At 49.3% G+C, this 71,310-nt stretch overlaps 1 protein-coding gene across 2 annotated transcripts; it reads left to right on the top strand.

Annotated features, from left to right (window-relative positions):
• The first annotated feature begins 17,476 nt into the window (after positions 1 to 17,476).
• Positions 17,477 to 51,204, top strand: LRRC75B (leucine rich repeat containing 75B). 2 transcript variants are annotated; one of them, XM_074972370.1, is made up of 4 exons: positions 17,478 to 17,978; positions 24,906 to 25,034; positions 32,671 to 32,783; positions 50,004 to 51,204. In XM_074972370.1, exons 1-4 carry the CDS (start codon positions 17,691 to 17,693, stop codon positions 50,533 to 50,535), a joined length of 1,062 nt encoding a protein of 353 aa, XP_074828471.1. In that variant the 5' UTR covers positions 17,478 to 17,690; the 3' UTR covers positions 50,536 to 51,204. The 2 variants fall into 2 exon arrangements, with proteins under 2 accessions (XP_074828472.1, XP_074828471.1); XM_074972371.1 differs by lacking the exon at positions 24,906 to 25,034 and having other exon boundaries at positions 17,477 to 17,978.
• The last annotated feature ends 20,106 nt before the right edge of the window (positions 51,205 to 71,310 follow it).

The raw sequence follows: 71,310 nt of genomic DNA, 5'->3' as shown, positions 1-71,310 counted from the left end.
TCCTTGTGCTCCAAGGCCTGCCTCTGGTCTTATACTGCAATTGCAAGCTCCTTGGGGCAGGGACGGTCCTTTCGTTCTGGGTTTGTACAGTCCCAGCACAAAGGGGGCTCCTGGGCTCTACCAACAACCGTGGTTCTGCAGAGGCAGTCACGCTGGGCTGGGGAGGAGCCGCACGTGCCCAGGGTGCTGTCTTTGAAAGGCAGAACGCCTCCGGAGGCGCGAGGGGCAGCAGGCACCTGTCCAGCAGGTGTGATCAACACTGCCCCAGCACAGCTCTGCCAAGGAGTGGGGTGGGCCATGACTCTGGCATCTCCTACCCAAAGATGCCCTGCTGGCAGAACTAACCAAGCTCCCCTTAGATTCCCCAGTGCCTGCAGACCAGCGATGGCTGTCTGCTGCATGGGATCCCTGCGCATTCTCCCCATGCACTGTACCCACGCTGGAGCAGCCATAATATGGTTATATATGTGCTGAAAGGTGGGTCTGTGTGTGTGTGTGTGTTAGCTTGTCACAGTTCAGGGAAACTGCACCTGCATTCCTCTCTAAGGTCCACCAAGGGCACTCAGTCTTGGGCTTCCGGCTCCTGAGCCATCAGCTGTCTTGGGTGGAGACACATGTCTCCCTTTCTGACGAGGGGGCATATTTCCAGGCTGCAGAGCCCCTGCCTACAGTGTGAATGCCCCAGCAAGGCAGACTGCCTACATGGCCAGCATCTGCTCTTTGCTTTCTCGCCAGACACTAAAACAGTGTAATTGGCCAACAGTTCAGTTACCACCCACCTCGTCCTAAGGCAACACATTTATTCTTCAAGTAAAAGCATCACAGAGAAAACAGATCACAACAATAGAAGAGCCTATGTGCATGCTAATTAGATTGCCAGCGATCACCCCAGCTCCACCAAGGGCGTTGGCAGGGGAAGAGTTCTTCAAACCCAAGAAGGAGTTTTTCCTTGGTTAGAAATTGATAACTGTCATGGCTCACAACAAGTACCCTCGGGAATCGAGGAGTCACTCTTTTGTCCAGTGTGAGCCTTTTGATCTGTCCTCACTTAACGGGTGATCAGCAGACAAAGGTCCCCGCCTCAGGGTGACACTGCAATAGACTGAGGTCTTGCATAACCAGAGTGGGTCCGTTTGCATACCTCTCCCCCTAGCGATTTCCTGGGAAAGCTACTTAACTTTAAAAGTTCATACTTGTCTTGGCCCATTGTCCTTTGAGGCCCATACCACTTCCCATGGTTCACATTAGTCAGGTCCCCCCCCCCCCCCCGAGAGACATTCCATACAATCCCACAGGAATACACAAACATTTGCATTTTTAATAAACAAAGCCTTACAATACTTAAACTGAATTCAGTTAGGTTTGTCCAGGATAGCAGGACATTGCCACATATGTCTCAGCCCCTCAGGTGTCTGAGCTCTGCAAAGGAGTCAATCCATTTCTCTCTCTCCTTTATTGTTCTCTGTCAGGCCCCACTTGTTCCAAACCAGAAACAACCACCCCACTGCTTCCTCCCTCTGCCTAATGGGAACTAGGAACCATCATAAAATTGCCTTCCAGGGGAACTCTTTACTGTTCCTTTCCGGTGGCTAAATAAGACACATGAAGTATCTTTTGTCCTGCTTATTTTTTCCCTTGGCAATATGAATCAGGAGGGGAGGGATAGCTCAGTGGTTTGAGCGTTGGCCTGCTAAACCCAGGGTTGTGAGTTCAATCCTTGAGGGGGCCATTTAGGGATCTGGGGCAAAAATTGGGGAATTGGTCCTGCTTTGAGCAGGGGGTTGGACTAGATGACCTCCTGAGGTCCCTTCCAACCCTGATATTCTATGATTCTTAGCTCTTCTGTGGCATGGCTGGAGGACCTACTGCACTTCTCTGAGGACGTGTATTGTGAATGCTCACAGCTTAACAGAAGGGTTGGCGAAGACCACCCTTGCTCAAAATGTTAACTTGTCATTGAAGTTAACAGGTGTTACCAGAAGACAGAGGGTATTAAACAATCCTGATTCAGAAATCCCTTTCCTACTTAATTCTCTCTCTCGGTTCTGGTGTTGTCCCCATTCCACTAATATTGGATCATTTTAAAGAAGTTTTGTATTAAAATCATAAATGAGTTTGATTCCCCATAGTTTAAATTCCAGGGTATTACTAATTAAGAGGTCTCTTGGGTTTTGGTACTGTTTCTCTCCCTCTATGTGTGAAACTTGCAAGCTGCTAATTGTGTTAGTACATTCTAAGACAGAGTCTGTTCTCAAAGCAATTCTTTGTAACAACAACTACTCACACAGAGAGAGACTCAAAGCAACACTCTGTAACAACAGAAACAGCACCCAGAGACTCCCCGCCCTTTTGTTGTATTCATCTCGCTTTGTTAATAACTGTGATTAAAATAGAGATAGAGGATGTATGTGAATGGATGCTTGGTGTGGATAATAACTGAATGATCAGGGAGGTGCCAGCCTAAGAATCCAGTGTCCATCGGCTGAAGAAGGTGTCAAGTGGAAATAACCAGAGGGCCCCCGGAGGGCAGACTGCAACCCACCCAACAGCCTCAAGAATGGGAGAACCAAAGAACAAGATAACATCTGGAAGCACGGAGCCATCAGGAATGTGCCATCTGCTGATTGATTCAGCAACAGCATGATGAAGCAATTCCCATAGACTGACATAGGAAGAAATTCCTATAAAAATGGACTCTGGAAAGTGAGAACTTTGGGGTCTGATTCTGCAAACCAACTTCCAGAAGCATCAGATGAGCATCTGACAAGGCCCTGCTCCCTCCTCATGTCCAGGCCACCTGGCCAGTGGCTTGGCATGAGCAACTCTAAGGCTGGTAACTATGATAACAACCTTGCAGAACCTGTGTGTGTGTGTGTGTATGAATGAATGTGTGAATAAATATGAGATTGAATGGAATGTTATAGCTACAACTAACTGCTTACTGTGATTCTTTCTGTATTCACAATAAATGTGGCATTTTGCTTTTTCCCCTTTAATAAGATCCTGCTGGTTTTTATTTTATTGGTATAACACTGACATCCTAGAGCCTCGGCACAACTTAGCTTTCTAATGTGAAAAACAAGCAGGACAAGAAAAGTTGAGGCCACTTTTATGCACCTTAAAGATGCAACAAAAGGGCTCACACCCGCCCACCCCACTTTTTTCACTACTTAGCAGATCACCTTTAATAGCTGCAGTTCCAGGAGTTTCATCGAAACCCGGGGCGGCCTGGGCCGACGAAACTGCCTGCTGTGACTCCAAAGGCACCTGCCGCATAAAGGTCGGCATCGATGTTCCAGTCTGCAAAGCTGAGCCTCACGCCTGGTAGCGCTTTGCTGTTTTTTTGTAACGGACAGAAGTTTCTTCAAAGCGAGAGTCTCTTGAGATGGAGAGAAAAGCAGATTGATTTGGAAAGGAACCGAGCCAGTTGGGCGTGTTCCCAAGCCTGCAGTGAACTGCAAGCAGGTTGATATGGCAACGAAAGGGCCCACACAACACAGAAACGTTACTGATCCTTCTCTGAAGGTCCCTCCTTGGATTGCAGACTTTTAGAGGTGTATGTGGTGAATGGATGGCACTGGGAATCTCTCTCTATCTGGGGTTGCCAACCCTCCAGGATTGTCCTGGAGTCTCCAAGAATTAAAGATTAATCTTCAATTAAAGATTATGTCAGGTGTGAAACCTCCAGGAATACGTCCAACCAAAATTGGCAACCCTATCCTCGCCTGCATTTTTGAAGCACCAAATAGCAGGCTATTTTGGTGCTGCATATAACAATTCACACTCAGCTTCTGTCCTGTGGGGACAGTCATCTCCTGCCCTGCCCTTGCTGCAGAGGGCCCTAGGTCCATGGCTTAGTAGTACATGGGCCTTGTGCTGGTAATCTACCCAGAGTGAACTTCACCCTGGAGTCCTGCGCCAGCTCCCAGTGGCATTAGCAGGAGTTTTGCCCAGTGGGAAGCACAATCAGGCCTTAGAAGTTTTCTAGTCCTCTGGTCAGTGGGTTAAGGAGCTAAAGCTACTTGGAATGGTGGAGGAGCTCTGATTTGCCCTGAGTGAACGACTTACAAAGCCAGCTCAGCCCTTCAGACAGCCTCTAGCACTGAGCCAACTCAAACCCTTAAGGGGTGTGTGTGCTCAGCACCGGCCTAGCTTTGTTCCCATTGGAGTTAATGCTCAGATCAGGTCTCCACAACATAGTCAAAATGCTGGTGGCAGTGCCCTGTCTAGACTAGCCCTTAGTGACCAATTGCTTAAGGTGGCTCAGTGGTGCTACTAAGCTGCTTTAGGGGTTTAATGCATCTTAAGCACTGGAGCAGCTTTCAACTCTAAAAGCAGCTTAATGGCAGCATGAGCCCCCTTAACCCTCCGAGTTAAGTCAACTTATGTGCGGCTTGATTCTCTTACGGCACCGTAACTTCTCCATCAAACTGCTGAAACACTGCAGAAATCCTAAGTCAGGGTAGGGTTGTTTTTTAAAATTCTTTTAAAATATTTTTAAAGACAATTTTTAAAGTGCCCAGGGAAATCTAACACAAAGTCAAAGGTTCCTGCACAGTAGGGGTTGAGGAATTGAGTGCACAACAGCCAGGAAATGTGAAACCGAGGGTCCCTCCAAGCAACACGAGCTGGGCCACAATGCACACACCTCAGGTTTTCATTTCCTGTTCCCCCTGGAGGACGCAAACTTCCAGGCTGCTCCAACCTGCACTGGGGGCTGGGCCAGGCCAGGGTAGCAGCAGGTCCAGAGTCGGAGAGTGTAAAGTGCACCTTCTCGCCCATGCTCACCAGCTCTGCCAAGATCTGGCCCAGGCTGCCTGAAAGATGCACAGCTAAATCCTGGGGTTCAGAGCAAGTCAGCAAGATGCAAGTGACCTCAAACTGACCCCCGAGCGCTGGGAGGGGGAGAATCTCTTCCTCCTCCACTCACATTTCCTGGCATTTGTTTCACTATCTGTTTGAATTGCATTTTATTGCCTTGCTGGTCTCCTCCCATCTGACCAAACACACAAAGAGGAATTAGGGAGTGGGTCACATACTGTCCTGTCCTGTGGAGGGCTGCAGGGGCGGCTGGGAGCTAGCGAGGGGGTAGGCAGCAGAGGAGGGATGCAGGCAGGGTACCAGCAGAGTGGGGGGAGCAGCGCAGGAGGGTGGAGGCTGGAGTTGAGGAGGGGTGGGGACAGGGGAGCATAGCAGAGCAGTGGGGCAGAGGTGCACTGAGGGGGTGCAATGGGAAGCGTTCCACCTCTCCTCCCAACCAGAGAGCGTGTCCGGCCTCACGTGAGGAGCCTGTGTGGGGTCATCAGGGCTGCCAGTGCTGGTTAGGCTGGGTGGGCAGCTGGCAATTCAGCTACTGCTGATTGGGGACTAACATGCTTCTTAAGGCTTGTTGTGGGGGCAGAGGGGGCAGACACTGGTTGGCCTCTGAGGCTATGTCTAAACTGCAATTATAAACCTGCAGGGGCCAGCCGACTTGGGCTCGGGCTGGTGCCCAGGATGTAGGTCCCTGCAACGTGGGAGGGTCCCCAATCGCCTACACCACAATTAAACAGCCCTATAGCCCCAGTCCAAGTCAGCTGCCATGGGCCAGCCATGGGTGTCTAACTACAGTGTAGACCTACCCTGAAAGGCATCCTAAGGCACCAGGCGGGTAGTCCCTCAAGGCTCACTGCAGGCCCTGCAAACTGCTTGTCCCCTGTAGGAGAGTGGCAAGGAGAGGGTAAGGATCCCTCCCAACAGTATCCTAAGGGTTAGGATGATGGAGGCTGAGCGGGCCCGGATAAGCCCCCTCTGCCTGTGAAGGGACCAGCTCGTGAACCTCCAAACACTTGCCAGGAGCTGATGCATTTAGCAAGGGAAGGCCTGCTCCTCGGGAATGGGTCTTCTCTCAGGGGCACCTTGGGAGACAGGTAATGCCCTCCTGATGTGCGGCCCACACAACTGCCTTGCTCTCTCTGTTCCCACTACACCCAGAGACCTTGTGACCCTCCCCTGCTCACTTCCTCTGGCCCACATAAGAGGGACTCACGGGCTGCAGGGCTTGGGAGTGGCACAAGAACAGGGCTCTGCTTCTGCAGCCTTCAGGCAGTCCGCAGTGAGGGGAGAACGTGCTCCATCCTCTCTTGCTTCTCAGCTCAGTCCCATCTTCGGATGATTTATACATGAACTAAGGAATTCCCTGACAAAAAGCTTCGTTAAAGCACAGCAGAGGATGCAGGCACACTGCTAAGGTTTCAGAGTAGCAGTCGTGTTAGTCTGTATTCGCAAAAAGAAAAGGAGTACTTGTGGCACCTTAGAGACTTATTTAAATTGGTTAGTCTCTAAGGTGCCACAAGTACTCCTTTTCTCTTCACACTACTAAGGGCAGCCCTACACAAGAATGAACGTAGATTCAGAGAGTTCAGGTCCAGAAGATCTTTTAGTCCAGTGGCTCTCAACCTTTCCAGACTACTGGACCCCTTTCAGGAGTCTGATTTGTCTTGCGTGCCCCCAAGTTTCACCTCACTTAAAAACTACTTGCTTACAAAATCAGACATAAAAATACAAAAGTGTCAAAGCATTTACCAAAAAATTGTTTACTTTCTCATTTTTAGCATATAATTGTAAAATTAATCAATTTGAATATAAATATGGTACTTACATTTCAGTGTATAGCATAGAATCATAGGACTGGAAGGGACCTCGAGAGGTCATCTAGTCCAGTCCCCTGCACTCAAGGCAGGACTAAGTATTATCTAGATCATCCCTGACAGGTGTTTGTCCATCCTGCTCTTAAAAATCCCCAATGATGGAGATTCCACAACCTCACTAGGCAATTTATTTCAGTGCTTAACTACCCCGACAGTTAGGAAGTTTTTCCTAATGTCCAACCTAAACTGCCCTTGCTGCAATATAAGCCCATTGCTTCTTGTCCTATCCTCAGATGTTAAGAAGAACAATTTTTCTCCCTCTTCCTTATAACAACCTTTTATGTACTTAAAAACTGTTATCATGTCCCCCCTCAGTCTTCTCTTCTCCAGACTAAACAAACCCAGTTTTTTCTCTTCTCTCATAGGTAGTGTTTTCTAGACCTTTAATCATTTTTGTTGCTCTTCTCTGGACTTTCTCCAATTTGTCCACATCTTTCCTGAAATGTGGCACCCAGAGCTGGACACAATACTCCAGTTGAGGCCTAATCAGTGTAGAGTAGAGCGGAAGAATTACTTCTCGTGTCTTGCTTACAATACTCCTGCTAATACATCCCAGAATGATGTTTTATTGTAACAGTGTTGACTCATATTTAGCTTGTGATCCACTATGACCCCCAGATCCCTTTCCGCAGTACTCCTTCCTAGGCAGTCATTTCCCATTTTGTATATGTGTAAAGTATGTATGTGTATAGTATATAGAGCAGTATAAACAAGTCACTGTATGAAATTTTAGGTTGTACTGACTTTGCTAGTGCTTTTTATGTAGCTTTTTGTGAAACTAGGCAAATATCTAGCTGAGTTGACATACCCCCGGAAGACGTCCGCGTACCCCCAGGAGTACATGTACCTCTGGTTGAGAACCACTGATTTAATCTGATCCCAGGTTTAATCATAGGTCATTGAATTTTACCCTGTTATCCCTGTATTGAGTCCAGTAACTTCTTTGTGCCTAAATTTAGGGTGTGAATTGAAACCGATTCAGCTAAACCAGGGCACACCCCTTTGTGTAGGCTCTATGGTTTGGTTTAAGAGCAACGTACATTGGTTTAGTTTAACTCGACTGAGAACAAGTCCAATTTACCAAGGGTCGTGCTGGAATCTGCATCATTGGCCATATTTAATAAAGACTGGAGGTTTCTCTAAAAGTTCTGCTTGAGGAATGATTTTGGGGAAACTCTCTGGCCTGTGCTACACAGGAGGTTAGCGTAGATGATCACAACTACCCCTGCTGGCCTTAGAATCTATGAAAGGCTATGAAACCAAAACCAGCTGCTCTTAAACTAAAATAAGAACATTTACACAGTGGTTTGCACCACTTTAACTAAATTGGTTTAGAAACTGATTTACATCAAACCAGTGCTGCTTTCTCATGGAGACAAGGCCCTTGCCAGTTAAGGATATATTACCTGTCAGGAACATTTGAGTCAAAACCATACAAATGCTAGAAAGCCAGGAAGTGAAGGGTTAAGGCCGGGCTTTCAAACAAGGCATTGGTCTGGGAATAGGACCTGTGCTGGGGCAGGGTGCGGTAGTTTAAGCTACAAATAAGGAACAACAATTGTGACAAAGCTCTGTCCTTGCCTCCATGGGTCCTGCGTTTCCTGGCGGATTTTGCTAGCCTCAGAGGTTCACTGTGACCCTCCATGTAACCCTTCTCTCTCTAGAGACAAGGGTCAGTCTTCTGAACCATTTTCATCATAAGCCAGCGAGGGAGGTGAGGAGAAGTTATCCTTCCTTGCACAGTCTCTGTTGTCTCCCAGTCTCAGTGATTAATCAGGGGGCAAAGGTGGGGGGGGAGCCCAGGCGCACCCTCTACTCCAGCCCAGAGACCCTAATAGTATCAGCTATGGTAGCTGACCTTTTAGAAACATGACATGTACAATTCTCTGGGCTACTTCCCCCACAGCAGCCCTCACTTCCTCAAGCTCCACTTCACCCTTACCTCAGGGCCGCCTTCCTTGTGCCTGATATGGTGTGTACTACACAGTCTCTCCAACAGCACAACTTCCTCCCACAGCTCCTGACATGCACACTCACCTGACTAACTGGGAGGCTTTTAACTAGTTTCAGCCAGCCCCGATTGGCTTCAGATGTCCCAATCAACCTAGCATTCTCCCTGCCTTCTGGAAAGTTCTTAATTGGCCCCAGGTGTCTTAATTGATCTGGAGCAGCTGCCATTTCACTTATCCTGGTACCAGGGATTTGTTTAGCCTGGAGCTAATATATCTATCTCCCACTACTTTTCTATAGCCATCTGGCCTTGCCCCGTCACACAATGCTAAGCATAAAGAGAGTGACTGACCGGGTAGTCAGACAGCCATGGTGGGTGTCTGCGTGTGGGTCTGTGTGATGTAGTCTCCACCTTCTTCTTAGCTGATCAAATCAGTGAAGAGAGCGATTCAGGTAGCGGGAGGTGACACCACGGCAACGGGCTTGACTGTAATCATAGAAATGTAGGGCTGGAAGGGACCTTGAAAGGTTATTAGTTCAAGTGGTTCTCAACCAGGGGTCCGGGGCTCCCTAGGGGGCCTTGAGCAGGTTTCAGGGGGGGCCTCCAAGCAGGGCCAGCATTAGACTCGCTGGGGCCTAGGGCAGAAAGCCAAAGCTCCACCGCATGGAGCTGAAGCCCGGGTCTCTGAGCCCTGCCACCTGGGGCTGAAGCCAAAGCCTGAACAATGTAGCTTTGCAGGGGCCCCCTGTGGGGTAGGGCCCCGGGCAATTGCTCTGCTTGCTACCCTCTAACGCCAGGCCAGGCTTTTCTATGCAGAAAACCAGTTACTGTGGCACAGGTGGGCCGTGGAGTTTTTATAGCATGTTGGGGGGGGGGGAGCTCAGAAAGAAAAAGGTTGAGAACCCCTGATCTGGTTCATGCCCCCGACCCCCACCCTGTGCAGAGGCAGGACCCCGTATACTTAGCCCATCCCCGCCAGGTGTTTGTCTAACCTCTTCTTAAAAACCTCCAGTGACGGGAATTCCACAGCCTCCTTTGGACGCCTGCTCCAGTTCCTAATTCTCCTGAGAGTTACACAGTTTTTACCAATATCTAACGAAATCTCCCTTGCTGCAGATTAAGCCCATTATGCCTTATCCTTGCTTCAGTGGAGAACAATTGATCACCGTCCTCTTTATAACAGCCCTTCGCATATTTACCAGGTCCCCCCCTCAGTCTGTTTTTCTCAAGATTAACGACCCCAGTTGTTGTTTTTAATGTTTCCTCAGAGGGGAGGTTTTCCAATGCTTGTATCGTTTGTGTTGCTCTCCTCTGGACTCTCTCCAATTTGTCCGCCTCTTTCCAGACATGTGGCGCCCAGAACTGGTCATGTCGCTCCTTTTGAGGCCTCCCTAGTGCAAGCAGAGCAGTGCTATTACCTCCCATGTCTTGTCCAGGCCCGTGCACAATGGGGTCCCAATGCTGATGGCCCCTGTGGTTACCCTGATACAAATAGTTCCTGCCATCACTGTTCTGCTTGATATTGCTGCCAATGGGGTAGCTGAAAGGCTGTTTTGGGAATTCTCTTTTCTCTAGCATGGCGTAAATGCTCTCCATGAAGCTGTGTTCAGAGTTAGCTGTCCAAGCAACAGGAGAGCGGACAGTGTCCTTCCAGGCAGGCGGTTAGGGTTGGGGGGATCATTGCTGGATCAATGTTACTCCAGGGGATGGATTGCAGAGACTCACCATTCACTGCTGGTTAAAAACCAGCATCTCTATAATTAGGTCATTCTGAATACAGGAAGGGGAAGGCGAGGTCATGCCATGCGGCACTGGCCACGGTCTGTCATTTCCCCTGAGCTCGCAGTAATGTCTCACCCTTTATCTGTGACCTGGAGATCACAAATGGCCAAGACTCTCCATCTAGGGAATGCACAGGCCAGCCAGTCTGTCTTCTGGAGAGCTTGGCTAGACTTGGCTTCATTTGCATGAATTTCATTCGTGATTGGTCTGCAGAGCGCTGTCCTTTCTGCACTCTCACTACAGGGCACTGAACAGATGCGGGCCTCAGCCCAGGAGCTCCCCGATATTTAAGGGACATTGTGGGCTGACAAGGGAGCCTCAGCTGTGAGGGAAGGAAGAAATCTTAAGAGCGAATGAATATTGCACGGGGTGTTGCTACAAACACTCCACCAAGTGAAAGCCACAGCTGACAGCAGAGACCTTGCTTTCAAGCCAGGAGTTCCCCAGGATGGTTGCCCAGCTAGGCCTGCATGTTACCCCCACCTCAAGAGGTACCCCCGCCAGTCTGTGCTGTTATAGGGGATGCCCCAATTCTACCCCCCCCCCAAACTGCACAGGGGGGATCCTCCCCTCCAAACTTGTGAGCTGCCACGAGAGGCAGGAAGATTCTTTCCACACCTCTGAACCAGCAGCTCCCCCAAATGCTGTGCTGCCATGGGGAGAATCCCCCCCATGCTGCCCCCAAACTCTGTGGGGCTTTGCAGTGTCAGGGGAGGTGAGGCAGGAAATTCCACTTCCTTTCCCCCCAAACTGGTCCCTCCCTGCAATTCTGTGGCCAGGCAGCAATCACCCCCACCGCCAACTTTAGCAGACTTTGAATCTGCAGTGCCCCCATCTAAACTAGCACTGGGTAGGCTTCTCCCCTGCTTCCCAATATACCCCGCGGCAGAGGGCACGGAGACAAGGACATTAAATGGGAGGGGGGACAGGCCTGCTAGCGATGTGGAGTTCCATGCAAGCAGCAGAGAGCTGCAAGCACTGATCTACTGGGATTATAGTTATGTTCAGACAAGGAAGGACCCGTGAGCTCAGGGTAGGCTTGGGGAAGCCTGCCAAAGAGCATTTCAGTCCCCAGGAGTGCCCCCAGGGAAGCTGGCCACACCCAAGGCCTTGAAAGCCAGTTTATCAGCAAACAAAAGATGATGCTCTGAAAGCACCAGGCAGTCTGTCATAGCAGCCTCTCCAGATCCCGTAATCCCCTTTCCCTTCTTAAACAGGGAATTGATCAATTATGTTTCCAGCCCAGCAACAACAGTCAAAACTGTAACCTTCATCATATAAGAGCATTGTCATCCAAGTCTGGCTTGCCCAGCATACAAATCAGGACGCCCACAATGTGCGTGAGAGACTGATTTACACAAGCAAGGGGCAATTGGAATTGCAGTCACACTATGAACCATTGAGGGTCTCTCCAGGGAAAGGGCAGTGAATTTCTGTTTGCAATAAGATAGCACTGTAGTCTCTGCAGGGAGTGCTAAGGCTCACAGCATCAGCTGAACAGGGGAGGGAGGGGAAGACAGATAATGCAACACATACTTTATGCAACCATCCAGCAGAAGGAGGAAAGCCCCCTAGCCACAGTGCCTGGGCTCATATTCATCCTGGAACTGGGGTATCACAGGACATATTGGGATAAAATGGTATAAAAATTCCAGCATTTGGCATTTTCAAAGCACCCTGCAGACATTAATAACCCTAAGGGGTAAGCAAGTATTATTAGCCACATTTTATTCATGGGGAAACCAAGGCCCAGAGTCGGTAAGTGGTATGTCCCGGGCCGCAGACTACACAGTGACAAAGCATGCCTGGAACGCCAGAGTCCTGGGTCCTAGCCCTGAACCCTATGTACTTGACCACACTGCCAGCCGGAGTGAGGCTGGCACTAGGAGCCGGGAATGGCTGAGCTGGAATCATAACCCTTCCCCTGGCCGGGAATAAGGAGATGTGTTTGCACTGGTGAAGTTTGGTCTTTTACCAGTAGCATTTCTTATGTGTATCTATAGCGCCTAGGAGCCTCTGTCATGGCCCAGGACTCTGTGTGGAGGCGCTGTGCAAACAGAACAGAACAACGGCCCCTAACAACAGCATTCCTCTTTGTTCTCGAGCCGCTTTCTCACCTTAAGGGGGACTTTTAGGGGCAAATTTTAATTCCACTCAGCTGCCCCAAAGTGGCCACAGTGCTGCAAAAGCACTGCTAATATGTACTCATATCCAAGTTCCTGCATCATTCTTGCCTCATCCCACACAGGTCATCCCTGCTAGAAGCACGAATAATCCGTATGGGGATATGTGCCTAGGGGCCATTGCAAGATCAGGGGAGAAGTGCAGGGATGACAGCCTCAGATCCTTCACTCCCACCCTGGAATGTCCGTCGACATCTCCTGGTTAGAGAGAGCCAAGACAGAGAGTGACACCTACCGCCCTGCTTGAGATGCTTGTGTATAGCACCTCCCACAATACCGTGCAGATTGTTGGTTTCTGGGGTCTCAGGCGTTCATGCCTATTGACCCATGCTAGCACATGCAGGACATACAGGCTGGTTTTCCAGTATTGCCAACCCCAAGGGTTCAAAAAATCACGTGGCGGGCACTGAACTTAATGAAATTGGCCTAAAAACAAGGGTTGTTTTCCTAAATAATAAATGTTGGGTTCTCTTTTTTTGCCTTCCAGTTTCTAAGCCTGTAGGCTTCATGGAGGGGTGGCATTTACAAGCTTTTCTCTGAAAGCCTGAGGGCTAGAAACATACCTTCCTTAAAAAGGGGGGAGGGGGCGGAGGGGGGAGAAACCTGAGAGTCTCCCCTAATCAGTTAGCTCCAGGATCAAGGACTTTAAGATAAACACCAAATGTTGCGAGACTCACAATCAATTCCTGAGAGTTGCCCACTTTTCCATCCACGCTAGCACATAAGCCAGCACGATCCCTTGACCAAGTCAGTCATATTCATAACAATAAGGGCCAAACTCCTCTCCCCAGCACAGCACAAAGCTTAGGGAACCGTCTTCCCTGCATTGGTTTGAGATTCCCTCCCATCTATCCCTGGAAACCCCCTGGATCTGGTCATGACGCCCCTGGGGATTGGAACGATGAAGTTGAGAACCCATGTCCTAGACTCATTACAACAATAGCCTGCTCAGCCTCTGGGACAAGAAGGATCCATTTAATCCTTGCCCTTGTCTGCTCCTGTCAGCCTCCCTCTCCTCCCAGTACAGCAGTGTGCAGGGAACCCTAATGGGGCTCTGCTCCTTGTTGTCCGCTGTGGGTGTGGAAATACACCCACTCCACTGCCAGCAGGCCTTTTGCACACGCACAAAGAGAAGGAGCAGGGTTTGCCCTTCCTAGTCCAAAATGAGCCAACAGTCACCCATACTCCCGCTCTCAAATGTGGTCCAGAATTGCTGTGTACTTCTAATTAGTACCTATTGTTTCTACTATTATGTTTCCTATTTTAAAGCACACAGACAATACATTCTGCAGACAGCGCCCCTGTTTGTTAAGAGGATTTGCTCACTGGTGGGATATTTTCAAGTTGAATACACAGATGTATCCTGGTAATGGCACTGTATTTTTATTAACTAATTCTCTTCAGTTCTCCCACCCCCCTGGAACAATGCACACTGATTGCATCCTGGAGCATGTGTAAACTGGAGACTATGTCCCTATTCCCTGGGTCCCTGAGAGAAGGCATGAAAGAAGGCAGTCACAAAAAACACTCATTTATTCAATGGATCCCTCAGTTACAAATGCTGCCATTGTGGTGCCTTTTAATGAAGCACAGTGGACAGGGCATGGAACAGAAATGCCCCATCCAGCCTCTGAGAGGCAGGAAGAGGCTGACCTGCTGGTCTTGGATAGTTTAGGACCTTTCCTCACTTACTATCAGTATTTTCTGCTCTCCCCACTGATTGCTGGTGATGAGTACACCTTGGATACACAACCAGAGCCCAGGGGACCCACCATCGATTTTGTTTTGGACCCAGTGTTTTTTCAAAGTCATCAGACTAAACCCTGAAATCCTTACTCAGACTTTACACGCTCCAAATGGAGGGTGCCTGAGTTAGGACTCACTGAGCAGCACCTTGGGACTTCATTGATTTCAGATATTGCTGCGGCAGGAGCTCAGTCGGGCAAAAGTCCTAGTGGGTTAAGGGTTGAGTAGAAGCTGAGGAAGGGCCTTCAGATTTGGTCCATCATAACCAGAGCCTTAGATATATTGTGACAGAGTGGATCTATTTCCCGGTGCACATTTCAGCTCTGACTCGCTTTTGCCTCCAGACCCCAGGCTGGCCGAGGTCTCTGGTGACGAAAAGTGAACCTGGAAGGGGTCACAGTGATGCAAGATACCAGCAGCCCCCTCATGCAGGGGCCTGGAGCTGGCCAGAACAGCCCAGGAAGTAGATGGGCTGGAAAGTATGGGAGGAAAGGGCAGCTGAGTGATGTGCTGGTTAGCGCCTCTGAGGCAGTCTGTATCAGGAGTTCTATGGAGCCCAAGGTGGAGTTGCAGCTTGCCTGTACTGATGTGTGGTGAGACTGCCCTCTCTCCCTGGGGTGATCGTTCTTGTGTGTGGCTGCTCCAATACACATTGCCCCTTCTGTTCCCCCAGGGATGAACCTACCCTACAAATGCCATGGTTTGTTGCAGACTAACAATTACATTCTAAGACAGCTGGTTGGTGTCTCAGCAGAGAAGCCAAGGACTGACTGGGCCTGGATACTGAACTCCCCTCTTGCCCATAGAGGTGGGTATGCTGGCCAGGATGGGGAAGCTGGTGCTACTGTCATTGCTCTGTGGATAGGCCTTCAGCTTCCAGTTCTGCCAGTCTGTCACTTCCCCCAGGGAGACTCTCTTAGCAGTAGGGAAGGAGGTGTCTAAGGCCAGGGTTATCTAAGCTTTCCATTCTGGAGGCCCCTTTGTAAGAATCATAGAATCGTAGGCCTGGAAGGGACCACGAGAGGGCATCTAGTCCAGTCCCCTGCACTCATGGCAGGACTAAGTATTAGCTAGACCATCCCTGTTCTTAAAAATCCTCAGTGATGGAGATTCCACACCTCCCCAGACAATTGATTTCAGTGCTTACCCACCCCGACAGTTAAGCCCATTGCGTCTTGTCCTATCCTCAGAGGTTAAGGAGACCAATTTTTCTCCCTTCTCTGTGTAACAACTTTTTATGTACTTGAATGGGAGCAAGAAGATGATGAGACTAGCCTCACACAACGCGTGCACACACGTCTAAGGCAATAAGTGAATCCCCAGCCTTGTATAAATATATTTATGCACATTCATTGCATCAGTGCAGCGAGTCCAGATACAGCAGATCCGAGCCCATCTTATTCACTCTCATGTACTCCATGCTGAAGTCATGCTACGGAGACGACGGCTCACGGAGAAATTCCAATAGCTCTTACGCCGGAAGGTCAGAGGGAGGCGCTCTCAACGTTGGGAGCAGAATTTTGCTAGCCACACAGCTATTGCTAGGGGGGTTCTAGCATCCTTTCCTCACCCGCTATGGATAAAGAGGATTTTGTCTGAGAGGAAACTTAGTACACTTGATGTACAGTGCCTGGGACGAGGGGTGAACATGCATGACAGTACGTCTACGGCATGATATGGCTAAGGAAGAAAAAAAAATCTATGCCCACACCAGTCAAGGAAACATGGCAGAATCCAAGCATCCATTACAAACCACTGGTTACTAGGACAATTCTCACCCCTAGTCTGGATTTATAAAAATCCTCTCACTGGTTGTAACAGCTGAACTGACGGAAAATACTGCCCACAGCTGTAGGGACTGGCATACCTGATCTCACTCATGACACGTATTTTACAACGTTCCCACTTGTGACAGATATTGGTACTCTTAGGCAGGTTCAGACAGATAGCTAACAGAACCAGAAAAGGGCTATGTAACTGGGATCAGCTCCTGTGTTTGCTTTTAACCGAGAGGTGGGGTTCATCGTTTTTGTAAGGGGCAAAGGCATTCCTCTCCGAGTTGCAGAGAACGATCCAACAAGAAAACAAACACCCGGTGATCCAAACGCTGCGAAGGAGCGGCCCCCTCCCCGGGCTGACAGACAGGCATAAGGGCTGGGCTCGAGTTTCAGGGGGGCGCCTTACGCTGCGGCTTAAGAAAGGGGAAAATGATCGTCGAGAGTGAAAGGCAGCCGGGACGCATCAGCCATTCGCGGGGTGTCCCTTCCGGGCGAGCAGGCTTGGGAGGGCCGAGCATCGCCGGGCTGGCGGGACCACGCTCGACTGCATCACAAGCCAGACCAAATGGCTGCCGCTGCACCCTGGACCCCGGCAGCCGGTCTGTGCGGGCGCTACCCACCCGCAGGGCTTGCACACGGCCACGGACACACACCCACACACCCATGCAAGAGGCGCGGGCTCAATGTCTCCCCGCGGGGCTTCAAAATGGCAGCGGGGCGCAGGGTCGGGGCGCGGGGCGGAGAGAAAGGGGGGGCGCAGGGTCGGGGCGCGGGGCGGAGAGAAAGGGGGGGCCCGGGGCAGAGAGAAAGGGGGGGCGCAGGGTCGGGGCGCAGGGCGGAGAGAAAGTGGGGGCGCGGGGCGGAGAGAAAGGGGGGGCGGGGCGCAGGGTCGGGGCGCGGGGCGGAGAGAAAGGGGGGCGGGGCGCAGGGGCGGGGCGGAGAGAAAGTGGGGGCGCAGGGCGGAGAGAGAGGGGGGCCGCGGGGCCCCGCAGGGGGCATTCGCACGCGCCTTGCAGAAATCTAACGAGACCCAGCGACGCTTGGCAAGGGAAGGGGGCGGCGGGGTGGGGGGGGGCACCCGCTTTTCCAAAGGGATCTCGGGCACGTACCCAAACGCTCACGCCCAGCCTCTATTGGCTGCAGACAGCCGGAGACCCGCAAACCACAAGCCGAGGGCTAAGCGCCTCCTTCGACAGCCAGCAGCACCGGCCCCCTCGCCCCACCCCGCCCCACCCCTTTCGGAGGGAGAGCCCCATTACTCGGGGACCATTTATTTATTTATTTCGGGGGGATTGGGGGGGGGGGCGGAATCATGTGCCTGCTCTCCCCTTCCCCCCCCTCCGCCCCCAACCCTTTTTTTGCAAGCCGGGATGAATGCACTTCAGAGGTTGTTTCTGCGGCTATGATTTGGGCGGCTTGAGATCCCCCCTGGTTCAAAGGAGACTGACAAGCTGGTCAGTTTCACGCGCTTAGTGCCCCAAGCGTTTGGTTCCCCTTGGTATAAACCCCGCGCAGAGCCATCTCCTCTCCGCTGCAAGTGGTACAAGCAAGGGGATCCATCATGGGGTCCAGGCTGAGCAGACAAAGCAGCCTGGAGGAGGAGAGCGCCTCTGGAGAAGACTCGTGCCCCAGGTTAGCTAGGAAGGAGCCGCACAGGAGGGCGGAGACTAACCGCGGGGACTTTCAATTCGCTTCCCTGATCCTGAACTCCGAGAAGCTGTCCGGGGTGCTGAGGAAAAACAACCCGGCGCCCTACGTGAGGAGGGTGGGATGGATCCGAGAGATCCAGGCGACCATCCGGGAGCACAAGAGAGAACACGCGGTCCACATTCTCAGATTGCTCAGAAAGGTAAATGACTTAATAGTGCAATGAAAAAAAAAAGTGCATGGAAAATAAATAGAAACAGTTATTTAAAAAGATCAGCAAGCAATGCCAAGAGAAGTGCACGCAAAGACTAAAGTGTAAAAAAGTGCATGCAAAATGCTGAACAAAGCAGTGCAGACAAGGTGTGCAGAAATAAAACAACGCAAACTAGCAAGAAAGCAATGCGAAAAAAAATGCTGAAAAGCTATACACCAGTGCAAAAAAAGCACACAAAAATAAAGCAGTGCAAACTAGCAAGGAAGTCATGCGGGAAGTGCAAGCAAAATTAAGCAGTAAGAAAGAAAAAAAAGCAGTGGAAAATGCATGCAAGTGCTAGACCAAATTTGGAAAGTAAGCAAGGCCCTTTAAGAAGTGCTTGGAGGAAAAAACATTGTGCTAAAAAAAGGAATGTGTCAATGCAAGCAGGTGCATGCAAAACCACCGAGAGAGGGATGCTAAAAAACAACAAAGCCGTTCCACCCCAACATGACAGAGCAGGGAAGGGGTTAATCGTGGGAAGGGCTGGTAGGAGCTGGGCGTACAGAGTCTATGGCAAGACGGGAACCGCTGGTCCTGTTAGTGGGAGGGCAATCTGGGATGAGCAGGGGAGAGGGATTCTGATTTTCCCTCATTTTGAAATGAATTTTCACATGGTACCTTTTGCAACGGGTTCAAGGGCTGCCTCCGGGAATGGAGCCCGACGCGGCCCTTATTCACGGAGCGAAGCTCCTGATTTGGAGCAGAATCATTTCCGCTTTCCCCTTTGCGGTGTTCGACCCCAAACACTCTCTCCACGGAGCTACAAGGCGGGGTTGGATTTGCCCCTTTCTGGGGTGTTGGTGGGGTGATTTGTGCACAGTCCTCCAGCGATTGCTCCATGGAAGGAAGAGGGTGGGGTGTGTGTGTGTCTAGGCTCTTTTGTGCTGCTTTACCAGTCATGCAGATGCTGGGTCAGCAATCCCACTTTGGGTGTGGACGTGGGGAGAGGGAGGCAGCCTCTTTGTTCCACACACCACCAGTGGCACGAAGGATGGCTAGAGGCACGGGAGCCCTGAAAGCTAGACATCAGGACACGCATCTTTGTCACTAGCATCTTACTAAGTCTCATTGTGCGAGAGGAGGTGAGTTTAACCAGATCCCTCAGAAAGAGGGGGTAAGTGGGAGTTGTCTGACCATAACCACTAGGGACACAACTGAATCTATGCAATTAAGGATTTTAGAGCCAAAAACCCATGACCAAAACTCCTTCAGGCAAGGACCTTGGAAAGCTACCTATTAATCAAGGCCATTTTATGCCAGAGACTAACAAGAGGTAGCCCCTTTCCATAAGTTAATCCTGCCTGTTGATTCAATCAGAATGGGCTACCGAGGAGTCTGGGTACAGGCCCTGGATGAGGGGTAGTCTATTCTTTTGTCAAGGTCCAAATGTCTAGATCAAGGTATAGTCAAGTTCCAGACTTCAGAGAAAATTAAAACACAAAAATAATGATAATAGTAAGTAAATAAAGATTTTGGGATCCATTCAAAAACATCTGGTGGTCTAGATTTGGCCCGTGGTCCGCCTATTGACTGCCCCTGCCCTGGATACTGAATGTCTGTTTGAGGATAACTTAGTCAGGGAAGGAGAGGTAAGCAGGTCAGTGGATCACGGCAAACTTGTTCTTGTCTGTCTCCATTCAGGAGAAAAAAGGGAATATACAGACATCCTGTGCCAAATTGATCATAAGGACACAACTATTACTGTCCTGGAACAGGTTCATCCATTCTGGTGTCCTGTCACAGACAGACAGGATCAATGCAGGCACAAGCCCCGCTCCGCGCTTAAGTTTGTATTCTGTATCATAGAGGGACACTTTTTCCTGACCCAAATGGGTCAGCTTCTGAGGACTGAAAGCCCTTACAATTTCTTATCCTAGCAGATGTCATCCTTGTTTAGATAATTGTCTAATCCTCGTTTGAAATGTGCAACATAAGACTGATTAGTAAACTTACTTAAAGTGTAAGCTCTTAGGGCGGGGGCCACCTGTCATGTTTATGCAGCCCCTAGACTAATGCGTCTAGGGCCTCTCTGCACTACAATATAATCATAATTCTCCTGCAGCAGTGAGTTCCACAGAGTCATTGTGTAAAGAGTATTTTGTTTAATTAGTGCAAGGTCCTGATTCTACAAAATTTGCTCACATGAGTAACCTTACTCGAGGGATTACTCATATGAGTAAACAGCACTTTCATGAGCAAGAATTTGCAGAATTGGGACCTAACATTGTAGCTTCTTAATTTCAGTGTGTCCCCTTGCAGTAGAATTTACACTACCTCCTACCCCGTTAACATACAGACTCAATACATTAGTCTTTGTGTTGGCATAAATACAATATTTCCATTCCTTTACTTTAAATCATTTTGAGTACATGTTCTCCGGAAAGCCGGTGTGGGGGAGGGGGCGGTTCACGCAGACAGAGGACAGGAGAGACATGATTACAAGAGGCTTGCGGGGGGGGGGGAGGGGAGGAAATAAACAAGTTGCAGCCTCTAAAATGCATGATGTGACAAGAAGGGACTTTTGTAGGTTTTGCCAGAGGCTGGAATTACAGTGTGTCATTTCCTGTTGTGCTCAGAATCTTTTACCTCTAGACAAACACTTAAACCCCTCTCCGATCTTGAAGTCTCCAGAAGGGTCATTAGCTGGCAGCTGGGATTTTAATGTTGAGTCATTGGGCCATCTGGAGTGGAAGGTCATTTTGAAACCTTCCTTTGCACATGGCCTGACAATTTCTTTCGGGTCCAGCTCTAGGGCAGCCAACAGTCCCTTATTAGAAGGGACATCCCTGATGTCTTCATCTCTATACAACAAGATCAGGAATTGCTGAGGGCTGCAAGCAGCAGCAGGAAATACCCCGGCAAACGTAGGTGAGCACTGCTTAGTATTAATAAATAAATAAATAAATAATATTGGGAGGAGGGGTGGGGTGGGAGCGCTAAGAATACAGTCCCTTAGTTTTGAAATACAGTGTTGGCAACCCTAGGCTAAGCCATGTGCCCCCATCCTTCCCACTTCATCTGAGAAGAGCCGGGTACTAACTAACATTTCCCTTTAACTCACTTTTTCCCCCCCTTGTCCCCGGCTCAGGATTCCCAGTTGTTTGTGTGTTAGGGCAATAACCTACCGTGAAGGATATAGGGTCATTCACATGCACCCGTGCTGTGCGGACACATAGAAATTGGACACAGTAATTATCATGGCTGAGTCAGGTGGAGAGAATCCAGCCAACACTTATACTAACGACTACCTACTGCCCTGTGTGCTTTGTAACGTCATTTAGTAGAATTGTTATTGTGCCGTTCCGGGCTAACCGTCGACAGGGCCATGGGACAGAAACAGCATTACCGCCGTCCTAGCTTGGGCAGTAGCACTGGTAGCTAAACAGTTGCCTGGCCAGCAATGAACTGAAGAGTCTCTCGTGAGCCGGTCGTTAACCATTTAGCTTGTGCTTTGCCCTTCCAACCGTTCCTCTCTTCCTGCCCTGACTGGGTGTGGAACGTGGAAGCATCGGCCTCCACCTTCCTTACCTTGTATATTACAACCCTCGGCTCCAGTCTGTCACGGGACATCCCGCGTTATACAGACCGGCATACCTGAAGAATAACAGGCATGCAAGAGCCACAGAGCGATGGGCACAGGTGGGGGGGTCTGACGGCTGTTTGGAGGGAGTGAGATTCACTTGTGCACTATTAAGGGGTTCAGCTTCATTTCAGACCCTACATTGGAACGACAAAAACGGTCCCTGTGCTGAGCTGCAAGGAGATGGGGAGGCTCAAGGAGCCTAGCGTGGGTGCTGGAGCTGGCCATCTCAAAGGGGACAGGGCAAGGGGGTGGCTGTGACCACCCCCTCACAGGCACTGAGCAGCAGAGATTAGCCAGGGCAGAGGGAGCAGGTGCCTCCCCCCGCCCATCCAACCCTCGAGCCTCATGGGGAATAATTTCTCCTCCTCCTGCTGCTGCCGCCGCCATGTGCCCACCCCTTCTGGCCTCCAGAGCAGGCTTCTAACAGTCATGCTCTAGCCCTGGATTTTTACTTGGCAGTTTTGTAATTCTGTACTTTGAGGGCCAGTACATGCCAAGGTGGGTGGGCAGTGCTCTGCCTGGCTCTGTTCCATTCCCAGGACCCAGTCCAAGCGGGGCTTTGGGTGTCAGCACTGGGCCAGCTCCATTAGCCACGGCAAGCTGCCATTTTAAAAACCAGGAGCCAGATCCTCTGCGGGTGTCAGTGCGCAGGGCTCCATTGAAGTCAGGGGAGCGGCAGTCTACACCAGCAGAGGATCGGGCCCAGGTGAGCTACACTGTGACACCAGCCAAGGATCAGGCCCACGATAATTAAATTATTAGAACACAAAATGTAAATGGGTCAAAACCATATGTCTGTGCTGTCGGTTAGTCACAAACCAAACTCCTTAAAACAATATATTCAGGGGGCAGGATCAACTAACTAGTGCTTCTGGGCTGAAAACGTATAGACCAGGGGTTCTCAAACTTCATTGCACTGCGACCCTCTTCTGAGGACAAAAATTACTACACAACCCCGGGGGGGGGGGGGGCGAAGCCTGAGTCTGCCCGATTCCCACTGCCCTGGGTGGGGGAGTCAAAGCCAGAGCCCGAGCCCCACCGCCCTGAACGGGGTAGGGGTCAAAGCCGAAGCCCAAGGGCTTCAGCCCCAGCCAGGAGGGGGCCTGTAACCTGAGCCCCGCTGCCCAGGGCTGAATCCCTCGGGTTTCGGCTTCAGCCCTGTGCAGTGGGGCTTGGGCTTCATCCCCGAGCCCCAGCAGGTCTAAGGCAGCCCTGGCAACCCCATTAAAATGGGGTCCCGACCCACTCTGGGGTCCCGACTCACAGTTTGATAGTCTATACCAGCCGTTCTCACTCTGAAGTGACTATTTACAGCCACGTTATTTACAAGCCTCTCACCTAAGGGATGAGAAACAGGAATGCAGATTCCTCTTTAACTGGAAAGCTGCAAAGGGTGCTGCTGAACCCGAGTGTTTAATCACGGCTGCCGAGTTTCCAGCCCTGCCCCGCTTCCCAGAGCTTTCTTCTTGTATTTAGGAGGGTGAGAAAAGGACTAGAGAACCTGTGCCAACTTCCCCTACGTGTTATGGTGAAGCCAGGTGCTGGCATGATGCCCTGATGCGTTCCTAGCCCGTGCCTAGGTGTCCATATCAATAGCCATGTGTGGCAGCTTATTCTTATGTTGCTGACCCATAAACGATGTTGCTCAGTTTGCTTGGGGATATCCTACTCCTGTAGGAATCATCGATGCACAGACAATGAGGTAACATGCACTCAACTGCATCTCTGGCGCATGTGATCTCCTCTTCCTCTCTTCATTGGATTTGGAGCCAGTGACTGTTCTGTATCCCGCTCTCTGCTTGGTGAGAGACGGGTGCGGGGAGGGGTGTTGCTTTTTCTCTTGCTGATGTCTAGGGTCAGTATACCCCAGTTCTCCCATGGCTCTGTCCCCCAGGGGTTGTGCACGCACACAGTTCCTTCCTTCAGTGCTGCGGATGCACCTTTCGCCCTGCGCTGTATTAAGCGCAGACTCAGCAGAGTAATGAGAGCACATGGGACACCCAGTTGCTTGCTCATGTCTCCTGGCAGCAATGTCTTGAGCAGATGTCTTGTTTATTCCCTCATCCGAATCCTCCACGTCGATTGAGCCAAGTCCCAGCATAGTCCCTCCCCCATGGGACTTCTCTCATTCCTCCCCCTTCAGCTACTTGCCACTCCTGTCTTCGCCCTCCTCAGAGCCTGTTCTGCTGAGCGCCTCTATTTCCTTGCCAGGTTTCCTTTCTTCTCCTCCTTTTCCGTTTCTCATCCTTCCCGCTGCCTCATGGCACCTCTACTTACCTTTGCCAGATCAGAGTTCCCCTCAGCTCCTATGGGGACTTGCGCCTTCCCTTCTAGCATAGAAAAGCCTCCCAAAGCTTGGTCCTGGGGCTCATCACATGATTCATCCCGTCACCCCCCCACCGCCCAGGAGACTTTTCATTTGCAAACAGTCTCCCAGGCTCTCCTGATGTTCCCGGTTAGCGTAAGTCACAGTATACCCTGAGCCCGCAGGTGAGCTTTAGGGACCATGTTCCCAGCCAGGGCTTGGGCCAGGGATGCAGAGATGAGAGAAGCAGGCTGCAAGAGCTCTAGGGCAGTGCTTCGCAAGCTAGCTGAGGTGGGGGACCGGCAAATTTTTTTTCCCCCCAATGTGCGCGCAGACCGGCAGCCGATGGCTCACGGACGGGCACCAGCCCACGGACCACCACTTTGAGTAGCACTGCTCTAGGGGACAAACTACAAATGGATTCTTCGCGACAGTTATAAGGATCTCGCTGCTGCTGCTGAGGTGGCCCTGTCCAGCCTCTGACTCATAGGCACTCACTCCCCACGAAAAGGCTGCAGCTAAACTAGCTATCAGCTCCTTCAGCGCCGGTGCTCCTGCACCTCTCCTACGGGGACTCTTGCTGGGACAGAGCAGAGCTGGATTAGCTGTGAGCTTACCTCTAGCCTCTCCTTCTGTGGGCTCCCGCAGGGAATGGAGTGACTCACCTTTCCTTGGCTAATAGTGTGAAACCTTTTCTACCCCTCATACGGTAGACTATCTCCAGTCTAGACCCACCCAGCTCTGGCCATTCGATCGGTCTTATCCAGCCATTCATCCAGATACTTAAAGGGCCCCCATCACAATAGTGCCTGCATCCAATATAGTTCTGCTCTACCATTGTTAGGCAGCCTCCTGCATTACTCAATCTGTTTTTCTTGGACCCTAGCATGGTGGTTTTATGGCTTCCACGCTATGTTTTTCTAAAATGTAGCAACTGTAAGGGGGCCCTGAAGAACACAGTCTAACTGCCTGTATTCTCTTCTAGGACTTGGGATTGGAAGGTACATGCCTCAGTGAAGTGCTCTACAAGAATGCTACTTTCCTCAACTTGGTGGACCCCATTTCCCATGACCTGCTGATGAACCTCGCTAGAGATCTGCAGTGCCCCAAAAAGGTGAAGCCCGCTAATACAGTGGTCCCTGGGGGAGAAAGAGTTGATCCAGGAATGTGCTTATTGAACTGCCCAATGCCACTCCATTCTCCGTTGGGTTTGGCTTAGGAGCTGTAGTTCTCTAGAACCAGCCAACTCCTACTCCCTTGGTGTGACATCGTAAATGCTGCCATAGATGTATATAGAAGTCATTTAAAAAAAAAAACAAACGCATTAGAGTGTGTGTGTTAAGTGCAGAGAACTCAGGAAATTCCCTCCCACAGCAGTTGTAAACTCAGCCACAATGTGCATGGATGTTTGTGTACAAATGGGTCCAAAAATGCAGGGGCATCTAGGAAATACACCCATGCTTGCAGGCCAGTCTTCATCATGCAAGCCCTTGGCATGCATTCGTTAACATGGTCTGGCCACACAAATAAGCTACACCAGTGTAAAATGGGCATAATGGAGTGGAGGATCAAGCCCCCCTGATTTGTGTGCCTATCCTACCACTGCACTAGTGTCAGCAGAATACACTAGAGTTCCTTATTTAAGAAAGGAGGGGGGAGGAAAAGTCACATGACTGCACATCAGCCTGAACAATGTATTGCACGGTGGGTGGGGTGGGGTGGAGCTCCAGCTCTAGTCCTGCAATCTCCTGAATATCTCAGGAGCGCTGCGCCTGCGGTGATTAAGTGTTCCTGTGCGTACATGTAATCAGTCAGACATTCAGATAAATGCCCGTACCTCCAGATAGATATCCTGCGAGCCCTCTGCGTGCACGGCTCCCGTTCAAGTCAACCAGCTGTCCTTGGCAGGAGTGGGCTCTTGGGACCCCAGGTTATTGAAAGAGCTCAGGGCCAGATTTCCAAGGGCTCAGCACCCGCATATTGGACTAGATTTTCAAATGAGGTCAGGTTCCACTTAACTAAGAGCCAGATATTTCAAGGAGCACTTCGCCCCCAGCTTCTCCCGTTCGGACATTCTGAGAGATCTTCAGAAGAGCCCAGGGTCTGCCGCGTAGAGCTCTTTTGGAAATCTGACCCCAAGTAAGGGGGCTGAGCTCCTTTAAAAATCTGGCCAGTAGGGCTTGTTCCTGCAGTGCACTGAGCTGCCCCAGTGACCTGAGTGGGAGCAGAGGCACGCAGCACTTTGCAAGGTTGGGCCTTACATTGTTAAGGAAAACCCCATCTAGTGCACGCGCAAGGTGCTGCTTCAGCTCAGTTATCGATGCTGTAGGTCAGACCCTGCTGCATGCAGGATGGGCAAAGGCAGTGTTCTTCCTACCAGCCCACCTGGGACAGTTCAGTTATCCAAGCCCCGAAAGGTACCTGCACCATTTCCTGAATGCCTGAGCCTGCAACCCCTCCCTCGCCAGACCTCCCGTTGGTGTCAGTGGGACACGGAGGGCTCCTCAGGTCAGGAAGGGTTAGTTGTGGGAGGCCATTAGCTCGCAGAAACAACCTTCCACTCCCACCCTGCCCCTCCAGCCAGCCAGCTTACTAGCAGCCAAACAACACTGGGAAAACTTTAATCACGCCCCATGGGCTGAGAAGCAGCATGAAAAATGTCCACGCAGGAGGTCATTTCTTTCCGAAGGTTATAAGCATCTAAAAATGGGGGTTTGCAATGAAAATGCTTCACAACCGTCATTCCAATGACCTCTGGGTTTATAGTTCTAAGGTACTTCATGCTGACTGCCTCTTCAACCTCACAAGACACAGTGCCTTCCAGGGGAGGTGGGGATAGATGGGGCTACCTTCTTCTGCTAGCCTACTGTTTATCAGATAGATTGCACTCTGGGGACATACACACCCTGAAGAGGGTGAACACCTCAGTTGCTCCTGAAGCCAATGGGAGTTAAGTTGAGGAGTAGATGGGGCTCAGCACCCTGCAGGATCAGACCTCCAAGCACGTAAAGGCATAAATAGCAGCGCTCAGCCACCCGCCTTGTTTCTTTCCGTTTCCCATATGGGTACCCGGCAGCACAAAAGTCTGGATTATAGACCTTAGGCAAGTAATAGGAAGGCTGTGCACAATTTCCAGTCTCTCAGTTAAAATCAGATCCTGTTTCTAGTTACAAGGACACCTAAGGAGCAGGAGGTAGGATCTAAGCTGTAGGAACGGCTGCAGCAGACTGCGCTAGGCTATAAAATGAAAGCAGGAAAATACAAAGGCTAAGGAACTTGGAAAACACGTAACATGGTATGTGATGGCGTAGGTCCCAATCCCAGCCAGCGCAGGAGTGGGGCACAGAGACGCAAGCAGGTGCATCCTAGACAAATTAGAGGATTGGACCAAAAGAAATCTGATGAGGTTCAACAAGGACAACTGCAGAGTCCTGCACTTAGGACAGAAGAATCCCATGCACCGCTACGGACTAGGGACCGAAAGGCTTGGCAGCAGTTCTGCAGAAAAGGACCTAGGGGTTACAGTGGACGAGAAGCTGGATATGAGTCAACAGTGTGCCCTTGTTGCCAAGAAGGCCAGTGGCATTTTGGGCTGTATAAGTAGGGGCATTGCCAGCAGATCGAGGAACGTGATCGTTCGCCTCTATTCAACATTGGTGAGGCCTCCTCTGGAGTACTTTGTCTAGTTTTGGGCCCCACACTACAAGGAGGATGTGGAAAAATTGGAAAGAGTCCAGCGGAGGGCAACAAAAATGATTAGGGGACTGGATCACATGACTTATGAGGAGAGGCTGAGGGAACTGGGATTGTTTAGTCTGCGGAAGAGAGGAATGAGGGGGGATTCGATAGCTGCTTTCAACTACCTGCAGGGGGGTTCCAAAGAGGATGGATCTAGACTGTTCTCAGTGGGAGCAGATGACAGAACAAGGAGTAATGGTCTCAAGTTGCAGTGGGGGAGGTTTAGGTTGGATATTAGGAAAAATTTTTTCACTAGGAGGGTGGTGAAGCACTGGAATGGGTTACCTAGGGAGGTGGTGGAATCTCCTTCTTTGGAGATTTTTAAGGTCCGGCTTGACAAAGCCCTGGCTGGGATGATTTAGTTGGGGATTGGTCCTGCTTTGAGCAGGGGGTTGGACTAGATGACCTCCTGAGGTCCCTTCCAACCCTGATATTCTATGATCCTAAACCACAGGGCTCCTGCCAGTCAGAGTGGGAGTCTATGCGGAAGGCTGCAGCAGAGCAGGTGTGCACAGTACACCCCTCCCGGCTGTTTGCTGTAAATGGCGCCATACGCAATAGCTGTAAAGCCACCCACTGGTATTACACGTGTCGCATGTCCCGAGGGAGTTGGGATGCTTCAGCTACTTCCTCGCAAAGTTACAGTGCCCGAAGCGTGGTACTCTAAGCACTTGCCATAAAGAATGAAATGAGTAATTATTGACAGCTTTACCCATCCAGTTCTGACTTACACACCCTGTGTTGCAGTCACACAGCTAAGGGCTGGGAAGCCAGGCAGCTATGAAGGTTTTTTTAAAAAAGTCAGACACATTTGGGAATCCTCACCTGATGACACTGGCCCTCTAAGCACTCATATCACTTTCAGCTCTGCCCGTTGTCATTCATCCTGCAGCATGTGCAAAGAATTTCAGGGTTGGAAGGGACTTCAGGAGGTCATCTAGTCCAACCCCCTGCTCAAAGCAGGACCAATCCCCAATTTTTGGCCCAGATCCCTAAATGGCCCCCTCAAGGATTGAACTCACAACCCTGGGTTTAGCAGGCCAATGCTCAAACCCCTGAGCTATTCCCCCCCCAGAAGAACTTGTGCAAGCAAATTCAGTTATTTCGGTGCCATCTTTTATCACCGGGAATGACAGCAGACCACTGACTGTGGGCAACTCACCATGACTCTTTCCAATGGCCCAGAGCAGGAGTCTCTGCAGGAATGCGGGGCGTTCCTAGATACTCCAGTCCCAGCCTCTCCCAGCAGGAGGCACGGTAGGGAATGGGACAGGAGTGCTGGTTGTTGAGCGTGCAGTTTGAAGGACTGACGATAAATCACAATAATCATCTGATTTAGGGCTTGGGAAATATTCAATCCAAGCAATTTTAGCTTGGCTGCATAAAACAATGGCAGTCATCCTGGAATTTCTCTGTATAAAGGCAGGATGGTGGTACCTGCCCATACTCAAGCAGAATGTCCCTCATTGGCCTGAACCTAGATCGTTACAATGATTACTAATGAAGAGGGCAGCAAAGGGATGAAGGCAGCTCCCAACGCTCCATGTACACACACACACCCCCACACCCCTGTGCCGTTCCCTAGGTAGAAATCAATTCATTTAATCAGTTCCATTTGTTATGCAATGTACAACCTCCACCAGCCAGCAATTCTCACACACACACACACACACGCAAGCCATACCTGCTGTTGAGCGCTGGGCCCTGATAATCCCACAATGTTCCCATGACACTGTCACAGTTCAGGGCAACTGCACTTATATTCCCCCTCTGTGGTCCTTCCAGGGTATGCGCTTTAGACTTCCAGCTCGTAGCTGTCACTTATCTTGGGTGAAGACCCATGTTTCACTCCATCCTTTGTTAGGGTTTTAAGGCTGTAAAGCTCCATGGGTTACACTGCAACATCCCCAGCAAGCCAGACTGTCGAAATAGGCCAGTGCCTGCAGTTTGCTTTTCTCTGAGGGCTATGACCAATGTATTGCCTGCAGTTATAAGTTACCATTCAGCTCCTTCCAAGCAAGCACCTTTATTCTTAAGGTGAAAGTATTGCAACAATAAAAGAACATACACACCTGCTAAACAGCTCAGCAGAAATCATCTCAAATCAACCTCTGGCTCTGGTAGGTTTTAGGCCTTCTAACCCCACAACTGGTTACAAGTTCATCTGTCATAGATCCAGCACCAGACCAGACGCTGCACAGATCAGCCATTTCTTTATACAAAGGCCCGAGCTGATCTTGGCCTTGTGTAACAGGTAATCATCAGATAGGGACCCTCTCCTCAGGGCACAGCTTTGAAAGGCCAAGTTTTTGCATAATTGGAGTTGGGAAATTTGCATTCACCTCACCCTAGGAATTCCAGAGGAAATCCTCTTTCCACTTATTGTCCAAAGAGTCCAGATTTGTCTGGCACATTTATAGTACAGTTTTTTTAACTCCCATGTCTCTCATCTGTCACATCTGCCCCCAAGAAGTTACATACAATCCTGGCCCACAATGATACATAAAAGTAATACAGTAAGGTCTTCCTAAGACATTGCAGGAAATTGCCCTGTCAGACATATGCCTCCGTGCAGAGACAGGTAGGTGGAGGGGGAATCTTCTACCGCTTTCCCACTCTTCTCTCTCACCCAGCTCTGGTGTGGCAGCTACTGCAAATATCCTTCAAACCTCTGCCTTGCATTCCCCATGCAGACAGTCACACTCAGGGCACTAGAGAGGGCTACAAAGGGACCTTGCTGGACCCAGAATTCCTCCTGGGGGTTCCCACGGTTCATAGACCAGGGCGGTAGCCCTGCTTCCCTTGGAGAGGGGTGCAGTATGCTTTCCACTCCACACCACACCAGCTCTACAAGGGGGTTAGGGTTAGGTCAGTATAACTGTGTTGCTCAGGGGTGCGGATTTTCCATACACCTGAGGAACACAGTTATATCACCAGAAGTTGGTAGTGTAGACCAAGCCTCTGTCTCACAGAAGCCTACGTCCCATCGACTTTTAAGCACCTGACTCACTTCTCAAAAGGGGAGTTAGCCATCTACGTCATTTGGGCCTTGCAAACACTGAGCAGAGAAAAATCCACATGCCTTTACAAATTTGGGCCTTACAATCTAATCACCATGGAGTTCCACTTCTGGTATCCAGTACTCAGAGATCATAAGCAACCCTGCCCCTGGAGCACTCAGTCTGTAGGGATGGACCGTCTTGGGCAGGGGTTTTTCACAAATTTCATTCTAAAAAGCCCTTGCTAAGAATCCCTCTCCACACGCTGCTCAAGTCTCAGAATGGCTCATCCCATCACAACGGGCTTAATGTGAGACTGTGCTCTAGGGCGGCTTCTTATACGAAAAGAAGAAGACACTTCAAGAAGAGTTACATTTTGAAAGTGTGTCCACAGGGCAGCTTGGCTAATGGCTTTCCCCACCCCGGCCCCAAGTTATATTCCCTGGAACAGGTCAGGAAAAGAGTTTTCTTTGAAATTTCTCATGTTTTCACAGAAGATCCAAAACACAAAAATTGTGGGTTTTTTGGGCAACCAAAACCTGAAAAAAAAGTTTCCCTAATTTTGGCAACAGGGAAAACCCATGTTATTTCCATTTTTGACAACCAAAAAATGGAAAGTGTTTTTTGGCTCTTCTCTAAAGCCTCCAAATTTTCAGTGAAAAGGAAATTTCTCTGGTGAATGTTTCCATTTAGTCGGAAAACCATTTTCCATCCCCCTGGCCTGAACATCTCCCCTTTGCTCTTCTCCGCCACAGAAACACGCTGTTGGCTGCAATTTGCTGATTGCAAAGAGTTTCATTCCCACTGCCCATTCAGTGACATCACAGCTCTGTAGGGTCTCTCAGCGGGTGGTGGAGTGGAAGAATATGTTTATATATAGCTCAGTTCGTTGCCCTGAAACAGGTTGATCCTAAGCGGTTGGGGGATTCTGTAAATGGAGACTGAGCTTGCACATTTATAGTTTTAACTATATTGTGTAGCCAATAGCCTATGCTGTTTTTCTGCTGTGAGTAATGTTGCATGCCGTGGCACGTTCAAAATGGAGACCCTTGGAGGGCTACGTGCCTAGGGAATGGGATTTTAATGTCTCCTAGTAAGTCTTTAGCCTGAACTGTGTGTACATTTTTGCACGTTTTCAGGTGCAATGGTAAAGGGGGTGGAACAAGCCAGTGATGCAGGAAGACCTGGGAGTGGGCAACTAGCTGGATTTCGGAGCTGTTCAATTCCAGATCTTTTAACCTGTGGGGTGTTTGAAGGTGCAGATATTTTCCATGGATGGCAAGGAACGAGAAGGCTTCGTGTATAGAGCTGTTGTTAGGTTGCTATGTTTCCCTCCCACTCTGAAGAGGGCAAAATCCAACAACCCTCCCATCCCAGAGCACACCCAGGGGTTAAAATATAAACCCCCACCCCCACTCCACAGCCAAAGCCAAAGCAGGAACTACCTAGCAGAGTATTAAAAACAGATCACCCCTTCTGGGCAGGAAGCCCCTTGACAAGAGGGCGATTCCCAGCCCTGCTCCCCCAGGCCATGTGCTGCAGGGAACCATAGGCACCCCTAAGGCACTGCAGAGAGGTTACACTGGTTTTTTTCCCAGGTAGTCTCAAGCCTGACCTGAGGGGAGGAGCCACAAGCCTTCTCTCCAGATTTGAGGGTGGGGCGGGGGTATTCCCTTTCCTAAGCCCCACTCCCAGCTCTGGAGTTCCTGTCATTTGTGCTCTTTCCCCTTCCCTTTGCTTCCCCCTTTTACATTCCTCCTTTCACTCTTCTGTTTCCAACTCCCTTTCCCCTGCCCATCACCTCATCACCCCAGTCCACTGCCCCATCTTTGCCTTTACCCCCCTCTCTTGTTCCTGTCTCCATCCCACCTCCCCATGGGTCTCATTCCTCCCCATCCCATCTGTCCTCTCCGAGGCTCTCTAGAGGTTCCACCTTCTCCCGGTGGCCCAGGAGTGTTCCCAGGATGGGCCAGAGTCACGTGGCAGGAGGCTGAGCTGTGCCTTTGTTTCCAGGAATACGACCCCTGGAAGTCCGCGGACAGGATCTGCAGGCAGCTGATTTACCACTTGAGCCCTCACTCCACGTGGCGTAGGCATGGCATGCCCCGCAGGAAGTCCCAAGCATGGTGAGCAACTCGGCTGGAAAAGGGAAGGGGTGGTAGGAGGGGATCTGCTCAGTCACCTCAGACACAGCCAGCTGGGAGAGGCTTGTGTTCACTGCCATGGTGTGCGCTAGCCCAGCCCTGTCTGCACCCTCACAAGTCAAGAGAAAAGCCACATTCAAAACACTTGAGTGGCAACCGAATGCTTCATTTGATTTCGATCTCTTAAAGGTACCTCAGCCAAATTGTTCATGGCCAATTTAGGACAACCTTGCAGGCTTCGTTTGTTATTTCTTTACGGCCCCCTAGGCCTTAAAGTTCTCAGAGCCGCCCAGGGTGAATTCCAGCCAACAACTCTTGAGTTCCTGCAATGCAGACAGTGCTTCCAGGACGGGGCGGCGGGGGGGGGGGGGGGGGAGAGCGCGTGAAGGACAGGGGGGATGTGAAGGAAAGTTCATGTAACTTTGCATGAATTCGGTGTTAGTGGAAGGTGCGAGACGGGCAGCCCTGGGGACTGACATCCTCCACGGCACTGCAGCTCAGGAATAGCCGGCTGCAAGCTTCTACCTGCTGCACTGAATTCTGATCTTGGTTACAGCAGCTTTACCCCTCTGCAACTCAATTCATTTCGGTTAAGTTACTCCCGATTTACACAGTCGGCCAGGGAGTAACCATGGCACCCTGTTGGGACGGCGTCAAGGGAGAGAGGGCACATGACTTTCCAAAACCACCTTCTAGTGCTCTGCTGAGACAGGGTAGCCAGGTAATGCCATTTTTGGTAGTGGACTTTTGTGATCTCTCTCCAGTATTTCTAAAAGGTGTCTGCTCCCATTGGTATCTATGCACTGATGCCAGGGAATAAGTGTCTGACATGCTGTGGACACTTACACTTGGGGAAGGGGACTAACACCACCAAACTCATTTCACATGGGCCACCAAAAAGCCATCAGCCAGCAATAACTTCTAGCTACAGCTGTCCCAGGCAGGTTTTAAACCAGCAGCTTCACAGTAAAAGGCTCCTTATCCTAGTAACATCTCGAGGCTCGTGCGAGCTTTCCTAACCCAATAAGGTTTCAGAGTAGCAGCCGTGTTAGTCTGTATCCAATAAAAATAAAAGGAGTACTTGTGGCACCTTAGAGACTAACAAATTTATTAGAGCATAAGCTTTCGTGAGCTACAGCTCACTTCATCGGATGCATACAGTGGAAAATATAGTGGGGAGATTTTATATACACAGAGAACATGAAACAATGGGTGTTACCATACCGACTGTAATCACTCTTGTTACAGTCGAAACAATGGGTGTTACCATACAGACTGTAACAAGAATGATTACAGTCGGTATGGTAACACCCATTGTTTCATGTTCTCTGTGTATTGTGACAATGCTCTGTCCTTGCCTCCGTGGGTCCCGCGTTTCCTGGCGGATTTCGCTAGCCTCAGAGGCTCCCTGTGACCCTCCACGTAACCCTTCTTTCTCTAGAGACAAGGGTCACAGTCTACTGAGCCATTTTCATCATAAGCCAGCAAGGGAGGTGAGGAGAAGTTATCCTTCCTTGCACAGTCTCTGTTGTCTCCCAGTCTCAATGATTAATCAGGCAAAGGTGGGGGGAGGGGGAGCCTGGGCCCACCCTCTACTCCGGGCTCCAGCCCAGGGACCCTAATAGTATCAGCTCTGGTAGCTGACCTTTTAGAAACATGACATGTACAATTCCCTGGGCTACTTCCCCCACAGCAGCCCTCACTTCCTCAAGCTCCACTTCACCCTTACCTCAGGGCCTCCTTCCTTGTGCCTGATATGGTGTGTACTATATCTCCAACAGCACAACTTCCTCCCACAGCTCCTGACATGCACACCCACCTGACTGACTGGGAGGCTTTTAACTAGTTTCAACCAGCCCCTGATTGGGTTCAGGTGTCCCAATGAACCTAGCATTCTCCCTGCCTTCTGGAAAGTTCTTAATTGGCCCCAGGTGTCTTAATTGACCTGGAGCAGCTTCCATTTCACTTAACCTGGTACCAAGGATTTGTTTAGCCTGGAGCTAATATATCTATCTCCCACTACTTTTCTATAGCCATCTGGCCTTGCCCTGTCACAGTATATAAAATCTTCCCACTATATTTTCCACTGTATGCATCCGATGAAGTGAGCTGTAGCTCACGAAAGCTTATGCTCTAATAAATTTGTTAGTCTCTAAGGTGCCACAAGTACTCCTTTTCTTTTTACTGATAAGGTTTGTCTCCAGACTTTAAAGAACCCACCACTTCACTGCTCACCCTGTTGCCAGAGCCATGCTTGATGCCCTGACATCAATCATTCGGGATGCTGAGGAAAAGACAGAAATAAATAAAGAGAGACTGGGCTGTCTTCAGCCACATTCACATGGCAGGAAGTGACCTCAGCATTAGTCAAAGGACAGGGCTAAGTTGACCTCAACTTGGGAAAGATCCACACCCATAAGATGTACTTCTGCCAACCTAACCCCCAGTGTAGACAGGACTAGGCTGATGGAAGAATTCTTCAGTCAGCCTAGCTACAGCCTCTCGGGGAGGTAGATTACCTATGCAAATGGAAGAACCCCTCTTGGCACTGTAGTGAGTGTCTACACTGAAGGGCTACAGAAGGTATATGCATGACCTTGGAATTGGGGAACCACCTGAAGAGGGGGGAGGGAGGAGGCTTGCTGTCTCCCCAAACCACCTCTGAGTAGCAGGCCACTGCCATTACCCTGAAGAGACCTAAAGGTCAGTGAAGGTGCCAAGGGGGCTGTTATGGGTCAGGTGGAGTTGGAGGGGACTATAGCGGGGCAGACCGGCCTGATTCCAGTGCAAAAAAAAAAAACCACACACACACACACACAAACAACTTTGGAGAGGAATCTGAAACCTGGCGTGTCTGGCCTGGTTCTGCGCATCAGTGTGAAACTTCCCCTGAGCCCCAGTTTTGAGACACAGTGAAGCCGTTTCCTTGTTAGACTCCAACATCAGCGCTTAATTCGGCTCTGTTGGAATTCTACAAGGATTATAACTGGGAAATGCACCATCCCATCTGATACAGCATCACAGCACAGGAAGAAGAGAGAGCTGGGGCCGTGGATCATGTACAAGCCTGCAGGTACTGATCCCTGGCTTGAGATCAGAAGAACAACAGCTGTAAACAGGGTTTTAAAATCTCCCAAGAGGCATGGTCACTTGGAGGATCCAAGCCCAAACACAGCTGCAGGCCTTGAAGTTTTCCACAGCCTCCATTGTTACTGACCACAAAAGTGCTGCAGCTGGAACACAGGAATAAGCAATGAGACAACAGCTAGATTGTGTATGATGGAGGGAAATGTATGTAAGTCCGAAATGGGCAGCGCTACCTTGCAATCAGGTATAGCTAGGAGGTGTTACGCAAGTGTAACTTGGCCAGCTGCTGCTTGTGTGCCCCCTGGTGGCGTAGGGTCACACTACAGGCAGCCTTCTTCAGTTTCCCCTCCAGATTACTCAAATAAATTTCACTTCATTTTTTTCCCCCCTTAGGCGAAATACACCCCCCCGGGCTTATTAATACAAAATACACTGAAAGGAACTCTGAACCCCCAAACAAAGTCCATTCAGAAGTGCACACAACCCAAGATTTCTCTTCGGCCTCCCAGACCTCCCTCCCTGCCTGGAGGCTCGTCACAGCTTCCTGAGCCTCAGCGCAGCCCCATCCCCATCACTGCAACTTCCTGCTCCTTTGATACTGGAATCACCCGATTCCCCTCAGGTGAGGCTCATCCTGTAATCGGGGCTGGCTTAGCTCCATGCTCTCTAGCCCATGGAGTAAGCCACCCTGCTACATACCCCACCCCACACTGAAAACCTTGCCCACCCTAGGGCAACTTCTACTTGAGGGAATTTTTCTTTTCTTCCCTAAATTACAGAGGCCTTCGTAGCTTGACAGGCTGTTTTCCATCTGCAAACCCTCTAGCTCTCCTTCAAGTTCGCTCTTTTTCCCTCAGGGCCAGCTCCCTGGCTTCTTCCAATGTAGCCAATTTCTGCTGGCTTCTCTGCTGGAGAGGTCAGACTTTCTCTAGCCCATCCTGCCAGCGCTGCATTGCACAGACTCAGACTTTAAGGCCAGAAGGGACCATCACAATTATCTAGTCTGACCTCCTGCACAGCACAGCCACAGAACCTCACCCACCCACTCCTGTCATAGACCCATAATCTCCAGCTGAGTTACTGAAGTTCTCATATCTTGATTTAAAAGACTTCAAGTTACAGAGAATCCACCATTTACTCCAGTTCACACTAGCAAGTGACCCATGCTCCATGATGTAGAGGAGGGCAACCCCCCCCCCCCCCGCCAGGTCTCTGCCACTCTGAGCTAAGGGAAAATTCCTTCATAACCCAAAATATGGTGATCAGTTAGACCCTGACTTTGTGGGAGGCCCCCCACCAGCCAAACACCTGGGAAAGCAACTCAGAGCCCTCTGCATCTAGTGTGCCATCTCTAGCCAATGGAGATAATTTGCTAATAGTAGTCGCAGATGGGCCATATGCCATTATAGCCAATCTCATCATACCACCCACTCCATGAACTTATGAAGCTCAGTCTTGAAATAAGTTAAATTTTTTTGTCCCCACATCTCCCTTTGGAAGGCTATATCACAACTTCACTCCTCTGATGATTAAAATACCTTCATCTAATTTCAAGCTTAACACACATATTGATGGCCAGTTTATATCCATTTGTTCATGTGCCAACATTGGCCCTTAACTTAAATAACTCCTCTCCCTCCCTGGTGTTTATCCCTCTGATGGGTTTATAGAGTGCAATCATATCTCCCCTTAGCCTTTATTTGGTTAGGATAAACAAGCCAAGCTCTTGTTTATCTTACTAGTCCCCTCTAGTAAGATAGGTTCTCCATTCTTCTGATCATTCTAGTAGCCTTTCTCTGCACCTGTTCCATGTCTAAGAAGGATGAATTCAAACTGGAAGATCAGAATTACACACAGTATTCCAGATGAGGTCTCACCAGTGTCTTGTATAATTGATAACACTTCCCTATTTTTACTGGAAACATCTTGCCTGATGCATCCTAGGATTGCAGCCATGAAACAGGCTAATGCATCACATTGGCGGCTCATAGTCATCCTGTGACTGACCAATACCCCGGCCTTTCTCCTCGCCTCTGTTGTTTCCAACTGATACGTCCACAGCCTATAGCAAAAATTCTTGTTGTTAATCTCTGAATGCATGACCTTACACTTAGCACTATTAAATTTCATCCCATTTCTATTACTCCAGTTTTCAAGGTCATCTAAATCTTCATGCATGATGTTCTGGTCCTCCTCCATATCAGCAATACCTCCCAACTGTGTGTCATCCGTACATTTTATTAGCGCATACATTGTGTGTGTCAAGGTCACTAATGAAAGTGTTAAATAAGATTGGTCCCAAGACCGATCCTTGAGGAACTCCACTAGTGACCTCCCTCCAACCTGACAGTCACCTTTCAATATGACCCACTGTAGTCTCCCTTTAACCTGTTCCTTACCCATCTTTCAAGTCTCATATTAATCCCCCATCTTCTCTCATTTAACTAATAATATCCCATGTGGAACTGTATTAAATGCCTTACAGAAATCCAGGTAAATTAGATTACTGCATTTCCTTTGTCTAGAAATGCAGTAAATCTTCTCAAGAGAAAGACCAGCTTGGTTTGGCATGATCTACCTTTGGCAAAACCATGTTGTATTTTATCCCAATTACTCTTTACACCTCTATGTCCTTAACTACTTGCTCTTTCAGAGTTAGTTTGACCTCAATTGTATGCAAGGTCTTGGAACAAACAGGCCTGTAGTTTCCTAGATCACTTCCCTCCCCTCTTCTTCTTAAATATAGGTACTGTATTGGCAAGTCTCCAGCCATAGGCTAGGACCCCAGAGTTTACAGACCCCTTAAAAATCCTTTTTATTGGACCCACAGTTTCATTGGAAGAGGTGCTGCCCTGGCTGGAATGTCCACTTTGGCCCCCTCTCCCAAACACCAATACAACTCTGCCATTCTGTGCCCACCCCCACATTTGGTCACTTTCCCCAGCGGCCAACTGGGGCTTTGTTTCCTTCCTCTGCTCATTCACAGTGGGGATCGCTGTGGCCAGCACCTCCAGCAGCCAGGGCCAACACACTTCTGCAAACACACAGACTATTCCTCTCTTTGAATCGCTCTCGGTCTGCAGGGCTTCTCCCTCCCCACAGACCTCAATATTCAAGGGGCAGGCCCTCTTAATGTGCTCTGTCTTTCCACCTCTACAACATTTGGGTGGACCCTTAGTCCAGGTCCCTGCCCTCCCAGGCATCTGGGCCCCAAACCCCACCCCCTGTACCTTCTGCTGCATGGCTCACTGTGCCTTCTGTTCCTGCTGGGGTCTGCCAACAAAGGACTTCTTCCATCCGACTTGTCCCACACCTTCGGTTTCTCTCCTTGATGGGAGGGGCCCTGGAGGATCCTGCTGGTTACACAAGTTTTAACTAGGCTGGTTGCCTCCTATGCATCCCCTCATGTCTTAGGGCCACATGAGAGGCAGCCTGCCTCAGTTTCCCCTCTTGGGTTGTTCAAATAAACACCTGCTTTTTTTCCCCCTCAAATAAACTTCCAGTTTTTTCTTGGTTGAGAGATACCCCTCTTTGGGGACCAGGCTTATTAATCTCAAATAAAATGTAAATAAAACCCCAAGCCAAAGTCCACTCACAAGTCCACACCACCCAAGGTTTTTCTTCCTTCTCACAGGCCTCCAGGCAGGCAGGCCTAAAGAGCTTTCCTCACACCCTACAGACTCTGCCACAGCTTTCTGAGCTTCCCCCCTTCACTGCAACTTCCTGCTCCTTGTATACCACACGCACCTGATTCCTCTCAGGTGGGGCTCATCCTGTAATCAGGGCTGACTTAGCTTCAGGCTCTCCAGGCCCTGGGCCAACCCACCCTGTTCCAAAAGGCATGAAACAACTGACTGACTCTCAAACAGGGATCTTTTACTTCAAGTGTTTAAACTGGCATTGAAGCTGGATAGAAACCGGTCTGCAGACTGTGCCAGCAGGCTCCCCTGGAGCTGGGGTCCGAGGTTACTGCAGCAAAACAGACACTGCCAGGAGCAGGAGACTTAGAAATACCCACTTCCCTTTCAGACCTTGGGTCTGGTTCCCCAGTGCCTGGTCATCTCCAGCTGTGCAGAGTGCGTGTAAAACCCTACCTAATGCTCCGCTCCCTCCCTCCTGTGGCTGGCAGCGTTTTCACCCGCTCTGCCCAGCATGCAAAGCAGTGCAGAATCTGCCTCTCTGCAGCCATCGGCCCTTCCTACCATCTGGCTGCACTGAACAAAATGGGGGAAGTGTCAGCTTCTATTGAATCAAGTTCAAAGGCAGATCCCAGGGCAGCTGGGAAAGATCAGGGAAGGGCAGCCACATTCAGGGATGAGCCCTCCTCTTGCCTTCCCCATCCCCTGCCCTCTTTGGCTGCTGGTTTTCATGGAGCAGATGTAGAACGCCCCTGTTCTCTTTTGAAATGTGATTTCCGTTTTCTGGCAGCATGTCAGGTGGGTCTGGAAGATAATTAACAAGCCCTGCCAGGGAGAGAACTGGGAGCATCTGCCAGGTATTCATTATGTTTGGGCTGTTATGGAAATGTAGTTATATGGGGGGGAGGGGAAATGAAATGGAGGTTGCCACATTCCAGGGGGTCCACGCACCAGCCTTTCATCTCCAGGAGAAAACCAGTGGGTCAGAATGGAACCAGGTACAGTCCTGTCCTCAAACACTGTATCAATGGATTTCCTCAAACCCTGTATCAATGGATCTCCACACTGCCCAGTAAATCACACACTGAACTACCCAGGAAATCCAAAGGTAACGGGGAAATAGTTTTCCTAATCCATTCCTGTTTAGACACATTTCAGTACAGCAAGGCTGGGAGTGTTTAATCCTCCTTTGTATGGATCAGACTTCGACCTCGCGGGAACAGTGAGATGTTACCCAGGCTATAAAGCATGCCATTGTAAAACCCAGTGAAATACTTATGCTAACACACTATGTTAGTAAAGTGCCTCCGTCATTCAAGGAGAGTCAGAGCTTTAAGTTTCTCAGTCTGGACTTGATCTTCCTTAAGGACCAAATCCTGCTGCCAGTGAAGTCAAAGGCAGAGCTCCCCTTGACTCCCCTAGGAGCCCCATGTTGTGACATAAAGCACACTCAGCCGTTCAAACATGAGCTGTCGCCATGAGTAGGGTCCTACCAAATTCACAGCCATGAAAAATGCGTCACGGACCGTGAAATCCGTCCTGGGGGATGTTGGGTGATAAGAGCGCCCCTGAGAGAGCAGTTTGACAGATGTGGAATTTTCTCACATTATTAATTACTGTTTTCAGAGGTTTCAAGGCTTCATTCGTTTAGAAGCACCGTGCAGTCTGGGTTAGGAGGGGTGTGGGACTGCGACAGCCCCCTGCATGGATATTCCAGTGCTTCCCCCCCGTGCAGCTCCAATAGCCAAGGTGCTACTGCTCAGGAGTGAACTGCACTGGCCGCACTTTGCAGGAACCGCAATCTGCTGTGCCTGGGCAGAGCTGATTGGGAGCCCAGGAGTGTAAGAGAGAAGCTGAAAGTTAAGATTGAGCTGCCTTGGCAGAGCTCTGCAAGGGAAGCTGGTGTGGCATCCACCTGCTTGATTCCCAGCTCTGGATGGTTCTGGCTGTATCTTGCTTTCATGAATGCGAAGGACTAAGTTAATCCATAAAATAAGCAAGTGACAAGGCAGGGAGTGGTGCAAGCCAGTAAGACTGTGCAGTTGCAGAATGGGTAATTGTGAACACACGGGTATTTGCACACACACTTTCTGGTTCTGCAAGTGCAGGTGCATTTTTGCAGATGTGGTTATTTGCCTTTGCGTGTGCACAACTGCGCAGTGCATCAGTATTTGAAAATGCAGCCTGGCTCCTTCCTCTTGGTTAAGGTACCTTGAGCACCCGCTAGAGGAATCTTCATGCTGAATCACTTCTGCTAAACCAGCGTCGGAAGGAGAATTGACTGTCCCTTCTGGATACAACTCACTGTTTCTCTGTAATCATTCCGCAGTGCCCAGATGCTGCAGTATTAGAGGCCCTTTAGAAGGAGAAAAGGAGGACTTGTGGCACCTTAGAGACTGACCCATTTATTTGAGCATCAGCTTTCGTGAGCTACAGCTCACTTCATCCGATGAAGTGAGCTGTAGCTCACGAAAGCTCATGCTCAAATAAATCTGTTAGTCTCTAAGGTGCCACAAGTCCTCCTTTTCTTTTTGAGAATACAGACTAACATGGCTGCTACTCTGAAACCTTTAGAAAGAGAGAGAGAGAGATTCTGGAGAGGGGAGGCAAGAAAACAGCTCACAGGGGCTTCAGATCTTTGTTTTTTTCCAAGAGCATCACTCCGTGCCCTGGATGACAGTTCTGGCAGATCAGAATAATTTGTAACACTTACACAGTGCTATGTGAGTATTAACTAAAGCATCCTCACTACATCCCTCTGCAGCAGGGAAAAGAATGATCAGTATCCCTCTTTTATAGATGGGGAAACCGAGGCAGAGAATTGAAGTCAGTTTTCCAAAGCCACCCAGCCATTCGGTGGCAGAGTCAGGATGGGAATACAGGCCTTCCTGATGCCCAGCCCTGGGCTTATTCCTCCACATACTTTGTGTCCCATGGGCCCGGATGTCAGCCAGCCCAAAGCAAGGTGGAGAGGGGCTGATGGGAAGAGGTAGCATTTGCTGCTGGAGGGCAGATGTTGTCCCTCCTCCTTAAAGCACAGAAGAGTCCCAAATTCCAGCTGCCCCCTGTGACTAGGACACAAGGCTTGGGGAATCCCGCCTGTGAACACTGACACCCAGGATCACTAGAGTCTTACACAAAATGCACCAGGGAGGAAAGCATTTACTGGGCGGCTTGAGAGGGGCTGTGGCTAATGGCAGGCCATGTTCATTGTGCTCCTGACAAAATACCCTGGCAGGGATCAATAGACAAAGACAAGTCTCAAAAATTGCCAAGAATGCAAAGAGAGAGGGGGAGTAGCCGGAGGGTCAGTTGCTAAGGGGGGCGGGGGGGGGAGCAGAAGAGGGAATGGGAATCAGTCAGGGAATTGCATCTTCAAAGCTCTTATGTGACCAAGGATCCATGCAGCGTCCTCGTGCGGTAGGTGTCATTATCTCCCTGGGGAGTCTCGGACAATGTGGGGAAGTGAATTGCCCTAGGTCACAGAGAGAGTCGGTGGCAGAGCCAGGAGGAGGAATGGTCCTGGCTCACAGATCACACCTCTCTCAGTTGGCGAGAGCAGAGAAAAGCCAGGGAGGGCCAAGGGGGAAAGATTCAGGGCTGGATCATTGGCTACTGCCAAGCCCCAGGCAGTACCAAAGGAGCGATGCGGGGCGGAAAGGTAGGGCAGAAGTCCACCTTTGTGATCCTCACCCCCATCCTGCAGCCAGGATGGCACGGCTCTCCCCAGGGCCAGGTAGAGCAGCTGGAAGGTAATGGCTTGTTGAATCAGGTTGGGCGTTGGGCTGGAAATGGGGCCCAGGTGGATGGTGAGGGCTAAATGCTGCCTCTTCTCGCATGCCGATAGCGAGCTGGGGAAACCAGTGCCCAAGCACGGGAGAGGAGCTTACGCCAGCCCGTGGGGCTGCATTTGGGTGCGCGCTGCTCATTTTCATATCTTTTTGGTGCCTGGCCTGTGCAGCTACCGAACTGCCCCTGGGGCAGCGCCTGGGAACCCAGGGAGGCAGATTATGCTAACGAGGAGACTGAAGAGGGCCCAGTCCCTTCCCTGAACCATGCCTGGAATCAGAGGACTAGTTCAAATGAGTCTTTGGTTGGGCTCAGCGTGGAGAGGAGCGGCCAAAACCAAGCGATTCTCAGCTAATTAGCTAGGGCGGTGGCTCCCGTTACCAAGGGCGGGCTGTGTGCTGACGGGAAGCAGCAGCACAGGGAAATATTGTGAAATGTTGACGCTGTGGATGCAGGGGACAAACACATAAAAGGCAAAAAGGGAGCAGGCTGGTAATTAGCCAGGGAGACAGGCAGGGCTGGCGTGCAGCGGGTGCCGCTGGCAGCTGAAATCACAGCTGGCAGGGGCTGCGCCGGGAGTCGGGACTAGCTCAGCAGGACAAAGGGATTGAGAAGCCCAGGCAGCTTATGGATTTGGAGGCGGGGTGTGTGGTTAGACCTGGCTTCAGACAACAGTCTCCGTCCAGCTGGGAAAGCTGAGGAGGGATGGGCATGGCCCATGTCACTCAGCGATGCAGCCCGTGCGGGCGTCAGTTAGGGAGCCACATGAAATCCTGTGCAGACCCCTCCCTTAGCAGAAACGCAGGTGTCCCCAACACAGGTCAGGTGGGTTGAAACATTGCGTGCTGGGGCCTGCCTTCTCTGCTGGCCACCTCTCAGGTTGCAGCGTGCTCCAGTTTATACGGAACCGGGGTGAGCCTCAGGCTTCTGGCAAGCTACCAGGGCAGCCCTCCACCCGCCAGCCAAGGAAACAAGCCCTTCTGAGCCTGGGCGTTAGTGCTGCCTGAGAAAAGCCAAGCGTCCCTCGCGGCTGTGGGAAAGGGAGTCTCTGTAATCCTCGCATTGTGACAAAGTGCGGCTGAGCCGCTGCGGCATTGCACGATGTGTGCAGCTGACGAGAGAGCGGAGAGTTGAGCAGGGCCAGCGGTGGGAATCGGCGCTGATGGACATGAGCCAAGCCATCCTCATAGACCCAAAGCGTCGAGAGGCTGAGGGGAAGTGGGCCAGGTCCCAGAGGCAGGGATCTGCAAATTCCTGGTAGACAAGACTTAATTACTTGTTGGCTGATTCTTTCATCTACAGCTGCGAAGCTTCCTGCATTCGTTCAGCACCAGTTTCCAGGAAGCCAGAGCGCTGACTGAGGCAGTGTGCAGAGAGGCTGTTTGTTATCCAGGAGAAAAGCAGGGGGAGGCAGGGGGAATGCAGATGGGCTGAAGCCTGTCTCTTGTAGCACTCTTTCCACTGCGAGTGGCTGCCTCCCCCAGAGTGCGTCGATGCCCAGGAGCCAGCACGCCCAGCGTGCTGCTTCGTCCCCTATTGGCCAGCGTGCCCTGTTTTCCTGTCCGAGGGGAAGGTGACATACATTGTAGGGAGGATGCTTACGCTTGGTCCTGTGGTTTCCTGGGTTCCTAAGGAATCAAGGCAGGTGCCTGGGGGCGACATGAGTTTCAAACAGCCCGGTTTGCAGTGCTGCGGGGAGGGAGGGCCCAGGGAGACATCTGGGAAACGCAAGCTGAAGAGCGAGCTCAGCACCAGTCATCTTGTGGGTGGGATAGTTTTAGATTCATAGAGTCTAAAGCCAGAAGGGACCATTGCGATCATCTAGTCTGACACCCTGTAGAACACAGGCCAGAAAACTGTCCCACAATCATTCCTAGAGCAGATCTCTTAGAAAAACATCCAATCTTGATTTTAAAATGGTCAGTGATGGAGAGTCCACCATGACCATTGGAAAATTGCTCCACTGGTGAATTATGCTCACCATTAAAAATTTATACCTTATTTCCAAGCTGAATTTGTCTAGCTTCAACTTCCAACCACTGGAGGGTGTTAGACTTTTCTCTGCTAGACTGAAGAGCCCATTATTAAATATTTGTTCCCCTTGTAGGTACTTACAGACTGTAGTCAAGTCACCCCTCAACCTTCTGTTTGTTAAACTAAATTGATTGAACTCCTTGACTCTAAAAGATTAGAAAACCTGCCTTGTAGTGATAATCATTCTCCTGGCTCTTAAGAACATAAGAACGGCCATACTGGGTCAGACCAAAGGTCCATCCAGCCCAGTAGCCTGTCTGCCAACAGTGGCCAATGCCAGGTGCCACAGAGGGAGTGAACCTAACAAGTAATGATCTAGTGATCTCTCTCCTGCCATCCATCTCCACCCTCTGACAAACAGAGGCTAGGGACACCAGTCCTTACCCATCCTGGCTAATAGCCATTAATGGACTTAACCTCCATGAATTTATCTAGTTCTCTTTTAAACCCTGTTATAGTCCTAGCCTTCACAACCTCCTCAGGCAAGGAGTTCCACAGGTTGACTGTGCGCTGAGTGAAGAAGATCTTTTTATTTGTTTTAAACCTGCTACCCATTAATTTCATTTGGTGGCCCCTAATTCTTATATTATGGGAACAAGTATATTATGGGAAAGTAATTATTCACTTTCTCCACACCACTCATGATTTTATATACCTCTATCATATCCCCCCCTTCTCTGAACCCTCTCCAGTTTATCAGCATCCTTGAAGCGTGGGCACCACACCTTGACACAGTATTCCAGCAGCAGTCGCACCAGTGCCCAATACAGAGGTTGTAGGGTGGGAGGTGGCTTTTGACCAGCAGCCCCCATTAATGGAACAATATGAAGGGCCTGCTCCACTTGAAGCCATGGCAGAACCGCCCCTGATTTCAGTGGGAGCAGGTTTGGGCCTTCCCAGGGAGCGGGAAGAAGGAGTCAAGGAGAGAGACCCCAGGGAGAAGGGTCCAGGATTGTGGGATGGGCTTTGCCAGTGTTCTGAATGGGGTCATGGGGAGAGCCAGGCCACTCACAATGGAGAAGAGACATTTAATGGCCCATTGGCTTGGATGGTGCTTGTCAGACTGGCAGGCATGTCACCATCACCTGCCTAGGCCCACTCTGCCACTGAAGGCAGAAGGCATTTTGATTTCTCCTGCCCAGGGGGCTGATCATTCTTGCCTGTGTTCCTTGCTCAGGAGAGTGTGACTTTTCTCTGCAAGATTTTGGGAGGCCATGCCAGGCCTAGGCACAGGGGAGGGATTGCTGGGGCAGCAGGGTGGCCAATAGGTGCACTGGTGCACAGGTCCAGCAGTCTTTGCCCCCCAGGGAGCCGCTCCACAGCTGGGGAAGGGGGGAGAGGGCGAATTCTTTCACACCCAGCCTGCTGCAGAGATCACAAGCGTGTGCTCCATCTCTCTATTAATGGGGCAGATCCTCCGCTGGTGCAAATGGGCATAGTGACTTCACTAGAGCTCGGTCAATCGACGCCAGCGGAGGACCTGGCCTACCACTGCCAAAGCACTGTGCTGGGGGAATGGAAAGCGTGGTGATTATGCACCTATTCTGTCTCACAAAAAGCTTTCAGGGGTTGCCTTTTTCAGGCCATTTTTACTAAGAAGTTGGGAGATAATAGAGGACCCATTTCTCTGGGAATAAGCTGGTATTTTTCTCTTCTGCTGCACAAGGATAAAAGCATTCCGGGCTCGGTCTGGGCATTACAATGCGAAGCCCGCGGTGAATGCAGTGCTATGGCTGGGCTCTGAAGCGCCCTCTGCCATAGCAGGCAGGCATAGTGCCCTCTGCCAGGATTTTACTCCCCAAAAATGACAGCCAGGGAGGGTGCACGAGCAAAACGGGCACCAAGCCCAGAACCGACTGGTGTAAATCAGCTTTTTTCCATTGTCTCTCAGAACAGGGCAGGACTCCTTCAAGCAGGTAGGGGAGAGACACCTGTGAGCAGATCACTCTGTGCTCTTCAAGGTTGAGGAGTTCCAGGTCTGGCCCTGGGAGAGAGAGAGCTCCATGCCTGGCGTGTAGCCAAGCACCTGTTAAAACAGCCGGGTATGGGGAGAGCTGTGTCAGCTTCTTGCTGCAGCTTCCACAGCATTAACCTAAACAGGCTTGCTGAAAGCAAACAAGGAGACTCCAGCACAGAAAAAGGGGTGGGGGGAGGGAGCGGACGCACCTTTGAAGCCTCTGAAATCCAGAGGGAGCCCAGAGGGCTGAAGCAAGGAAGCTCAGCGCCACTGTGAAAGACACAGGCAGGCACTGGGGGCGAGAGAATGCACTCGGACGGGGAAGAGACTGGGCTGGGCCTGAGGGAGGATGGCTAAGTGAATTCAGCCAGCAGCAGCCCTGGCTGGAGAATCAATTCTGGGAAGACAATTTGTCTGCTTGCTAAGGCCTCCTCTGGGTCTTGGCTTGTTGCTGGGGCGAGACAGAAGGCACCTGCTCCAGGCGGAGTGGGATCCGTGACTGATTGCTGCAGTTTGCACCGAGGGAGGCACTGGGGTTGTAATGAATGGCTGCTGCATGACTCTGTACAAGAGGGGAAGGGGAAGCCTGGCCCGTGCGAGCTCCTCACATAATATCTAGTTCTTAAATTATACCCTCTTCTTCTGCCCTCACTGACCCCCATTTTACACCACTGGAGCCACTCCTAATTTACACCAGAGACTCAAACCCCATCACTTCTGTCCAGCCCAGTGTACTTGGTGCCTCGCCCCATCCAACCCATTGAGCCTAGGAACCGTGCTCTGGGAACAGTGTGCCTGGCCCTAGCCTCGTTCAGGCAAATCAGCATACATTTAAATCTGCTGCCCAACCAAATGCCCAGCACGGCTGAAGGATTTAAAGAGCGTCAATAAATGCCTCATCCTTGTCTGTGTTTGAGGTTTTACACAGCAGCCCCAGGCCAGATCAGATCCTCTGCCTGGGAAGATCCTCTGCCTTCCTCTGCCAATATTGTATGGCATTTTCAGTGACGGACTAAACAAATGTGATTCTTTCAGGAGAGCCGTAAAACCAGGGTTGCACCCACTTGGGGGGGGTATTAAATCTCACCTGGCAGTTTTCAGAAGAGTAGGGGGATTAACCCAGGGACCTGGCCAAACCCCGATACGGAGGATTATGCACTGCCCATCTAAATTCCCACCACGAGTTCAATGGCAGCTGCATTTCCATAAAAGGGCTGTTCAGTTTGTGCTCCCGATTCTTCACGGCCTTGTACCTCAGTCGCTGATCCTGTACGAAGCGGGTGTTCCATATCCCCACTGGGGTAAGCAAGCAGAGAGTTGTGATGTGGTAGGTTTGACGCTCCCTTTGCACATGTGCAAATGACTCCACAAGTCACCATCAGGCCCTGGAGTATTAGGCCTCTGGGGTGGCTGTGTGATGGATGGGAGTATACACACAGTCAACCCGCCTACATACCCTTCGCGAACCTACTACACAACCAGTGGAGTCGCACAGCAGGTAACCAAGGCCATGCACGTGTGTGTGTCAGGCACTTGGGGATCTTTCAGGCTGAGCGGTGCCACATGAATGTAAGATGATAATTATTGTTATTACTTCTTACTGAGTCAGCACAGCCGCTGTTGGACATTTCAGATCAGAGCTTTCCACGCTCGGCCTTCTCAGTGGGGGAGAGTTTCCCAGGGAAGTGCACAGTCACTTAAACCTAGACCAGACAAAGACGAGTAAGTGTTGAGCAGGGACTAATTCTTCATGGGCAAGGAGACGGATGGGGCGTCCTGGCAGGCCTTTTCCAGCTCATATTTCTGTGACGCCTCAGCGAGCATCCCAGAGTCCCGTGTGCCCTTTAGGTGTTGCGTAGCCATTCGTGCACATTTCTATACAGCTGCTCATGGGGGATTGTTATAGACGGAAGCACATGGGATAACAGCATCGGCTCTGGAATATGGAGCAGGGCTCTGTAGGTGGTGCGACAGCCTAAGGATTCCTGCTAGCTCCAAGAACACTGTGACCGTCCTGCCTCCTGCAAGTTGCATTTCTCTGCATCCCCATTGCTTCCTCTGAAAGCTTTGCAACGAGGCGTGCACAGGCCCTGGCCACTTCCTTGAGCACAGGCTTGCAGCGCGGTGGGGCTAGAAAGGGCTTGTTTATTCGTTGGCCCCAATTCAGCAAGGTGCCTATGAAGCACGCGAATAGTCCCATTGACTTCAGTGGGGCGACTCTTGTGCGCCAAGTTAGAGCCATCGGGGCCGTAGGGTGGGGAAATTGCTCCACAGCAGGTGACTCCAAGGACAGCCCTGAGGCTTGGGAGCCCGCTGCACTTGATTAGGGACAAACCCACAGACGCAGAGCAGTGCAGACCTGTCCATTTGTTAAGGGTTTTCACCACAGTTAGGGCGAATGTGCTTTTGTAAAGCAGAATCTGAGATGCAAGGATTTGAAGTTAATTAAAGTCATTTTAGAACCTGATTATTGGACATATTCCTGCCCCTCCTCCCCCACCAAAACCCACCCCATCATTCCCACGGAGCTCTGTGCAGTGGACCAGCAAGCCTGTGGCTAAGGCTGGCCAAGAGGAAATGCATGAGAGCAAGACATCTAGTAAGGGAAGTCCTGTCCAAGGAAATGTTACTTGGGTTCAGTTTCCAAGCTCCCTCCCCTCCCTGTGTCCATATTTCTAACATGCTCCCTCTCCTTAGCCTGAAGACCAGCCTGCAGAAGAAGCTGAGCCAGGACTCCATGGATTTATCGGGGATTCCCCTGACCATGCGGGATGTCCATCGCATGGCCTATTACCTACAGAATAACGGGGACAACCTCACTGCGGTGGACCTGAGCTTTACCGAGATGACCGACGACATGGTACGCCTGCTCCTGCCCTTCTTCTGGGCACTGCCCAAACTCACTCACCTCTCCCTCAACGGCAACCGGCTGACCCGAGCCACCATGAAGGAGCTGACGGACACCATGAAGGACCTGAACAAGTTCCCGTGCTTGGCCTGGATAGACCTTGGCAACAATGTGGACGTCTCCTCCATGCCCCAGCCTTTGCTGGTGGGCCTGCGCAAGCGCGTCAGCCAGCAGACCACGCTGCCTACCATCTATGAGTCCCTCGACTGCGAGGCCGAGCTGTCCAGCGGACATGAGGCCAGCTGCCAGGAGGAGGAGGGGGGCGTGGCTGAAGACAAGGACACCCCATGTGACTTCCCCCAGCAGTGCTGCGAAAGGTGATTCAGCAGCAGGCCTTAGCTGTTGGACTGACGCCGCGGCAAGGAGAGCTCAGAGTACAAACACAATGCAGAAGGCCAGCTTCACCGGCTTCCTTTGGCGCTTCTCTTGCCTTCACTGACATCCCAGACTTGCTGTGTTCTCAGTGAAAGCTTGCCTCCCCCTCCCCCACTGCCAAACCTATCACCCCCATTCCAAACAGGAAGCTGATACTCACAGCGAACCTGGCCTCGGAGCAGGATCTCATTGGAAGATGGGAAATGAGCTGTAGGATTCGGCATATTCCCCAGAGGCTATTGAGGGGAGCGGTGGGGGAGGAAAAACCTAAACAAAAAGCAATGTCTCCACGTAGGTTATTTCCTTTCTTCCTTTTCCTCCTTGTCCTGTCATTGTTGGGGCCTGAGATCTGGAGTTGTGAGATGGGAGCTCCCCCAAGGGTCGAGGTTCTGTCAGACTTTGTTGAATGCATCAGAGACTGGAGTCAGAGCCCAGCAGAGCGTGTCTTCCCCTTGAGCCTGGCTCAATTTTTATTTTCATTGTGTGATTTGTATTAATGTCCGAACAAAGGGAATTGCAATCAGAGGCCCAACAGAGTGTGCAGGCCGGGGGAGGACACGTGACATGGAATTGCAGTGTCAGGATATTTAGGGGCAGGGTATGTGTGTGCATCGGTGGGAGTGTGGCGGGGGTGTTGATTGGGGGGGAGGGGAGCCATTCCTTGTGGATTAACATGATCGGTTTTACAAACTGTGCTTTTGTACAAAACAAACAAATCAAACCCAAAAGACAGCAGGAAGGAAACAACCTCACCGAAAAGTCCATTATGGTGGGGGCTAGGGGGGCGAGATGTGGCCAAGCAGCTGGGCACGACTCAAACTGTAGCAGAACGTTGGGTTGCTCCTTGTCAGACATGCCGTACATCTGACCATCTCTAGCCAGGGTTTCCTAATATTCTGGGTATGAGGGGAACGGTTGAGTCACCATTACTAGCACCATCCAGGAAACCAAACCAGCGATGCAAAATTGTTTTCCACATTGCCATGCTGTATGTGAACACAATAAACGGTTCTCCTGGGCACGAGAGTGAAGCACTAACACCGCGTGTGAGCGTCTGGATTATTTGTGCCTCTAGCTAGTAGTGCACTGGCTGCAAAATATAGCCCAGTGGTCCTGGCGCAATGCCCAGGCAGGCCAGGAGAGGCCCTGGTGGGCACTGCTTACATGAACAGCACCATTGCAATTCTCTTAGCACACTGCAGCACTTTGGTTCATACTACGGGAGAACCCAGATGCCCTGATCAGGACTAGGGCCCCGTTGTGCAAGATGCTAGTCTCTTGTCTGAACTGCTAGACAACACCGGCGCTGTTAACATCATGGAACTAATCTACAGGTTCATCTTTCATAGACCTTGAATGGCCTTTCAGCTTGTGTATGCCAGTTACTTTAACTCAGCATCATTTGTGTGTCAACCAATTTTCCCATAAACCTCAAAAGTAGTCACAGGCATCCAAGTGTAGGAACTTAATGCTCATCACCCAGAGTCTAATGATCCCTTAGATTTTGTATGTATGTCCTTAAAGCAGGCTAATGGGAGTCTATCAGGGCTGTTGATACCAGCTCGTTTGGCTGCCTGCGTAGAATCAGCATTCTGGAATACATCAATTATCCATTTATTCCAATTCCTCTCACCCAGAGGGTGCGTAAAATCCTCTAATGCACCTCACTGTGCAATGCTGAGCCAGAGGGGAAATTTCCTCCTGATACTAGTTGGGTTTTATACTATGAACCAGGAAATCCATGGCGGCAGCTGGTCGGTCCAACAGTTGTAGATACTCACCCCTCGGGATGGTCTTTGTCTGAGCTGTATCAGAGTGATTGTCACTCACAGGTGTGCTCAGTCACAGAAATCTGGTGTCTGCCTCTGACGATCTGGTCGGCCAGCCAGCATACAGGTGATAGCAAAATAGAGAGGGAGGCTAATGGCCCAATAAAGATAAAGGGTGAAATCCTTTTTGCAATGAGTAGGCTTCAGTGGAAGCTGCCCCCCAGACACCTGTGGAGAATGTGGCCTACACTAGCCTTTCCCAGGGTGGAGTGTAAGAGGGGCTCTGGGGCCCACTGCAACAGGGCCCCACAAACTGCTCAGACCCACTTCCTTCTTGTAGGCAGGCTACATTTTATTCCAAACCCATCCAGTGCAACATCACAGCTCTAACAAGAAAAGGAGTACTAGTGGCACCTTAGAGACTAACCAATTTATTTAACCTCTAACCTCTGCTTCTTTCAGCCTCTTTGCTAGGGCCCTCCGAGGAAAGGCGTTTAGGAAGGCACAGCTCTTGCTCACTCTTCATTCCAGCTTACCTAGACCTGTCCTCTTCCTCTGTAACACCTCCTTCCAGGCAGGCTGGTCAGCTGAGGGCTAATTAGTTCCTTACCTCCCCTCCCCCCCCTCTCCTGATTAGCTAATTATTCAATCAGCCATTACGGGGGGGGGGGGACCTAATTGAGGTGACCCTGATCAGAGTGCTGGCCCAGCTGTCAGATCGTAGCGGGTGTGGCCGGGGGAGGGGGAACTGACTCACAGCAGAGGCTGGTGTCTTCTGGAAGGTAAGCAGACAGAGCCCACCCTGGTTATGCCTGGGCTATGCAACTCAGAGGCATCCCCCGTGAGAGGGAGTACACTGGGCAAATTCCTGAGCTCTGTTACGCCCGTGTAGCCTCACCCACTAACACCAGCACAGTCCCTCTGGCTTTACAAATGCTGCGGCAGAGAGCAGGGCTGAGCCTGCTCACTTCAGTGTAAGCACCGACCAGGTCCTGAGGAGAGGGGAGAGCATGCCCCTCAGAAACACCTCCATGAACCTTGGGAATGGGGAGCAGTGCAAAGCCAGGGAAAGAGGTGCTCCATGCCAGAGGGGAGAGAGGAGCTTACAGAGCGGGATACCGAAGAAGTAACAATATTGCAAATAAGATTTTAGCAACCTACCAAATTGTGTTTGGGTTCAGGCCCAGGTGAAAGCCAGCTCTTCTTGGATCCAGAGCAATTGGCCCACCTCTGCTGAGTGGAACTGGTGAAGCCCGTCCCGAGGTTGCCCTCCCTTCTTTTGCACTTTCCCCTTAGCCCCAGGGGGTTTCAGTTTATAAAGCTGTATGGGTTCTCACATTGTCTAGGTTGTCAGATCCTTGGCATAGGCCTATGCTATGAAGCACCACACACACCTGTGGCTCTGTAGAAATGACGAGTAACTATTTCCAAGAGGTAACGCAGCAAGCAGCTGCAAGCACCAGCTTGTACGATTTATTTTTATACAATGTACTTCAGAGTGGAACCTGTCAAGGTATTTTTTCCTACATTGAAAAGGTTATTTATTTATATTCATTCTTCACAGCAAGTAGTTGGGAGGTATCTGTTTTTCTCCCCCGGGGAAGGAATGCTGGTTTCTTATTTTAGGGTTGCTTCTAAAGGCACCAATTCTACTTCCATTTGTTTCTTTGTATAATAAACAAGGGAGAAATACACTCATTGGTTTTGGATGCCATCTCCCTTCCTGTTCCAGTCAATCACACACATTTATCAGATATAAGAAGGAAAGTCTAGTCTGACTCTCACAATCTTGACCGTATCCTCTTGTCATTACAACATGCTGGGGCCAGCACAGCCATTGATTGCACTTGCTTGGGAGCCAGGTAATCTGAGCTCCGTCTAGGCAGTAAGGGATGATTCTTAACAGACAAATGGAATTTGTTTTATCACTGTGATGAAACCAAATATTTACTCCTTGGCAGAGAACTGATAGGCCAGGCTGATGCTGCATGGAGCTAGGTAGCTATTAAAAATACGCTCTGTGCTTTGTTAGCCAGGCCAGCTCTTTGGAAAATCAGGAATGCATCAAACATCTTGACTGAAGCGTGATTCACTGAGGGATACTTTAGTGAACTACTTTGTTCTCCTTCAGGAAACTCAGAAAGGGAAACTTGCAACGAGAGACGTAGGTTAGCTATTAGGAGAAACTTTCTAATTATGAGAATAGCGAAGCGCTTGACCAGGTTACCTAGGGAGCTCGTGGAATCCCCAGCATTTGGAGGTTTTAAAGAAGAGGTTAGAGAAACACCTGTCAGGGATGGTCCAGGTATGCTTGGTCCTCAGCACACAGTCTGGACTAGATGATCTCTCAGACCCTTCTAGCCCTACATTTCCATGAATCTATTAAACTGGATCAGATTCTGATCTCAGTTATGCTTGTGCAAATCCTCACTATGGCATTGTATGTTCACATGACACCCAGCTTTTGTATGTGTGTCGGGACTGGTGGAGAAAAAGTGCCTTGTGGCCCACAGAGAGGGGAGAGGCCTATTGCAGCCAGTAATCCACTCAGTCACTTCTCTGTTTAGACAGCATTGTTCCTGCCAATCCCTTCCTAATGCTCTGCCCATGCCTTGTTTCAGTGTCCTGCTGTGAACTAAACAGGGGTGTGGATACTGCAGTGACGGGAGGCGTATGAGACCCTAGATAGATTGAAACAGCATGGGCCAAATTCATGCCTGGTGTAACTCCACTAAAGTCCATGGAGTCACACAAAGATGTGGGAGGCAGGAAAGAGACAGCTGCTTCATCTCCCTTTCTGGTCCAACAGATCTGCTTCCTGGCAGGAATATAGGGTTAGCGTGGCCCCCACTTCCTTGCCCTGCACGATTGTTCTCTCTGAAACCCCACCTATTTTCACACAGGCCAGCACCAGTTTGCTGCTGTTTCTGAAGCAATTCGAGTTCTACACTTCATCATTCCTTCCACTTCAGGAAGGGCAGTGATTCCCTTTGTTCTACACCAGTTGCAGGGCCGGCTCCAGGCACCAGTGAAGGAAGCAGGTGCCTGGGGCGGCCAACAGAAAGGGGCGGCACTCTGTGAGTTATTGGGGCGACGCGTCCGGGAATTCGGCGGCAAGTCCCTCATTCCCTCTGTTCCTCTTCGGCGGCAATTCAGCGGCGGCTCAAATCGGGTTTTTTTTTCCTTTTTGTTCCCTTCGCCGCTTGGGGCGGAAAAAGAGCTGGAGCTGGCCCTGACCAGTTGCCCCCTTTTTTGTGCATTGCACTGGCTGGAGATCCAGCCCAGGGGCTGTTAAGAATTCACAGAGGACATCACAGCACATACCAGGCCTAACAAGGGGAGGGGATAACAGGAGTGGAGGAGAGCACATCTCAGTACTTAGTGGAGTTCGGCTGGGATCTGCTCCTTGAAGACCAATGACCCCATCACACCCACCAAAACGTGGACCTTGACTGGGTGGCTTCCATTCCAAGCTCTGCCTTAGACCTGCTGTGTCATCTGGGGCAAGTCACTTTCCCTCTCTGTGCCTCCGTTCCCCTTCCACGATTGTCCTGCCTATGTGGACTATACTCTCTTTGGAGCAGGGCCTGTCTCATGCTATATGTCTGTGCAATGCCTAGCACAACGTGATTCTGATCTCAGGAAGGGCCTCTGGGCTCTACTGTAATACAAATAAAAATAATCGCTCCATGGCCCTCGTCACGAGTAACGCACAGCGCTCAGACTGTGGCGCACGTTTCTGTGCAACAGATATTTATAGCCACAATGCAAAAAATATTACCAAGGGACAAAATGTAGCCAATTGTGAAACAGAATGACCTGTTTTAAATGGATTCCACTGACTGTACACTAGGGCTGAGCATAGTCTAGAATTAGGGTGATTTTCCACAGGTTTTATAAAGTCCCAGAGAGCCAGCAATTGGGCTGAAGTAAAGCATGGTTACCTAGCCTGTGGTTCTTCAAGATGGAGCAGTCCAGGCAGATCCCAGGACCTGCCTTCCATTCCCACTTCTCAGAGCCCTTAGCTACCACCGACATCAAATTCCAAAGGAATTGAGGGTAAGTCTGCCATACAGCTGCTACAGCAGCAAAGCTGAGTCCTACATCCCTGGAAGGGGGGTTTAAGACACTGTAGTTAATCCACCTCTCCAAAAGGCAGTACCTAGGTTGACAGAAGTATTCTTCCATCAACCTAGCTGTATCTACAGTGGGGGTTAGGCTGACCTAACTACCCCACACAGGGTGCAAAATTTCTCACAACCATGAGTAATGTAGCTAGGTTGATCTAATTTTTAGGTGTAGACTAGGCCTCAGGGATGGGTGTAACTGCTCCATCTTTTATGCCCTTGTCTAGGAGCCTGAAGAGGCAAAGAGCAAAAGTATGGCCCCAACTGGGCATTGCTATTCAAAAGTCTCTGGTCTTGCACATCCAGTGTGGAATCCATACTGGCACATACTCCAAGAAGAATATAAGATCTGATCTTCCCCTGGTATTTCAGTCCTCTATAATTGATGCTGTGAATGACCTGTTTCCTGAGGCAGAATATATTCGAAAGGTACACCACGGTTTAAAGGATAATTGCCAAGGAACTGTTCAGGGTTTGGAAGGGGGAATCTTTGTGAGCCCAATGCTCAGACAGAGGCTTCTCTTTCACAGCATCCCAGCGTGACATTGGAGGCCTCAAACTAGCATTTGCAGTGGATGTCGAAAATAGGATTTTGGGAGCTTGTGTCCTAAACTAGACAGAGAATTTGAAAACTGAGCTTCTCGTGTTAAATTAACTGTTGGTAAATGGAACAAAAAAAATCTAGCTGGCAACATTTCAATCTCTTAAGTAATCAAATGTCCAGGCTTTGTTGGTATTTTCCCCATTTGCCTGTGTACCAGTGCAATAGCAACATGGTATGATGGGATCTATTATCCTGTCTCCAATAGAACAAAGACACTTAACATGTAGGGGTCAGATCCATGCTACCAAATGACCCCTCTGTCTGTTGGGAAACATGCAGAGGGGAGGAGAAATGTGACAGGGCAGCCTGCCATTATATATAGTAACTGAGGAGGGAGGCAGAGAGTCACACAGAATAAGTTAGGGATGGAAGAGACAGACAGAAAACATCCAGTCCATTCTTCTGCCAGGGCAGAACTCTTCCCCTGCCAGTACATCTGCCAGCACTTTGTCTAGTCCAGAGAGCAATGAGGCCCTCCAGCACTTGCAAGCCATGCAGATAGGCTTTCACCAATTCCCTTGGAAGCCTAAGCCACAGCCTAATGCACTGTCTTGGCTTTTTTCCTGCTATTTACCCTACGTTTCCCTTTCAGCCTTAGATTATTTAGGGTGGAACATGCAGGCATCAACTCTCTCCGTGGTTCACGTTTACACCATTCCAGTATTTCTATATGCTTCTATTCCCTGCTCTTCACCTCTGCTATGCTTCCGCTTTTCCATTCTATTGTGTTTGGCCTGCGGCAGACACATTCCTCCACAGGCCAAATACAAGAGAATGAAAATTCAACAAAATGCCTCATCCTAAATGACTAGCCAAGATGCGTTCTATGTAGATTAATGCCTTATTTCAACCATCCACCTTACACGTTTCACCAGGCACAGAGGGCAAAATCCCAGGGGCCCTTACTCAGATGAACCTCCAATGGTTACAATTCCCATCAGCTTCAGGTTTGCCTGAAGGAGGATTTGACCCATATTGAACGGATGGACATTAGACTTTACCTCCATGTCTCCCTTTCTACCCTTGGAACCTGTCACATGTTTGCCACAGCCCCTTCTATCATCGGCATGTTACTACTGTCAGAGGAAGAAACAGGAGGCCCTGCAGCGATGTAGTCGCTGTCCAGGGCTGTGCCCTGCCCCAGTGAAGTCGCAGAACTCCTTGGCATCTCCGCCCAGAAGCAGAGCTCTGCTCTTGCTCCATCACTGGGGTCTGTTTCACTGAGACAAGCGCTTGATGCACGTGCCCCCTTTGCAACCCGTGGTTGTCACCCTGGCAGAAGTGATACTGCTGCATCTGGTTCTGCGACTTTACGTGACTCCATGGCACTTGCAGCTGGCCCCAACTCCTGCCAGAGCAGTACTCTGTCCAGGACAGCATGGCTGTGCAAGCAGACGCCACTAAGATGCCCACAGCAGGTCTGTTAGAAACCCATTTTCCTTGGGATTTCAGGCTTGGATGTAAATATTTATGCTTTGCGCAGTGCACTCATCCCTGGTTGGAGAAAGGATGGCTGCATATGCAGCTCACTCAGTCCCTGGAGGGAGAGCTATTGAGGCTATTTGCTCGGTCCCTGAAAGACATATTTTGAGTCACTGAACTGCAACCCCTGCAGCCTATTAAGGAGCAAGTTTTGATAGACTATGAAGGGAGATCTGCCTGATCCACCTTGCTGGAAAGTCAGTGACTGCAATGTGAGGCCTAAAGAGAAGCGGGTAGGGAAGATTTCTCAGGGGTCCAACACACACACAGATGCAACGGTAAAGGTTGCAAAATCCAGAACTCCCCTCCCCATTAAATCTCTACACTGTCAAAGTGGTGCCATGGCCCCCTCCCAGCTTACACATCTCACCTTTTATGTTTCTATGTCAGATCTGTGCTTCTCGTTTTACCCAGGAGATTGGAGGGTGGGGTTGAATTATCTTGCCAAATGAATGCAATTCATGAAGAAAGGGAGATGCAGAATAGCAAAGGGAACAGGGGAACAAAGACTTCAGGCCAGACTGCTGATACACTGCCAGCCAGACAAACACTCACAGCCAGGCTGCTTATTTGAAAGCCTCCAGAGCACGAATTATAAGCCTAACCTCTGATCTCCTACGTGTGTTTCAGGCCCTGCATCATACCAATTTTGTTCTGATTCTGACATCGGCTCTTGTATATAGAATCTAGCCCAGGGCAGACGCAATGCCCCAGGCCTATGCAAAATGAGTTTAAGTTTGGGTCTGAAGCCATCACTGTATGCACATTATAAATAGCATCCCAGCAACTGTTACCAGCCTTCTTGGCATTCTCAACAAAGGGCCAATAGCTGAAGGGGTAAGAAGATGCTCTCAATGATCTGTGATGTCTTTTGCATCGCTAATTACTATGATTTTCTAGTCCCTTGGTATCATTTGCCAGTTCATCCCAATGCCATCAGGCCAGGTGCATTTGCTGGGTTTCTGGATTTACCAATTTAAAATAATAAAAAAAACAAACCTAAAAAACCCAGGACTTTACCATCCAAACCCATGGAAAGATCCTTTTAAAGGGGGCTCTCAGGAGAGTGACAGATGACTTTTGTCAGCTCTTTTTCTCTCCACGAGTCCTACCCTGCAAAAGTGAACACCCTGTCCCACACAAAACAGGAAATAAGTCACGATGAACCAAACCTAGAACTCTGTGTCATGATGAGACACCATAAACATGCACTGCCATGGTACAGAGAGCAGGCAGGATGCAGAGCCTGGCCCTGTGGTATCTCACTGAATGCAGCAGACATTCTGATAACCCAGTGAACCATTTTTCTGATACAAGATAATAACAAGCAGTTTCCCAAAGAGAGAAAAGATAGGCATTCAGGCTAGTTTATCCAAATAACTGATTTGTGTTAACCTAAGCTAGCAAAGCTTCTTGTGTCTGAACTGGTGGTGTCCTCACTAGGGCACCAGCATGAGGATCTCACTGCATCCTTCCTGGTAATTATATATGATGCTCTCTGGGCTTGCTTAGAGGGGTGTTTAGTAGCCACTCCTCCAGATCAATGTGAAACACAGCACCAGAGTGGAGGAAGGGGTAGAGATGCAGGATGGCAGACTCCACAGGAAAGCAAGGTTTGTATGTCCTTACCATGACTTGCAGGTTAGTCCCCCTGTTCAAGTGCTGGCTAGAAAGCATCTCTTGCTCATCCTTAGTGGGAATGATCCCTTACAGCAGTGGTGAACAGCAAGTCTGAACTCCACGCGACTCCTGGAAATCCTTGGCTTTCAGGGCAGAGAGAAAGGCAGCAAACACCTGTAATCAGCAGTTTTATAAACCAACGTTCCATTTATTTTCTGTAATTAAAACTTGTCTGTTTTAAATAAGAAGGGAAAATAAAACTTCTAGAATCCCCTCCCTCAATAAGCACCCTGTGATCTCCTCGTTCTGCCCGCTGGTGACCGGGGATAACAGCACCAATGGCTGGCTGACATGTAGATTATTCAGTTCCTGAATGGAAACGCAGTTGAGAGGTACAGATCACAATCCTACGATGATTATAATTTCCACCAACCTCCACACTTGGAGGTTTCTGGGTGCCTTGTGTGTTGAGGGTCAAATTCAGAGTTCGTGACTCTCCAATGCCTGCACTGGAGTAGAACCATGGCAAATTTGGTCCATTAACTAATTACAAGCTTAAGCAAAATAAAGCAACGCATCCTAAGAGATACCTAGAAAAGGCCCTACCTCCCCACATATCTATTGCCTCTCTTCCCAAACTCCTACGTCCTTCCAGCACACCCAAACCCAGTCACTAGCAAGATGCAAATAAACAAAACTCCGCTCTGAGTGACACCGCTACATCCTAAACCGGACGGGACTGAGTCCTATTTACCTTAGGTCATGTCTACGTACACAGCGCTGCGGCTGTGCCACTGCAGTGCGTGTGGTGAAGCTGCTCAGCAAAACCACCTCTGCGAGCGGCAGCAGCTCTCCCCCTGACAGCGCTGTGCACATGGGCACTTATGCCAGCGTAACTTAATTCATTCAGAGGGCTGGTTTATACACACACCCCTGAGTGACGTAACTTATGCTGGCATAAACGGTAGCATATACATAGCCTGAGATACTTCTCTGACCCTGGTTATGGTAGCACTGGAATACATTGTGGTTGTTAATGTATTTAGCCTCACAACACTCCTGTGGGATAGGGCAGTGCTATTAGCCCCATTTTTCAGTGTGCCACACAGGGGTTAAGTGACTTGCCTAAGGTCCCACAGGAAGCCTGGGGCCAAGCAGGAACTTGAGTGCAGGTCTCCCAAGTCCTAGGTTAGTGCCCTAACCACTGGCTAATCCTTCCTCGCTAGAGTGAGCTGCTGGATTCAGTTGTAATCAGGACCATCACTCGTCTTACAGGTGATATTTCCTCTGCCCCCACCTCCATACCAAAGTCCTAACTAAGTTAGCCAAAGTTTCAGGATTGCTCAGCTAGGCAGGAAGGGGAAGGAAGGTAATGGGTGTGTACCCATCTCTACGAAGAACCTACTCATCTCTCTCCAACCATTCTTCTTTACCCGCTGGAACTGCTGGCATTTTCATCTCTCACTCTCATGCTTTGTGAATCAGCTATTAAAAAGCATGATGGGAAACAGCGTAAACAAGCCCCCTTTTGCATGAGCCAAACAACACTGAAGGAGTCATTTAATTCCATCTGCTCAGAGATTCAATTGTAGCCCTCACTGTGTTACATTAAACCACACACACACACACACACACACCCCCTCTGGGACCATCACGTTCCCTCCCAGCCACCTGGCCTTCCAATGGAAACACACCTGTACTTTCAGAGAACTGCTAGCTAGGCTATCAACTGCAGAGCAGCTGCTTCTTCTGGGGAAGCCCCCGTGTCTCTGCTCAGTGGAAGCCAGAACGCCAGGGGAAGGCCTGGCTCCAAGTGTTGTACCTCAAAAAGGAGGGTGCTGTGGAAGTTCAGAACCCGAACGCCAGTGATTGAAGCCCAGCTTTCTAAAGACTAAAAGGACTTTAGACTTGGAATATGCAGCTGCTGCAAATCATTTCAGGCCATGTTGCACCTGCCCATTGCTACTGTGCTTTACTCAGACATACAGGTATATAGCAGATGCCAAAGCGTGCACGGACAGGGTGCTACATGCACATAGTTACTTTGCAGCACCAGGGCTCCTGGCTAGTTAGGATATTGGCACTAGCAGCACCTAGCCTCTAAAGCAACTTCACATTTTCATGGCTAGTCAGTACAGCTCCTCGAAGGAGGCATAAGCATGATGTGTCAGGGTGGAGAGCCAGCTGTGTGGGGAAGATACCAGCGGCGGGGAGGCTGTTGTGTTTGCCATATCCCCCTACACATTTCTGCAACTGAGGCTTGCACCAGAGCTCAGGGCCCTTAGCCTGTCACAACACTAAGCGAGCTACAGCTGCAGTAGGTGAACTAGAAGGGAGCTCTGTTCCAGCCAAGCCAGAAGGACAAATCAGTCCCATTCCTGACTCCCTCTGAGGCCCCTTCTGCCTCATTTGACTTCTCTGTAAAATGGGAATAATTGTACCTGGTTATGTCACAGGGGCCTTGTAGGAGGATTAGTTAGATGGTTAACTGTTGTTCAGTCTTTTATACAGTATCCTTTAGACAGTAGCTGACCGTGGGCTGATGGCTGGGCCTGGCAGACAGAATTTCGTTAACTACACAGCTCTTCTAAGAACACATGAGACTCCCTGAAGAAGGGGCCTGTTTACTTGTGATGCAGCTGAAAAGCAAGTTATGGCAAACAAAATGAACAAACACTGTTCCCACACTCCTCCCTTGTAATGATGTGTAAGGAAAAGAAAGAGCAGCTGATTGGCCTGCAGGCTATGTTGGATTCTGAAATGCTAGGTTAATTTCACAATGAGCAAACCTCAAAGCAAAGCCTCCAAGTTATCTCTGCATTATCATCTAAGCAGCTCAAATGTTTTTGGGGCCACTAGGTCTAAATTGCTAGTAAGGTGGCCTTGATCTACATTGGATTGAACTCAGATATTCTAACATCTACTAGCCACCATGACCACTGGAAGGGCACTCAACCCTTATCTACATCCCCAGAAGCAAAGGACAAAGTCCCAGGAAACTCAGCAGGCACCTAAATCTCTAGGAAGCGGTCAGTGCCCAGTGGGAATCTCTTCTCTTTTGAATGCTTTAAAGCATTCAACACACTTCAAATCAGAAAAGTATTGGCGCAAGAAGTGACCTAAGTTCCCTTTCTGGAAGGTTGCCTGCTTCTGCTACATTGCCTGGCAGGTTGTGTGAGTAGTTTATGCCTAGGAATCATCAGAACTCTTGAATGAAAGGTTATAAACCAACTAACCCTCTGATCAGTCTTCAATTTCATCTGGTTAGAGTAATGTTTATAGTGCTCATCACCATGGTATTGGAGCAGCTTGCAAACTTTGATGTATTTATCCTCACAGCAGCCCCAGGAGGGAGTGCAGTGCTATCATCACAGATGGGGAATAAAGCACAGTGACATGTGACTTACCAAAAGTCACACAGGAAGCCTATGATAGAGGTAGGGACAGAACCCTGATCTCCTGATTTCTAGTCTTGCATCTTTCCCATGAGACTATCCTTCTTCTATTTACACCCTTTCCAGCCTCTCCCAGATAAGAGACTGAAATCCTTCACTAGCGGAACAGGACTCTGCAACAGGATTGGATCAATCAGTAGCCAGCACCTAGTTAATATCCAGCTACTGCTGGAATCTCTTTCACAAAGTTTACTCTTTCCTTTTTTCACTTGCCAACAATTTTCAAAACTAAGGGAGAGAAAAGCAAAAAGAGGTAAGACAATAAATCAAAGGAAGAGTAGATCTGATGTACATTAACAAAACTGCCCAACAAGGAAGATTAATGGCTGTTTCAGGGGAACTTGACTAATCAGACCAAGTGGCAAGAAGAGGTAAGTAAAGCAACAAGAGAAGCAACAGACCCTTTTTTAAAACTGAGCTTTAGACATCCAGCAAGGTGGCCTGGATATCCTGAAAGGTGTCAGCCCTAACAGCCCTCTGACCAGTAGCCTACTCTAGAAGGGGACCTTCATTCCAACCACTATGCTAGCAATTAACATTCAATGTTGTAAATTACCACATCTTGAAAGTCAGTGTTTTGGCAATGAGTAGTGTTATAGTGATGGTCCAGTGGTTAGGGCACTAGCCTGGGACCCCTGAGACTGGGGTTCAATTCCCTGCTCTGCCACTGTCTTCCTGTGACACCTTGGGCAAGTCATCTCATCTCTGTGCCTCAGTTCTCCATTTCTAAGAAGAGGATCATAATATTTCTCTGCCTCACATGGGTGTTGAGAAAAAAAAATCTGTTAAAGGTGGTGAGATGCTCAGATAGCATAATAGGGGCCATAAGAGTATGACACAAAATAATCTGTTAGACATTATAACCTCATCTATTTGGCCTACCCACCCAATCTGGAAGCAGATCAATATTAAAAATGAGTGGTTGTATCTCCTCAGGAAACATTGACTTTCCCCCTAATGTGCCCTTTGCCACTCCACCATACAGCCTCTTTGACCCTCGCTTTCACTGGGGTTAGGTGGAATCAAATAAATCTTTATTGAAGATTGCAAAATTTCTGAGCAGGGACTTTTTCAGTTTGTGGGTGCTATTAAAATATAAAAAATAAATAAAGGCTTGATTTACCCCAACTTAACTCATTGTGACAGCAGGCGTTGGTAGAGACAGGCAAATCACAGCGTATAGTGGTTTATCCTGTTAACACTGGAGGTTTGCATTGGTGCAGCTACATTAGAGTCTGGCTACTGAGCCGAAGCCAGGGGAAATCATCACCGCAGACAGCGTGTTTTAAGCCCCAAGGCAAGGTAAAGTGAAAAAACTAATTAAATGCTCAGTGCGTACAATCCAATAGCAGCAGCAGCAGCAGCAAAGTGCTCTCCTGTGATTCTCTTAGCTTCCCTCAACATACACATGCAACTTACAAAACCCCCTTTATCAGCCAGGGCTGCAAAATTCTCCATCTAATTACTGATGCTGGAAACCTCCACTCTTCATGGAATCCTATTTGAGAACATTTCTGCTGAGCAGGAGAAGGCTGCACAATGCCAGCTTGTGCAAGGATTTGGCCATGAGCCAGGGCTAATAATCTCTCTGCAGCAGGAACAGCCAATGAATACACAAAAATAAAGACTTCTCTCATTAGAATGTAAAAAGCAGGTAGACAAAAAACCCTGAACGTCATGCACAGCATACCCTCCTCAGCTTCCATGTCAGAGACACTCTATTGTTGTTCTCTGCTAATTCTAGCCATCATTAAAAGCCATCTTTTTAATAAAGAAAACCAAGTCCAGTGAAATCCAGCTGATTCGTTAACCCTGAGGCCCATCTACACTACCAAACACTATTGTGTTGCAGGACCAGATGACAAGATACCTGAGACAGTTAAAACACAGCTTGGTCTGGCAGAGTAGGCAAGACCCACTGATATTTTGGCTGTGCCATCTACTAGCATGTTGTGACCGATCCCATGATATGGTAGCTTTGCAATAGCAGGGGTAGGGACCAGGATGGACTCCTAAAGAAAGCACAGGAGGTTCAGGAGTCACATCCCTATGCTATCAAGGATATTACAGGAGTGGGAAGGGGTTTAAAGACTGCTGCCTATTGTCCCACAGCCATCCAAGTCTTTGTAAGTAAGCCAAAGCCTATCACCGACCAGGAAGTAGCTTTTACGCTGTGGTGTATCATTAGATTAACAAAACAGATGGGGTAGCTTGCCACCCATTCCCTGCTGCCTCCACCCAGACAAAGCAAAATGCTTCTCATTGTTACCAGTGAAGAACACACAGTGAAGAGAAGTACATTTGTGGAGCAGGACTGAGTACAAGTGTGGCAGGTGGTGTAAGATGCAGGATCATAGACTTTCAGGCGGGGGGGGTGCACTTTGAGAGGAGGGCTGTGTATTACACAGGCATGTGTATGGATGGGAGTGGGAAAGGAATGAGACATGCACAGTTTTGAGAGCACTAGGCTGTAAATATCCAGAAGAGAGTGAAAATTCCCTTCAGAGCAATCAGCCTCAGCTTTCAGGTTGACTTGCAGCTGGTCCACATCTGGGTCAATGAGGAAGAAACATTAAGTGCTTTGCAAAAGTTGCACTGAAAATTGAAAATTCCCCACCATACAACCTTTTGCTCTTTGTTGTTCAAAACCTCCATCATTTGTGCCCCAGAGCTGAGCCCCCTATTCGATTCTAGAAGCCTGGATGAGTTTCTGCTCAAGCCTCCTCCCCACACCACCTTATATCCAGTTGCAGCTGCCCGCGTTTCAGCCTCTATGGCCCACAGATTGCTACGTCAGTATAATCCACGTGGACTCATCCCTTTGGTACCTCTTGAAACTTCATACCAATAATATGGCCTATTCCTGTCATCAGGAATTATGAGGGGAATTTACTCAGAGCCTATGGAACAGGAAAACTTATCAGCCAGCACTGATGAAAAGCCACTGACAACGGTAAGAATGAAAAGAAATACAAAAGCCTGAGATGAAAGCAGGGGGAGACTAAAATACTGCTCAGCAATCCGATCTATAGCATAAAAACCTCATGTGAATCTAATCATTTAATTTTTTTAAGTTACTGAACCAGAAAAAACATGCACTAAATGCCAGAGCACACATGCCTGGGGAACAGAGCCTGGCCATGAGTCAAGTAACAGCATCTGGAGGTCAAACAAACAGCAGCTGCAGAGACAAGCTGTGCTTAGGGAAAACCAGTGCTCACTCTCTCTAGCGCCCTTCTGGAAAGCCAAGTGGTTAGCATGCTAGAGTTTCTAATGGACTTCAAGGGCTTTAGAGGAGCAAGCTTAATCTTTATTTAAAATGGGGAGAAGAACTACACATAAGGTTTGCATTACTGCTTTGTTAAGTTTTTAAATGGGAAAATATTTTCTCTTTCTGTGCGTACGGATGAGGTGGTAGGAGAATACAGAAGGTAAGAATGGGACCCCAAGCATGCTTGTATTTCCTTAAGGGGAGAGTGGGCTACAAAGTTTAACAGATCTCAATCCTGCTATAATTCATTATTGATGACCTCACTTTTTAGGACGGCTTTTAGTAAACAGTACAAGCTGCCACAACCACAGTTTGGGAAAAAGTACCAAGCTGTATTTTTTAAATTACTTAAAAATGATTTGACCTGGAAACACATTTATTCTGGCAATCCAGAGATCTTCTCCTGGGTTAGTGTCCTAGAACACTTTGCAATTTGTTCAAGCAGAAACCAAAATAAACTTTTCTAAAGTGATAAAAAAATATACCCAACCATACTTATTGGGAGTGGTTAGAGCTGCCCCACTCCACTACTTTACCTACAATGTCACACCCTTCTAAGACGACATTTGTTAGACACGTATGTTAACCCCCATTCCAGGCATGCTTTTCAACACTAGGTTAGCATGCAAACTAGATCTGGTAGATGGTTTCAAGTTTTCAATGAAAGTAACAGAGCTGGTCAACACCTGTCCCATAAAAAAAAGTTTCACCATTTTCCAACCAGCTCTAGTTTAAACCCTTTCCACACAGGCCAGCCAGGCTGTTTTTATAAACCGGTTTTGCTGTAATTCTGTGCATTTAAACAGCTCTGTGGCTAGTGAAGATGAGGCCTGGATGCGAGACCAGAGGGAAAAGAATAGATGAAACTGAATTACTGGGTGAAGCTTCAAGAGAAAAGATCTGCACCCGCTCACTAGCCCTGCAGAGGTGTGAGGCTCTTGAATCACACACAGGGGTTCCTGGGTTCACCTGATGGTGAGAGGGAATTTCTGAAATTCAAGCTTGTTTTCTGGATGGAGACTCTATTGTGTGTATGGATTTGAGCTCAGAAAAATCCATTCCTTGCTTTTCTTTTCTTTTCAATGTTGATCAGATTAGGATAGATAGGTACACACCCAGCGCTGGATTCCTCGCTTGTTTAGCTTTTTTGGCCACAGAGCCACCTAGTGGCTGGCCAATCATTTGTCAGAATGAAGACATGATGAATTGCATTGCCATTAACAGATACACAGTAGCACATACATCATCACACCTTTACCTAGGAAAGACTTTAGTGCCTAATTAACCCTCTGACTTCCCACCAGTGACTAACATCTCTGCTGATCGATGAAACATACTCTAGGCTTGGCTGAGGGCCCAGGAAGGTCCCAATCTGTCCCCATTCTAATTACCTTTATCGGATTTTCCTTTTGGCCTTTTATGTTTTTGCCATTCCCCAACAACCTCTTGCAAATCATCAACTTCACCACCCATGACCTGCCCCCAACTTGAACTCTTCCTAGAATCAAAGCACAAAACCTTCTTCAGACAACTTAAAACCCAGAAACTTGTTAAAAGGCAATCCTGATAAGTAGCATTTTGAGCATGTCAGGCCAGACAGTTGGGGAGATCTACCAGAGTCCCAAATATTTCTGCCTAAAGGAGCTGCTGCAAGTCATAAAGGCTGGGAGTCCCAATGTAAACTTCTCTGTTGTCACAAAGCTGTCCTTGATTTTCCCTCTCCTTTCCAGAAGAGGCTTCAACCTCAGACAAATTATTGAAGAACAAAACGCAAGGTGAGAGGCCCTTTCACCTCTAGTTCCATCTTTCATTCCAAGGGCCAGATTTGCAGAAGTGCTCAGCACCCACCATACTGAGCCTGCTTTCAAAAAAAAGCCAGTCAGTAAGTGCCCACCCTCCAACTGACTTCCCTTTTCTAAGACTGTCACTGTGGCACCATTCAAAAGTACTAAGTTCACCAAAAAGGAAGGGGAGCAAAATTTTGATTGGCAGAGAAAAAGTATGGGCCTTTGAGATTCATTGTAAAATTATGTCTTGGTTAGCCTGACTGCTAGTAAGTTGATAGTAGTGTTAGCTTCTCCTGGAGATCAAAGGGAAACTAAAAAGAGGCCGGACCAAGATTACTTAAAAGGGCTTTATATGTGAAGAGAAACATTTACCTTGAAACTACTTGATACTAGCCAACATGCCTCATCTGGGATCAAATGAAGCAACGGACACCCCGCTGGGATACAGCCAGTTGTCACCTCCTCGAGGGAACACCCTTCCTTAGCCACATCAGGGAAGCTGCCGTTCTTTCAGTTAAAATAGGAATTCCTACTCACTCTCAATTCAGGCATTAGCTCGGCACTGCAGCCTGTATGAAATTACTTCGTTATAAGGCAACCTGCTGACTCAGCACTAAGCTAAGGCTTTCAGCAGCTATTTACCTTAGAAAGAGAAAGGCAGTTCCAGAAGTCGAGGAGTACCTGCCATGCAGGTTAGGTGTGACAGACTACCGAACCTCCTGCTGCCTTATTTCATCCATTGACAATAGCATATGTCACACCACGATATTCCAGCTCCATGGTGCAAGGGCTCTGACTGGTCAAGCCTCCCAGACACCGGTCTGAAGGGTTCACAAACCAAGAGCCAGAGTCAGCTAAGAGACTAAAATGAAAGGACAAAATGAGCCTGCTCCGTGGTAACATCTGTCACATAAAGAAAAGGAGTACCTGTGGCACCTTAGAGACTAACTAATTTATTTGAGCATAAGCTTTCGTGAGCTACAGCTCACTTCATCGGATGCATACATCTGTCACATGTAGATCATAAGCCTGTTGGGGCAGATGCCATTTTTTCATTCTGTTTGTGCAGTACCTGGCACAATGGGATACTGGTCTATGACTAGAGCCTCTAGGCGCTATAGTAATACAAATAAATACTTACAAATCAGCTGCATTCTCAGATGTAGCCATCCAACAGCCACACGCAATGCCAGCGTGGCTGAATCCATCCAAGGTGTGTACTGGTAAGATATCTCTAGGCTGGCTCAACACCACCTCGCTTTCACCTATGAATAAACTTCACTATCCAAGGCATAGGATCCTTCCCTTTATTAAAACCCCAGAGTTAGCATGCTGTTAAATATTCAGCATGGCTGCCCTGCTATAAAAAGCATGAACCTAAATTAAATTGCACTTTTTAAAATTTACAATCTTCCTGTGAGGATTGTCTCTGTGAAACTCAGGACTTTGTTGCTAAGGGAAGCTATGAAGGCAGCAGATGGCCTCTCCTCCACAATAAAACTATTATCGCTGAGATGGATTACTAAACCGCTTTTAAAAAAAGGGAAATAGCTGCATCATCCACCTCTGATCAGGAAGGCCACCGCCAGCGAACACACTGGTGCAGTTTTACCCTACAGAGTTGTAAGCAGAACTTTCAAAAATAAAAAGGGAGTGTGTTCCAACCAACTGGTGGCAAAATTTTGAGGGCATTAGGATTGTATGCAAATTAAGATTCTTTGCTTTGACTGTGGAGTCTATATTTACACCACCCCAGTCTGTGACGTGGAAGTGTTTGAGGCAGTTGGCAAATTCCTTTAAATGCCCTTTTAAAAAATACTGCTTTCAAAGAGTAAATTATATTTTAATATCAGATGGGGTAGCCATGTTAATCTGTATCCACAAAAACAACGCGGAGTCCGGTGGCACCTTAAAGACTAAGATTTATTTGGGCATAAGCTTTTGTGGGTAAAAAAAACCACTTCTTCAAATGCATGAAGCATAAATATCCTGGCACATGAAGAGAAGGGTGTTACCTTACAAGTGGAGAACCAGTGATGACAAGGCCAGTTCAGTCAGGGTGGATGTGGTCCACTCCCAATAATTGATGTCAACACCAAGACAGGGAAAATTGCTTTTGTAGTGAGCCAGCCACTCCCAGTCCATATTCAAGCCCAAATCAATGGTGTTAAGTTTGCAAATGAATTGTTCATTGGCCTTGTCATCACTAGTTCTCCACTTGTAAGGTAACTGAATGCATCCAATGAAGTGAGCTGTAGCTCACAAAAGCTTATGCTCAAATAAATGTTAGTCTCTAAGGTGCCACAAGTCCTTTTCTTTTCTTTTTGCAGATACAGACTAACACGGCTGCTACTCTGAAACCTGTCATTAAAGATTGTGAAGTGCTTTGAGATCTACTAGGGTATTATTACCACCACTGGGTTTGGATGTAAAAGAATGGTATTTTTTTTACACACACACACACACACACCCCCACCCACCCACCCACCCCCAGTTCACCAAACTTTATGACACTGTGGTCATGCATGTGTGGACAAACCAAACCATACTACTGAATCCTTTAACACCTCTGATCTTTATAACATTGTTTACCACCTTATACCAAG

The sequence above is a fragment of the Natator depressus genome, chromosome 15 (genome assembly GCF_965152275.1).
Source record: "Natator depressus isolate rNatDep1 chromosome 15, rNatDep2.hap1, whole genome shotgun sequence".
In the NCBI taxonomy this organism is placed as follows: Eukaryota; Metazoa; Chordata; order Testudines; family Cheloniidae; genus Natator; species Natator depressus.
This window is presented reverse-complemented; position numbering and strand designations above follow the sequence as displayed.

Excerpts from the sequence above, each read along its gene's own strand:
- LRRC75B (XM_074972370.1), top strand. The coding sequence starts at position 17,691 with ATGGGGTCCAGGCTGAGCAGACAAAGCAGCCTGGAGGAGGAGAGCGCC. Across the intron at positions 25,035-32,670 it reads ATCTGCAGTGCCCCAAAAAG|GAATACGACCCCTGGAAGTC; the intron begins GTGAAGCCCGCT and ends CTTTGTTTCCAG. Across the intron at positions 32,784-50,003 it reads CGCAGGAAGTCCCAAGCATG|CCTGAAGACCAGCCTGCAGA; the intron begins GTGAGCAACTCG and ends CCCTCTCCTTAG.